The sequence below is a fragment of the Dreissena polymorpha genome, chromosome 2 (genome assembly GCF_020536995.1).
Source record: "Dreissena polymorpha isolate Duluth1 chromosome 2, UMN_Dpol_1.0, whole genome shotgun sequence".
NCBI classification, from domain to species: Eukaryota; Metazoa; Mollusca; class Bivalvia; order Myida; family Dreissenidae; genus Dreissena; species Dreissena polymorpha.
Window position 1 is genome coordinate 85,077,129 of NC_068356.1, and position 67,453 is coordinate 85,144,581.

Here is a 67,453-nt window from a genome sequence, read left to right on the forward strand (position 1 = left end):
CACGCTGCTAATTTAGTGTCCGACACATGCCAAAGTCCACAAAGGGCGGTGTATGACACCCGTAAATCAATGCGTCACAAAAGCAATGAAAACGTTGAAGACTCACTTGCAAATGAGATTGAGGCGAGTAACAATCGGTGTTTAAATATGATTGACACTGGTGTAAATAAATTTGCAAACGCAAATACGCAAGGAGGATTAGATCCTGATGTCAATTTTACAGAAAACAGTGATACTGCTACGAACGTTACTGATGAAATCACTCAACAAAGAGTCGAAATTTTGGAACATCTTGTTGGAAAATATGAGAACAAACACCTGTCTTTGGGATGTGCCCATCAAGAAAATTGTATTTCTGAAACTGACAGAACTGATATAAATTGGGAAGTTGTAGATGTCAAACAATGTACTCCTTCAGTTGCAGTTGCCAATGCGGTTCAAAGATTAGCCGTTCCGGAATGTGAATGTTCTTTTGATGATGCACTTAATTCCACGACTGATACGGACGACGTACAGTGTGCAAATGGAAACGATTTGATTCATGAACACCTCTCTGGAAAAACATTACGGCGGGAAGGAATACTTGTTGCAAATGCAGTTGATGTGTCGTTTGAAAATCGTAGTAAAGATGATACAGAAACCCATATTGGTAATGCGAATGGTGAACATGTCCAAATAGCAGTAGCGCTTGAAGATTTAACCACTGAAGACATTCGTTTGCAAGTCGTAAATGAAGAACTATCTTTTCATATGAATATACATAGTGAAAGCAATTGTCAACAAAGTAATTGTTGTTCCAATTCTACAAATGAAAATGTCGAAATGTTCGACTATTCCATTGCTAATAACGTTGACGAAATTCATGCAGATATCGCTGGTATTTGCGGAGAAGTAAATACATATGAGACTAATACGTATAAACTTTGCATTAATGGTTTACAAAATGATTGCTCGGTTATCACAAATAATGGTCCTGGTATAAGTACGTCGGAAAGTTTTGAATGTAATATTTCAACTCCAATAGATTCTCTTGAGGTACAAGGTAATGTTTTGGTAACAGACGAATCAGTTTTTGACAGAAATGAGACAACGCACATACCTGCGTCTGAAATGGGAGGATTACATGCATATTTTCCCGATATGTTGGAGGAGACGTCTGTTAAAGTGACTGACGATTATAATGTCCTTTCGCGTCAAATCGACGTTGAAACAATGAATATCGAATGCGAATCATTGACTGTCGACCGAAATGAAATGACTTTATGTGCAGGTATTTAAGATATTTCACAATATATTTCGCTTTAATATGATAAAACATTCACGCTGAGTTCGCAATTAATGAATTACTTCTTAATGTAGACCCTAATGCATTAAGTTGTAGATCATACTCTGAAGGTATAGAAGACAATTTTTGAATCAGCAGACCGACAATATCGCAAACATTGTATTTCCTATACGTCTATGTAACGTGCTATTATTAAACATGATAATATTGGCATCCTTTAATTTTACATGTAAAACGCATAGGTTATGTAACTCACTATATTTATTTTAATTATACATGTTATTGTGGTGAAAAGAACGATTTTATACATTATTAATATGCAAATTAGTTGCTACAAATATGATAACATGAGTTTACATAATGGAATTGTTCGTTAGTCAACAGCAACACCTTTGTCGAATCACCGGAGCCACTTTTAATGATCATAAGAATTTATGACGGCCAACAAGTGTCATCTCTATCAACCACATTACCAAACGACACCTTTCGGGAAGGACCAAACGTATCGGTTGGGTCAATATGTTTAGGTACCTTTATAACACGAACCTAACTTTTGCGTGTTAAGTTACGATTTAAGTAGGCAAACTAGTTTGCATATACATTTGCAATAACATCGACAATGTTTATTAGTAAAAACATGTGTTCCTGGTTGATGGATTATTTATACCATAATATTGTTAGAAACAAGCCATTAAGTTATTTTTAATAAGCATGTACACATGCAAAGGAGATTTATTTTTATACATTAAAATCGACACATATGATTTAGTATTAATTTTAATTTGGTTTGTACGACACAATTGATGTTTCTATCTTCTTAAACACCAGGTAGAAACGTTAATGTTTATTGTTTAATATGAAATAGTGACACGTTCTTTTTTCATTTAATAATCATCAAACAGAGCGTTTGACACTGCATCGCTAGTGGTACATGTATTCATTCAGTATTCATAATTCAGCATTATACCTAATTATGTTTACTATGCCATGCTCATAGGTCATTAATTATATAACGTTTATTACAAGAACACAATTACTGAATAGCTAAAACGTGTTGGATTGGCAATATTTTAATACAATCAAAAGCGATGGATCGGTCTCACTTCTTTGATTGTAACAGTTTTCACTGTTTCACCAATATTTAAGTCAATATAAATCAAATTAACACTACGTTTACAAAAAACATTTAAGTTTTGTATTAAAATAAACCCAAAACAAAATGCGCAATGTCTGTAAACAATATTTTAAAAGACTGGGCTTTATTGCTTCGAACATGAATAAAAACATGTTTAATATTTTTGTTGCAGACGCCGAAATTGATACCGATGATCCAATAATTTCCCTATCCTCAAATTCGACGGCTCCAAGTAAGTGTGTTAGCTTTAAATAAGTCAAATCGATTGATTTCTTTATTGATATACGCATGATTATGCCTCATGGCCATAGTATTCACAAGAACACCTGGATTGAGTGATTCTTATTAACAAGTACACGTAGTACATGTATTTGATAACAACCCTAAGCTTTTTTAATATCAATTAATACCCTTCAAAATTTGATTATTCTTTTTACACTTGTTTTTATCTTTATGTTTAATACGCATTAAAGGGGCCGTCCAACAGATTTTGGCATGTATTGAAGCTTGTCATTAAATGCTTTAATTGCTTTATATTGATAAATTTAAACATTTGAACTAAAAATCTCCAGTAAAAAAACAAGAATACAATTTAAAAAAAGGAAAAAAAGTAACCCTCAACAGGGCTGGAACCACTGACCCCTGGAGTCCTGGAGTAAAAAGTCTCCCGCCTAGACCACTCGACCATCCACGCTCATGATTAGAGCGGATGTATGTTTTAGCTATATAAGCAATCTTCGTAGTTTCCCAAAATAGCGTTTCGCGTCGCTCGACGCTTTATCTGCTGAACGGCCCCTATAACGCCGGTTGTATATATGCATTTACTGATACCATAGTAACGATATTTTAGAATATCTTACGAGAATATCTTACTGCAATCACATTGTAAGTATGAACGCCTGTCTTTCTTTATTTCAATCTGTCTGTTCCTAGACGAATGGTTATTGATGTTCGTAATTATATTTCACTTTTTAATGTAAAACATTAAAACTTATTTGCATTGTCCTTACGATATAAAGTGCACGTTTTAAAATCCGAGCGTGGGACAATGTCTACCGAAGTGGGCTGAGTTATTCATTTCACTTATCTGAATACAAAATTTTGAACACCGGCACCATGTGAAATTACTTCCATTTATTCTTAATCGCGGGTTTAAGCATCCGTTTTCAAGATATTTAGTTAAGTCATGTATACAGATTGGATCTTCTTAACATTATAAACAATGTAAGTAACACTTAAAATCTACTTCTCTGAAACCAAAAGGTCGAAAGCTGTTATGGGCAGTATATAACGTTGTAAAGCAATCCTCTACAAAATATGTTAAAATCATGCTCCTTAGGTAAATACTGGCCACGCGCAAGTGGTCATATTGTCAAGTATTACACCTTATACATATTTCGATACGCGGCGTCGGGATAAGTCAACAATACTGAGACAACCTGTTGTAACTGTATGGTTTCGGGTAGCTCTATTATGTTGTATGTGGTTGCAATAATTAAATGTGTAAGTGGCCGTATCTGTTTTTCTTAAAAGTACTAATCTTATGCGACTGGCGTTTAAATTAAAACAACTATTTTGTGTTATCAAGGATTACAATCATGCAGTGGAACCAATACGCAAGATGTAATGAACACAGGGGCATATTGAATCTTCACATTCCATTTAAGTCATTGCCATTGGAAACAATCATAGTCGCATTCAGCAATGATGGTCAAATCGGTTGAAAGCATTCAGTCGGTTAATCAAACTAATCGACATCTTAACAATGCGTTTAACATAATGGATTGTTTTGAAAGTCTTTAAAATGAACAATAACGGCTACAACAACATTATTAAATATTTGATCGATGACTCCGTTGACGTAATTTAAAGTTGCCGATCGCTAATAATAACTTTCGAACGACAATTAATTGATTTCAGTAAATTATCCGCTCTTAACTATCATCCAGAAGCGGACTTTGACTTTGGTGCAACGCAGCATAATTGTTATTTGCTTTTTTAATTGTCATTTCATATTGATAGAGAATTGAACGCTCGACAACAAAATCTTTACTAAAAAACCTAACAAACGCAGACGCTAACGTTGGCGGCCGAGTAACGACGAAAATTCGAGGAGAAATGTTTCTCGATACGATTGTTATACGCGTGTGTCGCGCTACACAAATAAGCATATGTTTAAGTTAGGAACTAATGAACAAATGTCAATGCAATGATTGGCTGAGGCAAACAAAATGGTTTAAATATGTCCAGCACTTTCCTTTTCAGCGGTCGATCTTCACCCAAGTCGTAACAGTGATATACTTCCAGTTGGTATGTGTGTTTCATTACGTTTAATCTCAACATAAGAAAATACATTGTTGACGATATTTGTTTTTATGTAATTTTATGTTAATTCCTATGCACGTGCCTGTTTGCCAGATTTAGTTACACGGATTTTTTCCATGAGTAGTACATTAATGGATTTTATTTTATGCTTTCCGGTGGTTTATAGTGAAATATCAGTGAATTAAAACTGATAATTTCACTGTTTCAAACAATGAAAATTATCAGTGAAAATTATCGATAATTTTCACTGTTTATGTTAAATGACGTCATTTTTTGACGAAATGACGTCATGTTCCCAACGAAACTCTTTAGTTAAACTCTTTAACAATGTATATAAACTGTGAAATTAAGCATAAAATAAAAAGAAAATTTGTTGGGTTCGGTGGATTATCAATTTTAATTCACTCGTGATCATATAAAATATATATTTTCACTCGTGGCTGCGCCACTCGTGCAAATATTGTTTTCTATGATCACTCGTGAATTAAAATCGATAATCCACCGAATCCAACAAATATCCTCTATATAATAAGAATAGGATGTTAAATATTGCAACCAAAGGAGGCTGATGTGAAATTAAAGGATATTTTGTAATTTTGCATGACTTTGATATTCTGATCGCACAATAGATAGATTTCGCCATCCTCGCAAACCTAACCAGTATACTAACTAAATCATTGAAGCGTTCTCAAAATATCGTGTGCAAATTGCTTGCATGTAAAAGTGCCTCGGACATTTTCTCTGACTGGTGGGACTCGAAATTTATAGGGTCCGTTGTTTCCTCAAGGATAAGCGAACGAAGTTCATGTTGCAAACTCATTTGACAATGAGTTGTGACCTTTTTGCTTCTAAAACAATAGGCCCCCTTCAGTCCTCCCATGTAACCAGCCTACAATTTAAGGCGATCGTCGATCACGCGATAATAAATTTATTGTTACCCCTGTGACATTGACTTTTGATGTGTTAACCTTGATATAAGTATTTCTTTTCTCTCAAGAAATAACCTAACACATTGAATGATCGTAGGTCAAAGCTTTATGTAGGTATCGTGCGGAAACGAAGTTAATGTCATAAGCCCATTGGATCTTGACTTTGACCTTTTGACCTCAAAAATCCTATTGGCGTTTTCCTTTGACAATAGTAAAACAACAACAATGTATGATAAAATACAAATGTTTTCAGTAAATCCCAGTCATGACCATTGGGCGACGACCGTTTCCTATGACAATCCCACTGATGAACCACCAATGGTTTCGTTGGTATCACAATATTCAGGTAAGAAAGCTTTCATTTCAGTGCCGCTACATATATCGAAAAGGGAATTTCTTCATATAATTCTTATACATTTGTATAAATATCAAAAAATGAATATACATACTTTATAAATATATTTTTTTATTAACCTAATAAATATTATAACCTAGGAACCAGAACAATTAGGGATATGACAACTTAAATAACATCAGGGTTGAATAGTTGTTAGATGTGTCATATATAGCACATAGATGGACTATGTATTTTAAGTTATGGGTAAATTGGTATGGTTAACAAACACGTTGAACGGGGCACATATATTTATAAAGATAACTTCTTTCAGCCACATGAAAAGCATTATAAATAAATTACTATAAATAAAAAAATATTAACACAATGTTAAAAACCAACCCTCTACTCTAAGCATATGCTTTTCAGGTATAACGGTCAACTTGCATCCCGGTCGAAATCGATTCTTGCGTCCAGTCTGTAAGTACTTAGTAATGGCTCAATATCCGCTGATTATAATGTATATCATGCATGTTTCAGTAAAAATTAATTTAGATTTAATTTGTAATGGTGCGTTTTAGAAATTGTTCTTTGTTATGCTGTGTTCAATTACTGTATCATCGGTTGGTTAAGCTTAACTGCGCAAGTAACTAGCGTGCATATAAGCGGAAAGTTAATCTTATACAGTCACGATATACGTGAAATGAAAAAAGTAATGCTTCGATAAATATGCGTTTCGTTTATATTTAATGAATTTGCACAGTAAACTGATTGAAAAATGAACAATATAACAGGTCGCTTAGAACAATTGGCACCACGTGATGTGGATTATGTGTTTCGTCTTTAGGGAAACTTAAGTGAGACTCGCGGTTAAAAATTCGAAAACCAAGCTTCAGAAGCCAAGTTTGCAATACAATATAGCTACAATGATCATTAATCAGTTAACAATTCATAATATCTTAACAAACCTTAACCCAATTGTTAATATGAACATATATCTGCATGAAACGGATGCTCCAACATTTTGCTTTGGTTAGAAATGGTAGTTTCTGGAGGATATGCACCAAAAATACAGCCAATCGCCGTGGTGTAACAGGTTCGATCCCCAACGTGGGAGCGTTCTTTAAAACTCCCCCAAAGACACCAAGTACTGGTTCTAGGCCCAGAAAACGGACTCGAGAGCGTTTATATAAGACATAGGTTTTCAATGCAATCGAGCTAAAATAAAAAGGTTTAAACTAAAAAAACAGCCACTCAATTGTATGTGCTGGTAAATGTGTTTATAACGTTTCATCACTTTAGAAATACAGTTTACGAGTGAAATGTAAATGTGTTTGCCATGTACATTTGTTTTTCGAAGTCACATAATTAATCATTAAGTGGACCACTGCAAGTGAAAAATGTGGCATTCCCATCAACACTTCATGGGGTTGACATATTATAAGTAAAACTAAATCGCTTTAGAAAAAAGAAGTACGCTAAACAAACTGGGTACATTTTATGTTTTTGCCATTAAATGAGTTAGTTTATCGACACATAACTCAGAAAATAGGGGATCACTGAACGTCATGACATACGTTTTGGAAACTTTCTTATGAATCATAGTTGCATATTTATTATTTGTTATATTTGAGAAATTAAGTAAGACGTGCGGTTCTTTGTGGCTCCGATCAGAAAAGGCACCCATTAATCCACTGCAAGTATGGCCTCATGTCGTACTAGTCTGCACTATAGCGATGGCATATCTTTAGTTTAAAGTTACTCGCTGGAGAAGTGAGGAAGTAGTTCGCTTCTTGAAGGCTAAATGATCTAACTGATTTTGTTTAATTTTGCAAAGAATTATGACTTGGTGTTCGCCTTTGTATTCACAGATAATGTGGCACGGGCAGCGTTTAATGACAACTCAACTGATGGACCGATAATTTCTCTGGCATCAGGTAGGTATACAACTGATAGGACCGATCGTTGGCTACCTCATCAACGATACGGGTTGTTCTATAGGTAATGCTGTATAAGCCATAACAGTCATGTATAGAGACGTAATAAAAATTAGTAAGTTACGCGATAAAACAATCAACATTTTTATCTTGAAAAATGGCTGTAAGCGAAGTCATTTCAAGAATTATTAATATAAAAAACTACCATTGTAGTTTAATTATCGCAACAATTGAGTAAAAATTCGAGGACTTTTCGGATTGGTTTGCCTTAATGTAGTATGTTTATTGCTAAGAATCCTTGTAAAGGTTATATTTTATTGAATTAAAATCATTCTCCAATTATAAAACGACTATATTGGCGGGAAAACTCACGTTTTGCACTTTTGGATAATGAAACATGTATATATATATATATATATATATATATATATATATATATATATATATATATATATATATATATATATATATATATATATATATATATATATATATATATATACGTTAAAAAGCTATTACAATAACGCTGCATTTGATATATCAGCTGCTTGCTCACTCTTCGAGCCCATAGTATTACATAGTCCGGGAACCCTCTTGATTTTTTCTTTTTGGCACTCCAACATGCGATAAAAGTGAATAATACGTTATATTCGATGAATGGTTATGTACACGTGGTGAATGTATACGGAACGTTACTTTATCATCATGATAGATGCCTGTGTATTTTCCACGTACCGGGACGAATTTGCACGGTTATTCAATATGTGAGAGTGATAGGTGCTTTCGTATTATGCATGTCCATTATAGTCAATTGTCCGGGAAAACTTTTGTTTGTAACTTTTGGATATTCAAACATGGTCGTTATACTTTACAATTTAAATCAAAACGCCGCAAGTAAATTGAATAAATTCTCATGAGCACGCGAACCATTTAGACTGCACGTGTTTATACTAGTATTCGCTTTCCATGTGAATGTCTACTCTAAATGTTTGTATTCATTTTTAGTCTACGTGAAGTCAGGTTGGAGACGTTTAGACACTCAAACATGGGTACTGTACGTTACAACTGTTTCACATACTGGCTAAATTGGAGTAATGGTCACGAGCACGTGACGAATTTAAACGACGCGTGACTATATCAACGTGGTTTCTGTTTGCGTACTCTGCAAGCGCTTGTTAGTCGAATTATTTTTTGAGACCGTCGGGCACTGAAACACGGGCACTGTACACTTAAAGGTTATGCATAGCTGACCCTAAATTAAATTGCTAAATCAAATGAACGATCATGCATTTAGAGAGCACGTGACTATATCAGCTTTGAATATGCTTGTGTACGCTTAACAAACGTCAAACGTCCGCGAAAATATTATGTGGGACTTTAGAAGATTGAAACCTTTACGTTGGTAAGTAAAAACAATGGCTAAGTTATATGTATAGTTACATGCACGAATTGAGACTGTACATTCCTATATCTTTTGGTAGCTACATTCAAATTCTACAAGCCAGAGTTAGAGTCTATACTTCGTGACAACACTAAAACATGGTCATTATACGTTACAAGATAATACAAATTCTGAAAATTAATAAGATGGCTAACTTGGATAAATGATCACGCGCACGTGTTTCATTTAGACTGCACGTTAACACATCAGGTTGTAAGTGACTTGTGTACTGTAAATGTAAATGTTAATTTATAGTGCAGGAAATGTTACAGAAACGTGATCACGGTAACTGCACGTAACAAAGCTTATACAAAATCCATAAATGGAATGAATTGCCCCGTGTTTAATATGCATTTAAGACTGCACTCGGCTAGATCAGCGGGTAAACTCTCGTTTGACAATGTTGGATACCAAAAAAGATTGTCGCTCTTCGTTACAATGTTATAAAAGCGCGGGTAGTAAACTGAAGTCATTGCCACGAACACGTGACAAATTTAGACGAAACGTGACTATATCAGCCATACAGCTGATCGTAATCACTATAATCACGTGTTCATACATAGCACGGGAATGCTCTTGTTGACCATTCATTCAAGTCAGTGCCACTTAAATATATTGTCCAGTGTATCGCTACATATAACGCACATATATCGTTTTTAGCTCATCTATTTTTGAAATAAATTATGAGCTATTGTCATCACCTGAGCGTCGGCGTCGGCGTCTACGTCGGCGTCCGGTTAAGTTTTGTGTTTAGGTCCACTTTTCTCATAAAGTATCAAACCTATTGCATTTAACCATGGCACACTTACTCACTATCATGAGGGGACTGGGCAGGCAAAGTTAGATAACTCTGACTGGCATTTTGACAGAATTAAGTGCCCTTTTTATACTTAGTCAATTGAATGTGGTTAAGTTTTGTGTTTATGTCCACTTTATTCCTAAAGTATCAAAGCTATTGCTTTCATACTTGCAACACTTACTAACTATCATAAGAGGACTGTGCAGGCAAAGTTATGTAACTCTGACTGGCACTTTGACAGATTTATTTTTAATAAAAATTAAATTTTTTGTTAAGCTGTGTGTTTTGGTCCAATTTACTCTTAAAGTATCACATCCAATGCTTTCATACTTAGAACACTTGCTAACTATCATACGGGGACTGTACAGGCAAAGTTATGTAACTCTGACTAGCATTTTGGAAGAATTATGGCCCTTTTATACTTAGAAAATTGAAAATTTGGGGACGTTTTGTGTTTTGGTCCACTTTACATCTTAAGTATCATAGCTATTGCTTTCAGACTTGGTTGCATAACTCTTGTTGGCATTTGATGGAATTATGGCCCTTTTTTACTTAAATTTTTTGAATAGTTTGTCAAATTTTATGTTTAGATCTACTTTACTTCTGAAGTATCAAGGCTATTGCTTTCAAACATTAAATACTTTCTAACTATCATATTAAGGGTACTTTACCTGGCAAGTTGAATTGGACCTTGACCTTTGAATGAAATTGACTCTCTAGATCAAATTATAAAACTTTACTAAAATTGCCATGACTTCTATATTTATGATCAGATTTGATTCATACTTTGACAAAACAACACTCACCTGACATACCACAATGGACTCCACCCAAACCATCCATCTCAGAATCCTCCCCCCCCCCATATTTTTTTCAATTGTTTTCTTACTTTTGAAAGATCATGTAATAAATGAACACACTCCCACACTATATCCCTCTCTTAACCCCCCGATACCCCCCTAAATATTTTTTTTTAAACATCGTTAAAAATCAAAAAATATTTATTTAACTATTTTATTTATGAAAAACTGTCCAATAACCCCACCCAAGAATCCCCCCTCAAAAATATATATTTGTTTTTTTTTTCAATTTTGAAAGATAATGTAATAAATGACCACACCCCACACTATTTATCCCTCTCCACCCCACCCCTCCCCCTTTTTGATTGAAGTATTGAGATAGATCCCTTTACCCTTAAAAAGAAAAATATATAAGCGGTCTGCAACCGTTTAATATTAAAATCAATCAATTGGTCTATTATGCAATATCAACATTTGAACAATATAACCAGCTTTATACATAGAATAATATTGGAGACAACAACATGCTGGTTCATAACGAGTAAATACACCAGACCTGAAAGTTGTTGGTTGTGGTGTTTATAGAACAGTTGACGTTTCTTATACTTAAAGAAATAAACCAATTTGTATGTTAAACACATTCGTGGAAAGGAGCATCTCTATTTGTAAAAAATGCCATGTTTAGCCAAATGAAATTCATTTTTAAAAAGTATTGTTAATAATTATCTTTAAACCGGTATTTACTCTAAGCATATTCTTTTCAGGTATAACGGTAGACTTGCATCCCGGTTTGAATAGATTCATGCGTCCAGTCGGTAAGACCTTCCATCAAATATTGATTAAAAGAACTTTGATCTCAAATTTACTGGAAAAAGTAGTCCGTGCAAATAATGTTTATGCGGTTGTCGGATAAAGATTGCATGTTATAAAAAACGTTAGACACCAGAGTTTCATTTTATAATTTAGTTGTAGGAACAGTTATTGTATCGATTTACATCTTCTTGTATTGTTAAAAATGATGATAGTCTGAAATGTAACATGTTGTAAAAACATCCAAGCAACAGCTATACAACTGTAGACATTTTTTCTTACGCGATACTATGCACACATTTGGCGGTATACGGTGTATTTACTTTACCTATAAGGTGTCAATCCACTCATGAATGAAGTAAGGCCACAGATGTTATAAGGGGATAATAAGATACGTGAAGTATATAATAAATCCGTAAAGGAGCTTTAAAAACATTATTTGGTCAATATACTTTATTCAGAATAGAACAATTAATCTGGAGGTATAACAGGTCTGTATTACATTCTCAACAAATCCTTTTCAATGCTAACTGATTAAACTGTTGTTTTTTAAATTTTACAAAGAAGTAAGCCATGGTTTTCACCGTTGTATTCGCAGATCATGTGGAACAAGCACCGTTAAATGACAACTCAACTGATGGACCGATAGTATCTTTGGCATCAGGTAGGTAAACAACTGATAGGAACTGTCGTAGGCTACCTCAGCAATAATACTGAGTTTTGCAATGTTACTTTTACAAAATATTGATACATTATGGCGTTAAATGCCATAGTTTTTAGAAAAGATTTTAACATATTACATGTATTTGAAAAGACAATAAGTAATTAAATCTTAAGTAATTTATTAACATGTACATATAAAATCAACTTATATTCAATATCTTAAAAGGTAAGTATTTCTATATCAGATAATTTTGATTAGTTTTGTCTGCATCTAGTAAACTTAGCATTCTCGTAAATTAAAATTAATATTCCAGTAAATTCAAGTCTTATAAGTTCCGATTCAAAAACGAATACTTCAAGCACTTGCATTTCATTTCCGATATTAACGATTGTAGGCAAATCTGGTATATTATTTCATAATGAATATGCCCTTTTCCTAAACTTTAAAAAAAATGCAAGCTACTTTTACGGGCATGTATTTCGCCTGGATGCGGACAGACAATTTCTGCATTGAAATTAAGATAAAAGCATCATGCAAATTGCATGCCATGCGTTCACCTTTCAACGTAGTATCAAATCAAACGATTTAACGGAATGTAACCTAAAGCGACACGAGAAATTCACTTTCAGACAAATACATTTGTAGGTGTTGGCTCAATCTTACATAATGTTAATGTTTGGTGATGCATTTAGTGCATCGCCTTTAACAATGTGTTGAAAATAAAAGGCCAGACACGAATGTTTGCCCTGATAATAACCTAGTATTCATGTTTTTAATTACTATCCAAGTAGAACAGTTTTCCCTTTTTTAGAAAGCATTATAAGTAAATAAGCATCAGTAACGATGTCCTTTATGTATCAACGTATATAGATGTAAGCAATAAAGTACATTGTAAAGGCAGTTGGATTGAGAACTTTGGTACAATGAGTCTTTTGGGTGGGAGAAGTTTTGTTTGTGAATAAGCGGTTAAATTTAGGCAAAGTTGTCAACCGTTTTAACAAAAGTTTAAAAAAGCACTTTTTTGATTAATAAGACAATAAACATAAAATTGTTGACGTTTTTTTTTCGATGTTATATTGTAAAGCTCGAAATCACGTATACATTCCTTTACAGGAAAATACTATTTCAGAACATTCATACACTTCTATAGTAGCTCCATTTCCTATTTAATAATTTAACAACCCCTACATAGTTTTCATATAGTCCTAGCGGAATTATATCGTTTATATACACTGCGTGTTGGTCTTAAAAGTAACATAAGACATATACAGAGACGCGTTCGCTGCTGAATATCAGTGTCAAGTATAACTTGGTTTGCCAAGGAAAAACATTATTTTATTACTTCAATGATGATGTTCATTATTTACAATATTATTGCTCTGCGGTGTAATAAAACATGGCAGGCTTGTTACACGTGTGACCAAAGGTAACTTTATTTCAGTGACGTCCCAGTCGTTGCCTCTTCCGAGCTTACATATCGGCATGTAGGTGATTTATGGCATCAATATATCTTGTTCATTTCTCAATAAACATATGAGAGATTTTGTAAAAACAAGTGTGTACCACAATCATTTTAAATATTACGTATGATAAATTGTTAAACATTGCATGATGATATGCTCCTATGAATGATTGTTTTGTTGCTTGTGTATTTAATACCAAACACAGGTAAAAACTTATGAACAAGAATGCAATAATCTGGGCGTTGAGGATTAACATTAATACCCCAACTTAATGTAAATAACAACGTCTTAAGTTTTAGTAATTTAGACATAATTCGTGTTTTTGAAGAATAGCATCATGAACGGCCATGAATAATTATGTGATGCTGCATTTGTGTTAACATACACAAGATAAATGTATTAGAACCCCCTTTTAATATTTTAGGGGAAACCCCACTACCCGATAACCATTTGAGACGGCACCCATAAAACTGCGTACCAGTTATCTAACGAGTGGAAGAAACATTGAAACACTTGAAATCCAATACTATACGGTTGCATGCTACTTGATAATGCAATATTATAAGTAGAAGTCGATTAGATGTTTTTAAATAATCGACTCATTTTTGTACAGTTTAAAGACCATATTTATATTCGTGTGTAACTAGAACTTTGATTACTTGTATGACATGCAAATACTTGCGATTTGTTTGATACATAACAAGGTGAATATTTTGTTGGGTATGTTGCGATCACTCACAAGTGTGCATATACCATGACTTTGTCTGAATTATAAATGTGTATTTTTTTATGTTATTATGTTGTTGTTTTTTTCATTTGGTAAGATTCTTTTTAAAAGTGGGTAAATAGTAGAAGTTAATATTTTAAAAGTCATACTAAACATGTACGAAGTTTAAGTGTTTCTTTCCAAATAATTATGTGTATTGGTTTTCTTTCTTATATTGCTTCATGATTTTATGTTCATATTTAAGGTTTTTATTATAAGCAAGCGTGGTATTTTTTTATTCGTACCGCACATAGTTTGTGTATTATCTTTCTTATATATATTTTAATGTATACATTTTTGTTGTTGAAAATATTTTAGATGATTTTCATTTTGCTTGTAGTTCGAAATATTTTTTAATGTGCTGAATATTTGTTTAACAGTTTTGTAATTTATGGTATGTATAAAGCAATACTACAAGAACAAACGGTCGAGCATTTCCTGACGGTTATCATCGGCCCACTGCCGATTTAGTGGCCCGGGGGCATTTGGTCCGAGAGCTCTTTGACGGCTATTTCTGATAATATACGTAAGGACCAGCTCTGTCGTATGCTATCGTTTGCATTACGTATCATTCTATTTGTGTCCTTCACTAACATGATTTACCAAGTTAGATTTCTGTAATTTGTATTATATTATTTCAACTGATTCCCTAATTTATGACGTATCTCGTGTGACGTATATATTAGATTTTGATTAATGGTTTTCATTCAAGATTCCTTACAAACGTTTTCATTAACTAGTGTGGTTGTAATTAAATCAAAATTAAATAATTGATGAAAGAACAGAAAATGGAAGTGCATATCATTCTTTTTTGCTTTTTTCCTTTAACAATAGATTAGAGTTATCATTGAGATAAGATTCTTTTTATTAAGTTTATTTGATAGGCCTAACTCATCTATCTGTCAAATATTATCAATCTACTGTCAGTAACAGTTAAAATCGACAATTTTACTACTTCGATCAATTATTTTATTTTTTGAATTTTTGATGAATTGTTGCTTCTATTTATCAACGTTATATTTATTTTTTTAGATTCTAGAATGTGCTGCATACTCTCAACTTCAAATTCTGTCCATCACGTTAAAGTAACAACAATATGCACATAATTGCCTAGAGCTGATGGAGCTATCGTAATTCTTGAAAAAAATATAACTTTACTGTTTCATTTAAAGTTTATTATTGTGCACTTATGGCATAAATACATTTAAAAAGGAGCTTAGTTCCATACACAAACATAATATGCAAATTTTACAATTCCAATTTACAGTTTTAATTGCAGTATAAAGTCATACATACATACATATGTTATATATCAACGTATATATCAAATACGATAGAGGAGGACATTTTTTAAACAAATTTTCCTTTGATTTAATCATTTTCTAGTTTTAGCGACAAATTGTTTTCGTATTTATAGACCAAATGCAAATTTAATGTTTAGGACACTGATAACCCAATAATACAAACGCAAAGTGTTAAAAATAATGTAAAATTAATTATACTCATGCAACAAAATATATATCTCTTGCTCTGAGACGTCTTAATTTTCCGTTGCATTATTGTTTTGATATCCGATGTTCAGCATTGTATATATTCTAAATATCAATATCAATTAATTAAAACGTGTGAATATGCACATACTTTAATAATTCTGACTGATCGATAATCGATTGTTAGATAATATTACTCACTAGTTTGTTTACAAAAATGATACTTTAATTATTTTGAGAATATTATTTATGTGCTTGATGATGTATCAATATATATATGTAATCATGTGAATCTTTTAAATTGATGTATACAGTTTGATGAACATTCCCTCAAATTCATCTTTCATAGCTATTGTATTACATGAGTCGCTGCGAAATAAATATATACTTGATTTTAATAAAATATATAGATTTTTTTAAAAGATACAGATAATTTAAAAAATAAATATATATGTTAACAGTTAACAATTTTAGCTTACTGCATAACTCAAACATATACTGTTTGCAAAATTGTTTTCAATGTGTGCTATTGTTTTGGTTATATTGATGTAATCGTTCAATGAAATAGTCACACTAAGAGGTCCATTGCTATTTTGGTTATAACATAGCATCTCCTAGACTTGATAAGACACTTTTCAGAGAATAACCTAATATTATGAGATATTAAATCTGTTTGATTATAAAAAGGTAATATAACTGCTCCAATAAGCCACAAACATGTTTTGTGAAAATAATGTATTATAACATATATACATATCAATGTTTCATGCTCATCCTTATTCGACACAGTTCATGTATTTTATATAAGAACTGGTTATATCAAGGAATATTTACTTGTTAAGTGTCCGATAAAATATCTGCATTAACCAATGAATATTATAGAATCCGCGGATTATGAAGAAACATAGTCCATTCACTGCATGAACTATATGCATTTTAAAAGCGTTGTTAACTGTTCATGGTTTAACTTTTAAATACAAGTTTTAAGCGTGCCCAATGTGTTACATTTAATCTTTCAATCGTGTAATTTGTATTGATTGTTTTATTATATACATTCAAATAACAGTATTACCTCTCAGAATATGAACACTGTTTAACGGCATATTTTCATTTACATAAAAATGTATTTTAAACAAAATATAACTTGACAAACATGTTCTCGGAACAACGACAAATATGCGTAAATGGGGGTAATCAACTTTGAAACTGTGCGCAGTTTTAAGACTGAGTTCACTGTAGAACCATACGTCAAGTGCAGTGCCTTGTCACCTATTGAAAAAGGAAGTTATGAAGTTGTACCGGAAAATAAACGATATTGTTTTATGTGTAAGACGTGTGTCGAAAGTGAGCAGCATGCCTAAATGGTGTACCGGCAATACGAAAATATAAAAGCTTCTTTAACCGAATGTGCTGTGTTGGTGACTCCGAGTTTCAACACATTAAATCCCAGAGAGAAAATGAGCTTCTTGCTGTGAGATGATCGCATCATTAAACCCTGTTCGAGACCTTGTCATTCCATTTAAATGAAACGAAGCACCCACACATATGTATGATCCGTGTAATGTGTGCACATAGTAATTGCGTATCAAATAGTATTTTAACTTGTAATTCAAAACTAAATAAAGTTTAATAAAGTAACATTGTCTCTTATTGTATATGTGTATCATTATATTTTTTATTTTTAAAAAATTAATCATTTTTAATCGATTTTAATTTTATTAACAGATGTGAACGTTTTTATGAAGTATATACTCGTTTAATAATTTAATTTTTTAGAACTATCATTGCGACAAATTAACAGTGGTTCATTAACCAGGATGGTGCAGTGAAAACGAACTTATCAGCTTAACGGGCAATAGACATCAATTTGCACGACAAAGTGTAGATGAACGTAATGACCAGTTCTTATTTTATGCCTCTTTTAGCACAAATGAAAAATAGCTGCCTTTTTCTTAAATATTCGTGGATGGAAGCTGCTCTACAAGATAAGATTAAATGCTCAAGTTACAAATGCTAGCGAACGTCTTGATTAATCAGGTTTAAAACTCTGCAGACACCTTAATTTGAATACCATTTGCTCCTTCCGCGTATTCGCGAAACAATATTAGAGTATCAACGAAGCTCGTAAAAATGCTCGCGAGATATAATTGAGGTTATTCTAATCAATAGTGTATATTTTGTAATAAAAACATGCTCCAAATTCTCTAAATGAGCCAAGTAGCCAAGAAGCATAAACTTACTTATTACTTTTCTAAAGCAGTATACCGATGGACACTACGGAAAGTACAGAAAAGACTGTCGGACTTGCAAAACAGATGGCACCTGATCGTCTTCAGGTAGTTCAAATTATTGACAATACATCGGAATGATTACCAGACAAGCTTAGTTATACACGCTGGCAACACATGCAGTCACATTCAAAACACTTCAACAGTGCTTAAACAAAAAGCGGAAATGAACATAAGTGCTTGTATCCTTAACATGCGTATAATAGATTATCTTGCATTAATAATGCTCACATTATTGTATAACTTTTCATTGATGTCATCGTACAGAAAGAGTAATATGTAGTAATTAAATGTGCGGATATACACCCATTGTTAAAGCTACCGAGCTTGTCGCTCGAAATACCAAACTATCGAACCATCTCAAATCTACAATTTTTATTTAAAAAAAAGGTTGCATTAAAGCAGATTACAGATCACATTTAAATGGAAAACTTACTTCCACCATATCAAAGTACTTATCGCATATACCGTGGTGTTGAGACGGCTATTCTGAAAATGTAGCATGACCTTCTAAATGCGACAGATAAGAACCAAGTAACATCATTTGTTATGAATTATATTTGTGGCACCATCGACATACCAATGACAATCTCAATCTTACAAAGGGATTTTGAAATTGATTAAACTCATATTAACTGGATAGAATTTTATCTGACTGAAAAATTAATGCACGTTGATATAAATTACTCATCTTCAAAGTCTGTACCTATTAAGTACGGGTTTTCATAGGGTTTCTGTGCCGGTCCGGTCACATTCACCAAGTACATCTTGAGCTGATTAAGGTTGTCTAAAATATTCAGCAGGTCGGTATGGATATGCTGACGATTACAAAATTGAATCTAACCTGTAAACGCTTAAAATGAAAAAACAAGTGCAACAAGTACTGTGTCGGCATTTAATTGCAAGACTACAATGACTTGATGATTCGGGTTATTATTTACGGTTCCACAAAGCGATTGTCAAAGTTAAATATCTTTGGCATAAATATTGGTGGCTGTGATAATACATGGATAGATAATCCGCGAGACCTAGGAATACAAATGAAAATACATTATGTTTTGATCAGCACATCAATAGAAAATCGCAAGTGCGCAATTGAAACACCTCAACATCATTCTAATGCACTTATCACAAAGATCTGCTGAGGTTCTTGTGCACGGCTTTATTTATTCTCACTTATACTTTTCCAATAGACTTTTCACTGAAATCCCACAGTTTCAGATCGAGAGACTGCAGCGAAATCAAAATCGAACAGCCAGACTTGTAGCCCATATTTTGCACGATCAGCCGAGCAGAAAGTTCCTCAGCGCACTGCACTGGCCCCAATTACAGCACGTGTAATTTTCAAGATACTCGTGCTCATGTTTAAAAGTAAATGTGGAATCGCTTCAATTTAGATTAGAGAGCGTTTCACAATTCGGGGAGTCGGTACAGACTTAGATCAATTGATGACGATAAGATTCTCTTCCATTTGTTTTAGACTTGCAATGCAAACAGAGATAATTTTTGGTTTAGATCTAAATTTTATACGCAATCGGTTTGCATTGTTTATGATAAATGAGTTTTTCTACAAATACAATACAAATACTTTTATATAGCGCAACATAAAGCAGATTACAGATCACATTTAAATGAGAAACTTACTTCCACCATATCAAAGTACTTATCGCATATACCGTGGTGTTGAGACGGCTATTCTGAAAATGTAGCATGACCTTCTAAATGCGACAGATAAGAACCAAGTAACATCATTTGTTCTGAATTATATTTGTGGCACCATTGACATACCAATGACAATCTCAATCTTACAAAGGGATTTTGAAATTGATTAAACTCATATTAACTGGATAGAATTTTATCTGACTGAAAAATTAATGCACGTTGATATAAATTACTCATCTTCAAAGTCTGTACCTATTAAGTACGGGTTTTCATAGGGTTTCTGTGCCGGTCCGGTCATATTCACCAAGTACATCTTGAGCTATTTAAGGTTGTCTAAAATATTCAGCAGGTCGGTATGGATATGCTGACGATAATTTTTGGTTTAGATCTAAATTTTATACGCAATCGGTTTGCATTGTTTATGATAAATGAGTCTTTCTACAAATACAATACAAATACTTTTATATAGCGCAACATAATGTATCAATATTAAATCGCGCTGTTCATAGTTATATAACTAAAAGGCTGATTATAAATGCAATATCACATGACCGAATGAAAGCAATCTAAATTTCGAACAAAGTATACACCTCAGCCTCAATAAAATTATAAACTCCTCATGTATATATATATATATATATATATATATATATATATATATATATATATATATATATATACGAACGTTGACGAGTGACGTCACGCGCACCTGCTAAATGACCCGAGTTTCTACTGGAGGGCAAAAAGCGCATATACAGAAGCTCTATCTCAATATCTATCTCATAGCACTGCCTTGACAAAATCAACGTTTTTGTTGATAATCATGCATAATATCAAATATAATTTTACTTATTATGTCTGAAAAGACATAAGCATGCAAGGATCTTTATTTTTGAATAATATTGTTTTTACTTCAAACGAACTCGGGAGTGGAAATCCATTTAAGAGCAAGTACGGTATATGGTTACCACAAAATTTCTCTACTTGCACTTCTTTGCGACCATTTGAAGTTAAAACAAGTCTCAGAAATTGTAATTCTTTCAGAATAAAATAGATTTAATGAACGAAAACAATTGAGGATAAAGACAAACAACAAATAGATAGATTTTATCTTAGCAACATATGCATGTAGTAACCTTTATATGTCTAAAAAAACTAACCTTGTTACACATTAAATAAATTTTATCGATTGATGTAATTGATTTATTTAATTGAGACACCAGTTTTGACACTCTGTGTTGCAGCATAGGTGTTAAATTGCATCTTTGTTCATCACAAATCGATTATCTCGTTATGATCGGAGACCGTCCAGACAAAGACAACAGGGTGTGATAAACCAAGGCACATTGGGTCCATGCCATAAACCACATGTTGCAGACGATTGTCTGTTCATTAAACACAATTCATGATACCTCCATGACATCTCTTGGCATTTTGAGAAATCATTAAAGCCAAATTTTAAAGCAAAAAAGAAAAGTTGCTTCAACAAAATATTTCAACATTACAAAATGACGAAATCTGTCAAAAATGGATTAACAGGAACAAGTGCATTATATTAGCCAGTTAATTGAATCATTATAATACAGTGTTCAATAAATATAATTTTAACATATTGTGCAGTATTACTGCTACGTAATTAAGGGATCCGGCAAATGTAAACTTCGCTAGTACGTGTAAAGATTTTACATTACTTCAGTGTACACAATACCATCATGAAAAGAAGCTATATCACAATATGGTAAAAAATACTTGCGTTAAAGAAATGAAATTTATAATGTGTTAATAATAGAATGCTAGACTTTAAATTATCACTAATTATCACTAGCACGGACTCTATATGACAATATACGCTCCGTGTCACTAGTAAAGAGATTTCAATATACATGCAAAGACAATTCAATTTGCATAATATGCAGGTTTTTTTCCGCGTTTGTATGATAAAATTTATTAACATTGGCATTCAATGTTAACGATACGAAAATTTATTGATTGGAAAAGTATATACCGTTAACCATAACATTTAAAATTTTAATGTATTCCGTTTTTGGCTTTGTTTGATAATTGACTAAATGCACCTCTTACAAGCTGACGAAAAAAACAACCTATCCATACCACTAATAATTATTATCAAATTAATAAGTGTTCCATTATTGTTGCAATATCATTTATTAAAGTCTTACTATCAGAAACAATAAGGCAATTTCATTGTTTTGTTTTGTGGGATTGTCAGTATTTAGTATTCCCACCACGTTTACTCTGATGCTTATAACTACATTGTTTTTATGAAGAGGGATCGATATATATATGTGAATATACATTTATTGGTACTAAATATAATATATTAGCACTATTTTTTTTTAAGATATTCATTTTTATTTCGCATTTGTTATCAAAATATTGACGAAACAAAAGCCCTTTATACATGCTTTACGTTACTGTAACCAGTGTTTTTGCCCTCCAGTCAATGCGCATGCGCGGAAATATCGAAATGTAAACAATAACAATCAACGTTCGTATATATATATATATATATATAATATATATATATATATATATATATATATATATATATATATATATATATATATATATATATATATATATATATATATATATATACCAATACATAGTGCCAGTTACGCGGTCTCTGTAGTTTTCAGACTGTACTTACGAGGTCAATATAAAAAACGGGGTCTATATACAACCCCGCAATCTAGGCTCCTTTAATTACTATGAGGGGGGTGTAGGGGAGGTAATGCAATCAAATCTCACAATAAGGTCTTAAATCGAAAACCACAATCAGGTCTGAAATTGAAATTGTATATACCTCGCAAATAAGTTCGCTATATATTTCCTTGTATAAGACGTTAAATAAATGACGTATTTATATACAATAATAATAGTAGGTACCCCTATATACCTTAATTCGTGTTTATATCGGATAAAAAAGGGTATGGAGATACATGTATTTAAAGTGGGAACCCCATAACCTATTTCTAAATCAGAGACCCCGTAACTGGCCATATGTGTGAATATATATATATATATATATATATATATATATATATATATATATATATATATCTTTTCCACAATATTGCACGTACTGCCGCCACGCTGTAAACTATACAAACTTAAAATATTTAATATTTCCTAAGGGAAATTAAGCAGTGGCTACGCAACTTTGCTTGAGTATATCTTAAAGATGTAAACAGAACATAATCAGAATTGTTGAAAAATATACACATGCAAGTAAATAAACAAACAGCAGTAACAAAGAACATAATAATGTAACGCAACGAAATATTTACAAACACTTATTCAACAGTTGTGGTATACATTTTAATTGACAAAGAAAATAGCAGACTAATAGCGCGATGATAAACATGACATACTCGACGAGGTTTTCTTGTTTCGGTGATGCGTCAACATGACTGTAGATGAGGCTGGCTGGCATGCGGACTCTTCTTAAAGCTAGCAGGTTGGGTGAAAGTTTTGGTGCTTTCATGTGAGGTCGACCGGTATGCTGCGGATAGATCATATATATAGCCTTGTGCGGATAGATCATATATGATTTCCATTGAAGATTCTATAGGGATAGCCAGAGACAATCGAATAAATGGTATTCTACTATACCTCATGATAAAATATGACATTTCTACAGTGAAATAACAGCAGTGAAAATAAACAAATTGTTATTTTCACCGGTGAATATAACACATTTTCGAAAATGTTAAACTGTGCAATGACGTCATTTTTTGTCTGGTGACTCCACTGTCATTCAGCTGAAATATATTTACAATGCATATTGCAAAGCACTAGACAATGGCCTTGAGGTCAGAATTGTTTCCTTCGATATAAGTTAAGTTTATGATAAAGTATGGCACAACGGTCTTTTATGTAAACTGCAAAAAGCAGGCATTTGAGAAAAACGTTGTCTAATTATCCTTCTGATCGTAAACAAGCAGTTATCTTACCGGGATCGTCCGGATCAATCCCTATTGAAATTCTCGCCGGAGTCCCACAAGGTTCTTTTTTAGAAACTAACGTTTCTAGTATATATAAGTGACATTTTTGCTGAAATAATTGCACACATACATTTGTTCGTTGATGGTACCAGTCTTTTCATGGTCGTTAATTCGCATAACGAAACCGCCGCCGTACTGCAATCAGATATTGATAACAAATTCTAGCTGGGCTAACAAATGGTTGTTATGTTTTAATCCTTCAAAATCCGAATCAATGATTATTTCTAGTAAAACAAATAAACCAAATCATCCACCATTGACCATGCAGAACGTTAATATTCCAATTGTTGATGTCCATAAACATAAAGAGTTTTTATGTCAAATGACTGTACATGGCATGCGCATATATCCTTCATAAAGGAAAAGGCATGGAAAGGAGTTCAAATATTGCGCAGATTGAAAATGATTATTGATAGAAAAACTATCGAGAAAATATATGTTTCGTTTATTAGACCAATCATTGAGTACTAAGACGCTGTATTTTACAAGTGTACGCAATACAAAAAGATGATCTAGAGAAAATACAAACTGCAACCACGCAAAAAACAGCCGGACGCACACGTCTAGTCTCATTAGAAGAACTTATTAACGAAATAGGATGGGAAACTCTCAGTCAACGAAGACGTAATCATACACTTATATAAATGTATCAAATGAAATCAAACAATGTTCCAAACTACTTAAAATGTCTTGTTCCCGCAACAGTTGGGTCGCGTAACAATTACTCATTAAGAAATTTGTCACATCTCAAGCCAATTCAAGTGCTAACGTCACTGTATGCAAATTCTTTGTACTGTATCGGAATGGGATAGTCTTCCCGATGACGCCACAATCGCTGAATCGATGTATTCTTTCAAAAGACTAATTAACATTGATCGACCGATTCAAAATCCCATATTCTCGTACGTCGAAAGACGCTCTCAAATGTTACACACGCGCTTACGCACAAAGTGTAGCGACTTAAATGACCATATTTTCAGACGTAATATGATTACATCCATGTTATGTGTATGCGGACTTCAGGACACGACGTCACATTATTTTCTCGAATGCCTTCAGTATGCACATGCTCGCGGCGAACTTCTTAACACAATATCCGTTTATTCCGTCCCCTGCATCGATACTATTATATTTGGAGACAACACGCATGACTACCTACCAATATTAAAATAAATTATGCTGTTCACAAATGTATTGTTGATAGCAAACGATTTGATTAGTTAGCTACAGAACGACTCTCAACCCGTTTCTCTCCTTTTCCCTTATCAAATACTTCAAAACTACTTTTTTATCTTCTTCCCAGAACTCTGCCACTCTATCCTTCACCTTACAATGTCAACTTAAAACTTGTTTCTTTCGCAATTGAAATACACTGCACGGAGTTTGTCTCTTTCTTATACTGTTATTATTGTGTAATGATCAAAATCCGATCATGTTGGCCTGAAAACATGTAATTGTATTTGTAAAGGGAGAATAACTATATAATACATTGTCGTTCGTTCTAATCCTATTCAAACATGTTTATTGTATACATGTTGCATGTAATGCTATGCAAAACACTGTGTATTGCTTGAAATAAATATGTTAAAACTAACTGATAAATAATAAGTGGATAAATAGGGAAAAAAACAAATAACACACCAAATTCACTTGCACAAAATCGTCATCTAATATAAAAAAAACACGGAATAGGTCAATCAACAGAAATGTTGCTTTATTTTTAAATGATCGTAACTAGTTTCGTCAGAGCTGTAATTATTTGTATAATAAGCCATACGCAAATGCTGCAACTACTTTAATTTATTATAAATAACAGGTGTAAAAATAACAGTTATCACGCCTTCTGGCTACACTTTTTTTGTGTTTTAGGACACACCATCCAAATAGAATTTTGACGCTTACCATTAATTAATCAAACATCTTCTTAGACAAATTCGCATTTTAAATGAAGGCACATCATTTCTATACCCCAATACCACGCAATAAAACCGTAACCATACTTGTGCTACAAGGCGTTCTTAGAAAACACTTAATTATACTATTTAATATATTGAAAACCAATATTTAAATGCAGCAAGATATTGATTTTTGCAGCAAGATATTGATTTTATAACTACATTCAATACCAATTCAACAATTGAATACCTTGTTAATGTACAATTTTACTCTAAAAATGTTATATCGTTCTGTTAATCTACTTTCGGTCAAGTTTACTGTAAAGGAAGATGATCCTCGTTTAATATAGAATAATTGCGTTTAGAACAGTCGTTTACCTAGTATGTTTAAAAGTACGAGACTTCAGTAAATATCGGATCGAAATATTAAGAGAATACAGCGAAAGGTATATTATCTTAACATCATCTAATACCATCTTCTGACACTATCGTTCCAAAGCCTGAGTGGGGAAGAGGTAGGAATTTCGTTTTAACTTTTAAAGGAATGACGTTGTAATTATGGTTTGACCATCTACGATATTGTAGTGATGCGAACTACTACATTGAATTTCATATTTAAAATGCAAACACGTGTGAAACACTACGTATTTCCCTATAAAACCAAGCCTACACTATTGCACAGGACGACGCTGATTGGAAACAGCGGCGTAAAAATGTCACTTTTGGTTCTCAACGTGTTATACCAACTTAGATGCAACGTAGATGCACTAGGACGGCGATGATGACTACTTTTTCCGAAAGTATTTTTAGTATCCTTCGTCGTTTATCTATCACACCCGATTTCCGTGTACGTCACGAATAGTCTCTAATTCAAAAGGCGTCAAATGAATTCCTCTATTCTATAATGTTTTATTATTATTGAATAGTGCTCATTTGTTATATGTTTTTCAATCATATTGTGGTAGGTCTTTCTACTTTTAATAATTAATTTTCAAAACGAAAATTGTGAGTCATTAAGGATTCCTTTTGTTTCTTTACACAAATCCGTCATTCAACGCGCATGTACATACTGCTGACGAAACCAACTCGGGTAACATATGCTTCATTTGGTTCTATTTTCTGAACTACATCCAAAATATATATATTCTTAATTAGACAATACTGCGTTTATTATCTGTTTTGGTCATGGTATTGTGATTTTGAATGAAACATTGTATTAATGTTAACACATATTTGTGCTTCTTGTTAACGAATTACGAATTGCTTAAAATAAATGATGACCCTTTATGCATGATATAATAGTGCACGGAGTTGCATATCTTTATCTAATTCATTATACAACTGAAATTTATATAATTAGTGATATTGTATTCAATAAAAGTCAATCAAAACGAAATATTATATGAATGGAAATTAAGCATATGGTTTATTTTAATACATGCCGGCAAAACAATGCTGATATAAAAAGAATAAACGGAATACACAAGACGAAAAATAATGATCAGGAATGCATAGATATACGACTACTTTGTCGCAAATGACATTAGAGAAACACGTAATTTGTTGACATGGACGATATATATAATTATGGCGGTATATATTTCAACAAGTGAAATGTGCAATATTTCGTAACAATATAATGCAAGCAATAACTTTTCGTTATATATTAAACAGGCTTAGCATTTTCAGTTGCGAAACCAGAATTCCGTTTAAACTACCTTTTTAAGTTCAATATTGTTCAATATTTTTTATTACTTAATTTTACAAGAGACACACAATCAAATATATTAATATATGCAGTAAAAGATTTATAGACACGGTTTTAATAAATTGAACGCAACATGTAAAATGTGTTTCGCATAAAAAAATAGTTTGCTCTTTCTCGCAATAAAAAGTGACGATTTGATTTAAATAACGGGCTGTTCAAGCTTATCGATGACAATATAACAGTACCTGGCTCTACTTTTAGTCCTACCAGTGTTTCAATATTGAGCAAACACTATTGTTATAAAGCTAAAATGAAAAAATACATTATCCTAAGTTCATTTTCTGTAGAAGCAAACCAATTCTAAGAAATTAAAACGTAGAAAAGGGTATCTTTACAATTTTAATTTAAATGTATATGTATCTATATATTTTTACAATGCCAAATGTTAAGTGTCGGAAAAGCATTGTATAAATCTGAAAACATCACTTCAAAATCACATTTAAGTTATGTAAATAAAGATGAAACCTCTTTTAAGAGAAACTATCAAAACCAAATATTTTGCCGGAAAAGGAGACTTTTAATCCGTTTGCCGTTTACAGGTGCTCAAAAGGAATGTTACAAATAGCAAGTTCTAGACAGTGATACAACAAAATTTATAAATTATAATGGTATAAAACAATAAAATCGCCTAAAATGAGGCTCATGGTGAGCTTTAATGGCTCTTCTCATTTTCGGCAATCGTAGAAGTATCATGGGACCTTCATTTATCATGTCCATAATAATTGCTATTCATGTTTGCCGCTGATATTCACCCATTCCACACGCTGCCAAAAGGTTCCTTGCGGGTATTATACAATATGATAAATTCATGTTGTCTATTGCCGTCTTCAGAAAAAAAGCAATCCTTCACGCAACCAATAAAATAAACTGTTTTCATGACACGGTGCATGTTGGGGTTTTCTGTGCCAGCCATAATACAATATTTTTCATCGTGTATGATGTAATTGCTTTATTTCTAGCTTTAAGGACATCTTTTATGCTAAATTTTAAAATAGCTTAATTTGTGTGTCATATAGGTTAATCATAAGTTCGATTTCACCCGTGTTAAAACAAAGACGCCATTCAAGGTGCGTGTACGCACTCCCTTAAAATGCAACAGGAGAAAAAAAATGCTTCCATAGAAACGACTTTCTGAACTACATCCGGCGAAGGCCAGTGCCGGGCACTTTCAGGCCATTTCTTTGGTATACTTGGACAGAGACAACACAGGAAATACACTGGGTCTACACGAGCGATTTCGATATATGAAGATGGCAAGGACGGTCCAGCGCGATTGCCTACTAATACTAGTCCCATAGCAAAATTCCCGCAAAAACCAATAAACAAATCAATGCTCAAAAGAGCGCCTCTATCCCGCGTTCGACACATGTCTTTGTCACTCTCGTAAAAAGTTGTCAGTCCCTCTCCCTTACTACCCGTTGTAACCTGAGTGAATTGACCAGTATTAAATATATTAAAAAGTATATCCCTGATATTGCAAGCATATCTCTTCCGTGCCTTCGTGATACCCGGCCAATATCCCAGCGAGTCCATAAGTGTACAGGTCTCATCGGAAAAATTGGAACCTGTTTCTGAAACGAAACTAAAACTTAAAGTATTATCATCATAAATTCCAAGTTTACACGAAAGAAGTGTAGAAATATTGCAAACCACCCTATATCAATTGGAGAGTCATACATATTTATCAAGGGAAATAATACGTCATGGCAGTAATTATTAAGTAGCGAATCGTAGTCTATGTTATTGTATTATATGTTTTTGACCGCCAAAATGCAATTTTTTGTTTTTCTTCCGGTTGCCTGTTTCCCGGCCTTAAGCCGTAACGGGCAACAAGTCATATTCCACAGACTGGTTGCTACAAAACGCGATAACTTTGGGCAACATATTTTCGTTAATATAACCCGTCTTAAATGTACTGCATAAATCCAGATTTCTTTCGAATCTATTTGCTTCGATATATTTGATTTCTGATTGATATTATAATCCTCATAAATCAAAAAACGCTTGTTTAAAAATAATGTTGGAGGCATTTTGCGAGCAAGTAAATGTCCGGATGTAAATGTTATTTCTTATTGACTAAACGTTTATTTATGCTATTGTTTTATTTAACATTAGCGTTACATCATTACTATTTACGAGACTGAACAACATTTTTATTCGGAAGGTAAGATCAATATTATATCTTTGTTTTTCTTGTTGTGTAACTATTTATTATACTGTTACGATCGCGTCATTTTCATTTAATCAGAAAGGTACTGTTGGTTGTTGTTGTTGCGTTGTTCTTTTTAAATTTACGCAAACTATTTCAAGCACGCTATATTTTTAGAAGACGTTCTGCAGTCTGTCCCAATTCATTGACCCAAGTTGTACCCATGTGTGTGTGTTGTTAAGTTGTGTGTGCCATTTCAAGTACAATTTTAATGGGTTTTGAGTCATACAGTTTGACAATTTGCACCTGACTATTTATAAAGGAAAACATTTAATTGAAGGTTTTTATACTTACTTTTATACATCAAACTAATTTCAAACTGAATGATCTGCAAAGCTAAGAGTTATCATAATTGCCACGAGGCTTCAGAAAGTTTTTAAATCATGCTTCTGTAGTAAAACGTCGCAACGCCCTGGTATTACACTATACATATAAAATTTAGTAGCAAATAAGTCACTTTTCTTTACGGGATGTAATGGTTAGGAAAGGTTTTGTAACAAGTTTGTTCGTTTTGATTATACAATGTCCTTGCAAGGGAACTTGTTTATATCGAAAACATACATTTATCAACAATATTATTGTAATTATCCAACGTTTGTTGTTACTGTTGTCTTGTTTGCTATGCATTAACATTGTTTGTAATGTTCAACGAATGGTAATCCGCCTGAAATTACATATCAAACTGATTTTGATAAATTTGATAAATTATAACTTCTGTCTTTACGGTTATTCTTTACAGGTATTACATTTATTTATGTTACTTTTCTTTTCATAGTATATTACAGTCACATATATGACTATCTTTTACCCAATATTTATTCTTCTTCATGTATTAGCACGATGATGATCTGAAATATTAACTATATGATGCTACTTTCTAAAATCTTATTGTAAAAAGAAGGGGTGTAGTTGACACGTGTTACTAGTTTCATTTCATCGGTTCTTGAAAAGTTGTAAATTTGTTGCTCTGGTCTCCTTCTAACGATTGAGTTATTAAATGTTAATTAAATTAAATGCGTTTTATTTGCCTTGTATTATTGTTTTATTTGAGTTGCAATGCTATGAGGATATATTGTACTAACACGTTTATATATAATTAATATTGCTGGGCCAAGTTTGCGGTTGAACGCTATAAAACCGGTTTAAACTCCCAGTGCTTTGCATTGGCCGTTCCAAGGCGGTGACATAGCTTTATTCTACTAAGTGTGTTTGCTGTTTCGTATTGTGCCGTACAGTTTTCGCCAGTGGTCACTTGTCTTAAACAAACGGCCAAATATTGTGTATAATAAGAATACAATTGTTATTTTACGTTTGCTGTTAACTTTAAAAAATTTGCATTTTTGAAAGCGTATGCAGTGTTGTTCAATGATATGCGAACGCTCTGAGATTCGAAAAACTGTTTGTGTTTTCGGCTGACCTAGGTTGTTTTTCATTGCATTCCAGCTATGGTTATTGTTGTGTTCTACTATTTTCTTATGGAATTCGCTAATAAATAGGCTGGAAGAGTGAGTGCCATTTTAAGAAAAATTGTACATAGCATTTTATTCTTATTTTGTATATATAGCGCAATACCATTTTATAGGACAATACAAGTAAATTATATCTTAATGTAATAAACTCAAATACCTATTAACGGATATTTATTATACATATACTGTATTTATATTTTTGAAACAAATATAACAAATGCAATCTGTGTTTTGCGAAAACAATTGATTGATGAAATACTTGGGTTAAACAAATGAAACAGATCGCCCAAATTGCTTTTTCACAGTTTAAACAAACAATCAAATTAGATCTTTCACAAAGTGATTATTATCTACATCAATTAAAACAACTATGGCCGTGTTTGCTTTAACAATCCAGCAATGTTTTAAACAATGTTTGTGTTTTAACTCATTTCAATAACCTTTCTTATGTAATATTAGTTTTTGTTTCAATATATGCCAGTTCCATAATAATGAAAACATCAGAGAAGTAGCCTAGAAGACCTTAGTTAGACCCCAGGTAGAATATGCGTCCTCTGTCTGGAGCCCACATACCAAATAAAGTAATGACGATATAAAAAGAGTACAGCGTAAAGCAGTCCGATGGGTGAAAAACAACTACTCATTTTACATCAGTATCACCGGTATGCAATCTAAACTTGGCCGGCAGACTTTAAAGGACCGACGTGACCTCTCCCGATTAACCATGTTTTACCAGGTTGTGTATGGCTTGGTAGCCATTCCGCCGCCATCATATCTTGAGAGGTCTATGAGGATGACTCGTCATATGCACCCACTCTCATTCAGGCAAATCCATTCATCAGCCAACTACTTCAAATACTCATTCTTTCCTTACACCGTAGTTCTTTGGAACAGCCTACCTGCCTTAATTGTACATCAGTCAGACCTAGAGGGGTTGCCCTAGCCCCACTCTACTCCCCAGGCGTCCCCGAATGTACAAAACAGTGTTTTTAACAACTTATAACCTATAAATATGTTTCGTCTTGTTTAAAACTATCACACTTTTATCTTCACCTCTTTTTTTATGCTTTGAAGTCTCACTTTCAATGCATTTAAACCCCTTTTATCTTGCACTGACACGCGCACTTGCCAGTAATACCCGCGAGGAGAGTCCGGCAGTATTGAAAGATAGATAGACAATAAAATCATACATGTTATGGAAAACAAAACATTGTTGCTGTTGTTGAAGTCAATTTAAATGATTGTAACGTTTGAATACATTATTTAAGGAAGAATTTCTTATAATCAACTGCCATTCACTGAAATAATCATATTTAATTTTACATATAAAGGTTGTTTTTGTAATCGATGTTATCGTTACTTGTAATTACTTGTCAATGGTGCAGTTTATTCTGATGTATAACACTACATTTTTGCTGTTATTGATGCCGGTAAAAACGAACTGGTGTATCTACTTAATTTACCACTAGCATTTTACCGAAAATGTGGAAACACTTTCAAAACTTGCTAGCAAACCACAGTTATAAAGTAGTTTTGAGATGCAAATTAAATCGAGGGAAAATAGTAAAAATAATAATTGTGTATACAAACTATTGTAAAACAACTTCTGCAACTTTTGTAATTAAACAATAGAGTTACTGTACGTGCGACATGTCCAGAACTATTGCTATGACGAAAACATGTTTTATTGATTTAAAGTATTGGGAAAAACATTGTATTTATTTACTGAAAAAAATTCTTATTCAAACTAACTTGAGGTAGTTAGTTTTTGGAGCAAAATAATTAAGAACAGGTAAATAACTCCATTATAAGTATTAATTATGGTTCCTTTTCCGCAGTGTGTCACAATCTATTATTATTATCGTTATGTTAATTTCTATTGGAATTCTTTAATACTTAAATCGCCACTTCGTAACGGCTTTATGTAATCAGACCTTACTGTATCCCGGCATGTATTGTATTGCGCTATTTTTATAACTGTATAACTTAACGTGCGTTCCATCTGACAATTTTTTTAACAATTTGAATTAAATAATTAATTAAAATTTATACTGTTCTTAGATTTACTTTTTTACAAAGCACCATACATTTATTCTACGCGTCTAAATCTTATTCAAGTAATCTGAATAGTTTCACGAAAATTGGACAAACTGCGAAATTGGAAAGCCTCGTCTTTTCCAATGCCATAACAGAGCAGTTTGATATTACATGATACAACAAGTAATCAAATATATGTTATCTTATTATGTGCAATGCAATACACTAACCCACTCACAACATCTGGTTAACATTCAAATGGTCTGTACGCTGTGGTATAAGATATCTAGTGTAAATCGGTACAGTTTAAACATTGTCATGGTCTCATAGTTACGTGATAGTTGTTTGCCGAATAACAAATGGGCGATCATAACTATGCGCAGTGTTTATGAAGCGATTGATGCGTACTCTTAATTTAATGGATCTTAACATTAGTATAAAGACAAAGAATTTTAATGACGACTATTTATAATAAAATCAGCAATGCAGCTTAGATTTTACTTACACAATAACATGGCTTCAAAATTAAGAGCTTCTCAAAAGAAAACGAACATGGCTGCTAAAACTGTGGCATTGTCTGAGACGTCTATTGAAAAAGACTCGGATGTGGCTAAGTCTGCGGCAGTGCTTACTTCGTCTATTGGGAAAGGTTCGGATATGGTTATGTCTACGGCAGTGTCTACGTCGTCTATTGAAAAAGGTTCGGATATGGTTAAGTCTACGGCATTGTCTACGTCGTCTTTTGAAAAAGGATCTGATATGGTTAAATCTACTGCATTGTCTACGTTGTCTATTGAGAAGGGATCGGATATGGCTACGTCTGCGTTATTTTCTCATTCTTCAATTAAAAATAGTTCGGATATGACAACTTCTCTGTCTCATTTATCTATAGAGAGTGGTTCTGATTTTGTTACTGACTATAGTTACTTTTCATGCACAGAGAAAAGACTTGTGGAAAGTGCTGAGTTTTTCTGTGAGACATGTCAAAAGTTGTTCTGCAGAAAGTGTATTGCACTTCATGACCAGTTGTTTACAAATCATAACATTCTTGGAACAAGACACTTAAGTAGTTGGCCAATTTTAAAACTGGAGAATAACGTTCAACGAAATTGCCAAGTGCACAAAGGTGAAAAGCTTGAAATGATGTGCATTGACCACAATCAGCTGTGCTGCGCAAATTGTGCTTTCATTCATCACAGGTAATATATAATAACATGTTTATATTGATGTTGTAATTAAGAGTTTATTTACAGGTCGTCACTGCGTTTTCACGACGTCATTCAGTATCGAACTGTACATGTTTATATACCATTTGTCATAGAGGTTATAACAAAGTTATAAGTGAATGTTACATTTGAAAATAAGCGGGGATTTAACGGACCCTAACTATGCCTTTTATAGTGTTTTTAACTTCATATGCGCGGATGGTAACCCAATTTATATTGAATGCATATGACATGGCAACACGATTTTTAATAATATAAGAAATTTTTCGGAAGTGCAAATTAAAATAACCTCAAATCTTTGATTAATAATTGGCGGGGTATTGTCACGGCACATGTATATACTGTATACCATACGAAGCAACTCCGATGTTTTTACACAATAATTTAAATTATAACCTTCAAACAGATGGAAATGCAAAGTACCACGACCTAAACTGGCGTTTCTGAAATAACATACATTTTATTTTCAAGCTCATTTTATGAACGAGCCATTTATACCTGTCATAAAGGTTTAATGTAAAGGGTACACTGTGTACAATTTAAAAAGCTTATCTTGACTGTAACTAAACGATGCACCGTTCAATTTTAAATATCTGTTTGACGGCATGAAAGGTACATGTCTCGTCTCAAATGTAAATTTTACACTGAACAATAAAGAGTAGTATTAAGCATACACCTATTACTAACATTCGTTTTTTTCAGGAGTGTAACGACACCATTTATTAAATGGACCAGTTCACGTTTTGCTAAATTTAGAAAAGTGAAAAAACTTTCAGATTTGCAAGTTGTCTTTGTTCTTATTATATATGCGAGGAAACACTAGTACTGAACATTTATCATGCTCTAAAATGTCCAGTATATGCCTCTTTTAACGATTTAAAAACCTGAAAATGATAAAGCAAATGACAATCAAAACGATTAAATATTTGGAAAGTTATGATGTGATCATTATATTTTGTTACATTAAGAGAATTGCTTATATAATGTATCAAATACACCACTGTATGAGTACGAAGAGCCGAACGTTTTAAGGTTTAGACTTTTCCCTCCGAAGGTCAGTGGTTCGAGTCCTGTTGAGGATTACTTTTTTCTTTCTTGTATTCTTGTTTTTTACTGGACCTATTTAGTCCAATATGTTAACTTTTATCAAATTTAAGTCATTAAATGACAAACTTCGATACATGTAAAAATCTGTGAAAAGATCCCTTTAAGCACTATTATATGAAAGCTTTACCCAAAATATAAGTATGCGGTAGCTCAACATTTAAAAGCCTACTTTGTTACGGGTACGATTTAAGATTAATAGCTTTATTATTCAATTTAAAAAAGCTGAAATGTTGTTTACAACGTACAAAAGACATATCTCACAATCCAAAACTAAAAAGCAATTGTAACTTTTAAATATCATTCTAAAACATGACTTTGCAACAGTGTGTAAGTGCGTAATTTTATCGTCGATTTTTGAAATGTTACTGATTAGCATTGCAATGTTTGCTATGATGCGTTAAATGCGTGTTCTCCGGGCATGAAAACCATTGTAAAAACGACGGCGTTAATTATTGACATAATATAGTGTTCGGTATTCACATCCTTCAACTAAGATTTAAAAAAAACAAGCTAGTCCTACTGAGAGGTAATGCTGCGTGTACTGACGCTGTCCCTAAGTACAAGATGAAGATACCAATCATTTTTAAACAATTAAAATACGATATACCTTTCCGAGGACTTAGAACATCCACTCGCATGCATGGACATATGACAAGTCAATGTTTATATGAAAATATGCACTGTGGAGTTTTTATTAAATAGTATGCATGTTTTAAAAATGATTATTAATACTTCAGACACTGCCGTGATGTGACACTTATTTCCGAGTCGGTTAAACGACAGTCCACAATTGCATCGCAGTCCAACCCAGACCAAGTGTTTACTGTGGTAGGGATAGTTGATATTGATGTCAGTATACCAAGTGATGAAGAAAACTGTTGGATATCTGCTGTGTGTGTTCTTCCTGATAGCCAAATACTGCTTGTCGACACTACTAATGAAACTGTAAAGCTGCTGGACCAGCAGTATAGATTGATGTCGTACTTACTTGTGACTGGTGTTCCAGACGACATGTGTAATATCTCCGCTGACCAGGTAGCAGTGACTGTGAATACAAAAAGGACACATGAGGTCCAATTCATCACAGTAACCAATGGACAGTTAATAAAGGGCAGAACGCTTCGGTTTGACCATAAATGCTACGGTATTGCCATATATCAGAGACACTTATATATCGCTTCTAATATTGAACTGTTCAAGTATACAATGGAAGGTACATTGGTGAGCAAAATATATGGCGATACATCGTCTGAAGATTATGGTAAATCCTATTTAATACATATGCTCTGTATAAGTATATATTGTAATGGTACAATATATGATAATATATAGGATACTAGAGCAGTGTTGAATATATAGGTTTATTAATCAAGGGTACGAAAACCTTAATACGGATTTTGACTAGCTTGAAACTTATATGTATTCTACTCATACATGGTACTAGATTTATCCGTTTAAAAAATACACGCATTTTTGTTTGAATTAAACTTTAGGTGAGCGGTATCCTCTTTAAATAATATCAATCCTCTCAAAGTGTGTATTATGACGTGTGAGACATAAACTTAAAATACACTAGTCGACTCTATTTGTTCAATGGGTATATTAAATTGGGTATTTTCTGGTCAATGTGTGCACATTATTATAATCTTACAATATGATGATAATTACAAATATGTGCAAGATATTAAACAAATACATGAAATTGATAGTAATTTAATAAACTGACACTTGACCCCCCTACCTTGCAAACCTGCTTGCAATCTGAACTTAGAATATATATCAAAAGGCGGATAATTCCAGCATACCTAAACAATAGTTTTCAATAATACAACAAATGTATAAAATGATTATCTGCTGTATGGTTAAATTCATCTTCTGCGATTCAAATGCAGGAAGAACTAAATACCTAATAACACACGACATACGCGATTCGTATTAATCAATAAAACATTTTACTTTTGGGATAGTTAAGATTACTTGTTTTCTCATTTAAATGAAATAATATATAACGGTATTGCTCCGAATGCAAACACAATCTCTACTCTATATACATTGAAAGGAATTACAAATTGAATAAAATTACTTTCCCAAGCAATACAAAAAGTCATTATTCCTCTTAAAACAAGGTGGCATTGTTGTAAAATGAACGGTAACAATTAATAACAAAGAACATTCTGGTTCGATGTTATAAACCAAAGTTTCAACAATAAAAGCAGTTTATTTAGACATTGGTATTTCACATTTTATTTATTTAAATATATTGATTTCACTTTATATTACTCTCTTTATTCAGTTTGTAGATTTGCCGTGAGCTCAACAGGTACAAATATACATAACCACAGCAACCAAAAACAAGGTCCTTATCCTGACCATGGACGGCACACCCCTGGCCACGATTCAAGACCCTAAACTAGTTAACGCGCGGGGGATACATGTTACAGCAACAGACCAGATTTTGGTCTGTGGATGCTGGTCTTACAATGTTGTGCAAGTGGATAGTAAGAGCATGACGCTTACTGTACTTGGCTCAGAATATGATACATTGGGATACTTAGACTCGATATGTTACGACAGCAACACAGCAACCATCATCCTGGGACAAATGGACAACGATAAGATCCGTGTGTTAGAAGTTGCGTAACTTGTGTGTTCATGCAAGTGGCATCTATACATTTGTTTTCCCAAACGATTATACGAAATATTAGTCATAGGCAGGGTAGAACTTTACACGAATTACCCTACGCTTACTGATTTTCAAATGTGTTTAAAAAGTTCCGAATCAGATAAGTTATGTTCGTTCTAGACCGCCAATAAAAGTATGCAGATAACCAGTCTAGTAAATTGTTTCACATGTAGGCAATTCCAAAGAGGTTTAAAATTCGCTTTTTTGCGCGTTTACAAATTTCAGTTGTTGTTTTTTTTAAAATATAAGTCTTCTGAGAGTGTGTTCCTTATCTTTGATGAACAATCTTTTACTGAATCGATTGAAAATAACTATTTCTTGTTATACGAACAATAGTTTTTCAACATTTAATTCCAGTCTGGATTTACAATACTGATATAAATCGAACAAAAACAGTAGTGCTTAATACAGTTATATTAGAGTTACACTTGTAGCAGGGTATTGTCTTTTTATTCATAAGACAGTCAGATTGTTGGTTATCATTCTATTATTTAAATCATATATAAGATTGCTGGTCTTACACATTTTACAAAATACATAGTATACCGTCGTTTTCACGTTATCAAGTGCATGACAGTTTTCTAAAGTGTACATTTTCAGACGAAGTATTACCGTCATAACGGTTTGCCATATTAATATAAGGTGTCATTTTGGTAATGTTTTTGGTATTTATTTATTGTTGATATCAAAATATGTCTTTTTCCAAAGTGTTTTGTATAGTTCGTTGTTAATTATTTCATTTTTTAGAAGTATGCAACAGTCATCTTAACCGGTTCTTACGTTGCCAGTTTTTATAGCTATTTATATACATGTTTGAAACAAACATTTGATATAATATTATTTCAAATTATTGCATGTTGTCTAAGGATTTATTGCTGTATATGATCATTGTAAAACAATTTTTTGAAAGTGTTTGGATATAGTATTTCCTACTCATAACACCCGTATAGAAATTAGTATATTTTGCTAAGGCGGCGTTCTCGTAAGAGACATTATATGTGAATAAGGAGCTCGACTATAGAGACTGTTGGAATAGTCAGCTAAATGCTTGAGGGCCCTCTCCAACTGAAGTAATTTAATTCAAACATTAAATTGAAGAAAATGACGTTTATTTCATATTTAAACGCACTTTTGTATTATCTTTTAAGGATTCGATATAACTTAGCTTCTATGAAAGAATTTACTGAACTAGTTGTATAAATATTGTATTGTAGGTACTGAATTTAACCAATAAACTATACAACTTACTTCAATGCACCGGCTTAAATTTAGCGGCACTTTATCGACATGGGTTTATTCAATTAGTCAAATCTTGCAGCGGATCAATTTTGTGTAACGTATTTGCTATAAAATCAAATTACAGATTTGAATACCTACTTTACTTGACTACCCTGATCGTATTTCACATGAGACTTTAAACCAAGATTCTTTATCGGTGCACTCGGTGCTTCTCTCTGACAAGTTACAACCTCTGTTATCTCCTATATAATACCCTATATCAATAAGAACAGGTAAATGGGCAACGTTACAGGTGATTTGTAGATCAGCAATTCGTGCACAAAAGGGCGTCACTTTGATGGTTTCTTGTTGTTGATTTTATGGTAATTTTATATGAACCGCATTAAATAAAGTCAAACTTTGATTTATCGACGCTTATTTTTCAAAAACGAAGAAAACGTATATAACAATCGATGATATAACTAGTTCAAATATATCGATACGCTCTGACAGAAAACACTATCATGTTACATTCTTAAGAAGGATTTGACATAATTACCGATAAAATCATTTAGATTATGTGTGCTGAATTTAATATTTATGGATGTATGCTGCCAAATAATTCAAAAGGACATTAACTATGTCTTCAACACAACCAATAATACACAGTTAAGTCCCTTGGCATCTGCTCTTCCAATCAAACATCTTTATCATAATAGAGGGTTAAAATGCTCACATACCTTTTGCACAAGAACATGCATGTAAAGATTTGTAGCAGAAATTAGTATTTTTATTTTAATATTTTACTTCCTCGGAACGTCATTTGTCAATTTATTTGGTCTCTTTTAAAACAAGATTCATATTTAAAGCATTCAAATACATTTAATGTGAAAATACAGCTGTATCAGCAGCATAGAAGAAATTTTACTCTATTAAAAATACCCGCATTTTCAACGAAGTTTAAGAGAACGGATTTCTTTAGACTACGACTGCTGTACAAAGTATGCCAACCTCCGCACAAAGATCTGACTGGTTCCGAGCACAACTACGTATTACACACGACGAGACGATGGTCGATTACAATATTAGGGTTCCATACAACAATAGCGTCAAGTCAACATATTGATGCGTAATTCGGTATACTAAAGACGCATGCAAGTCCGATGAAGTTTTCAATGGGATTTTATCAATTGATAACAAATGTTGAATCATACAATCTTGGACGCTTATGTATAGTATCGACACACCTGTGTTTGGCATGATATAAAATAGTAGAAGAAGTAGTAGTATAAGCAGTAGAAGTGATGCTCACAGTGGACTGTTCTTAAAAATACCAAAATACCGACTAGAAGAATAAACCACAATTGTTTAAACTTGAAATCCATTTTTACATTTATGTTGTATTTCTATATTTTAGCAAACACACTTTTATATACAAATAGTTGTAAACTTGAATAATACTCACAGGATCCAATGAAAAGCCAAAGAAGGAGTCCAAATCAGTCTAAAGCAAAATAGGGAAAATCGGAGTCTTTACACGAAACTGTGACTTAGTTAACAATGTTAATTACAATGAATTAAAATAGAACACAAGTTTAAGAACTTGCATCAGAGCAATTACTGACGGGGTCTATAAGATTATCAACCTTTATTTATAAATTAATAGTTACGCGAAAAAATGCGTATTAGAGGAACTTGATTATGTCTACCTGTCTACTTATCTGAATTAAACTTCGCGAGCATTAATTTTACCAATTGCTCACATTGTTAAAACATAATCGATAGACACCTTTTTATACCAAACCTGAACGCAATATTGTTATGTTAAGACCTGTGATAGCGTTTGTAATTAGCAATTACTTTAAAATCTCAACACATAGCCATTTGCAAGAGATAAGACCAATTGATATAATATGCTCTAAGGTGGATTTCCGATATCTTAACCGACATTGATAAATGATGTTTATATGAACTAAATATTGGTTTGTAGTATTTAAATTAAGTATAGTTGGTTGATAATGATGCTCTCTTTTTAGTCGCTCATTAAATGTTAGTACAATCGTATTAGTATTATGTTTTGACGTACACTATTCATAAACAGTGATGTGTATACCATTATTTCATCTATAAAACATGTTTTAAAGTTACATCGGCATGTGAAGCTAAAAATTAAATTTTAAAGCACTAAAACTATATTTCCTGCATTGAAAGGAACGTATTTCACTTTCTAATGTCAATCTCAACATCATCAAATATTTATGGAAACTTCGCAATGTGGCAGTCAACAATTCATCTGCAGCATGTGTCGATTATATCGATAAATACGCGTACAAATAAATTTGAAATACGCAATAATTTAACAGTCTAACACATTTCCATGAAGAACATATTTCAATGTTAGTTCTGCGAAATTATATCCCAATTGTATAGATATATTGCAGTATACAGCGCAAGTACTTTAGAATGCAAACAGAAACTTGATAATTAGTATGACATGAACATGATAATAATTACTTTAAAGCATTTTATATATACGTATATATGTTAACATTTAATGGGTACACAACATGTAGCTTCATCTCATGAAATCTAGCAAAGTTCATCGAGACAAACTAAACCACGTCATCGCAAACTAGGGCATGGACGCCCAAGATACTAAGATGTGTGGTATGACATTGAAGTGGTCGACTTTACTTTGAACCAGAATGATTAATTAAAATATATTGATTTGAATTCAACCAGCTTGTTTGCCGCAAGACCTTTGGTCATCTTCTCAATGACATTACCTTTTCTTGAAAATTACTCAATGGGTTATGACTATTGACGTTACGAAGTATATACGAACAATACAATATTGGTAGCTAATTCTTATACTACGTATCCAATATACAATATAACAAATATATTAAGTCTCTTTTTTAGGAAGTGAAGTCAACGCAATATACTATGTAGTAAAATCAATGCGTTGTAGCTTTTTCCAAGGCAACGAATATATATATTGTGGATTGCGGTAGTCCTAAGGATGATTATGGAAAACTCATGTACAAAATACTGGTTATCAAAAAGCATGATTGTTTCAAAACTGTATGCGAACATATGGAATGTTGTATTTATTCACGTACGACAGTAAATGGTTGTAGTTACTAGAAAATTCAATATCGCACTATCTTAAGTAGTTTACATTTTTTAGCAAATACAAACAAAAAAACATTGTGTGTTCTTGTAGTTAGAAGATTATTAGGGACATCCGCGAGAGCAGCTACACAATGTGAAGCCTCTGAGTGTGCCATTTCACTTTTATCATATCAACTGACTAGTCTCATAAAACATTGACGATGTTTAAAATAATCAACAACATGTTCATCCGTTATCTATGTAATTTCCATGTATCACTACTGTAATGATGTCATGTGCAGGGTGAGGATGGGTGACGGAGATCGTAAAGTACAATCCACCTATCAAGCATTGTGACCACCAAACTAAAGTGTTCGTTCTTCGATTGTCCATAGTGGCCCGAGACTGGTCGTCGATAGCTATAGTTATGAGCTATTTCAAGTGTCCATGCCTCCTTAACGAATGTCGTCGCAAGTGTTGGCTATTGTAAAGCATCAAATTATTCATCACCGATCTCCAGGCTCGGTCACATATGGTCACAGTGGTCCTTTGAATAGCTCATGAAAGGAGACTGCCGGGCTTTTTAACACCCGTACAACCCTTTATTCATCGAATGTAATGCATACGTTGTTACACTTCCCTTTGAGTCAATCAAGGTGTTATACGCGAGCACGAATATGAAAAAGTCGCGAATTTGCAAACACTCCGATCTACTAGCCATTTGTATTTGACGTAATTTGAAGTGACGTAAGTACATCCCATGTTCATTCGCCCTCAACAACGAGCCGGCATAAAAGTGCTTCGAATGTGATATTTCTCGCAATTTAATTAAGAGCAAATAATGAAAACAGAATATGGTAGTTATTATGAAGAGTTTTTCCTTGAACCGTACATGTTTGGTATACACAACTTTAAAATTATTTCTAGAGAAAAAAAAACACACCCTTGTTTGAACATTTACCTGTACATCGGTAGCATTCGACAAAAGCTGATTTTTTTCTACATGAGAAGAAAGCATTCAAAACAAAGCAAAACTGTGATCCAATATAACAGTTAGTAGTTGAAATGCATGTTTCGTTCGCAATTTATTACAACAGAAGCTTACGGGTAAAATAGCAGGTGCCACTATGTACCACATGTGTGTAAATACGTTCTTGAAATAGCCTGAAGCAACAGTAGATGGGACAATTTATGTACATATCATTACACAGTGATTTATCCATCACTTAATATTGAGTGAATAAATTATTCCCTTAGATAAAGTGTTTACAGCAGAAAAAGAAACACAAAACATATAATCGATGTATAAGTTGTGTTGTTGGTAGAAAAATCAATCGATCTTTTGTTTTTCTCGACCAGTCTTCTAAGTGCAATAGACCATTTCGGAACGGAATCATGACCCCGATTATTTAACTCTTATGAGACGTATGGTTGAATAAGATGTGTATAAACATACATTCATCGCTTTTTATTATTTTGTAGAGTCAAAATTTGTTAGATATACATTGTATACACCTTTTATTGTTCGACCTTTATATGAATCTATTTTCGAGAAAAAAAATACCTAAACATGTTTTCAAACGAAATTCTGCAACATAAGTCTACACGAAACTTTCATAATTGCATACAATAAGCGAGATTTAAAGTATTACAAATATTTCATTTTAGCCAAGATAGGGTAGGTGGGCGGTGTAACCACATTTTGTTCTGCCAGTAAAACCGTGACTGACGAACAAAGCGGTTTCAATTTATTGTAAAGATGCTCAATCACCGAATATTACGAAATCTCTTTGTTACGATCTTTATTACATGTATATTGAATTAACACGATACGATCGAATGTAGAACAAACGTACAAAAGCTTAACAAGGGATATCAAAAAAAGAAGAATTTATGGTCGGCAACAAATCATAAGCGCAATTATGTTTCGTGGAAACACACACAATTGCACAATTGATATGTTGGCGCCTTCATTTCAAGCAGAATATAAAGTATATTTGCTTGTATGCTTGCAACAATATTATAAAGCGGGTTCCATGATATGTATTCGACTTTGGTCTGTATTGATCGTCAGCGGTCATTCATTCTTTTTTACGAGGTATTTTACTTAAATTCGGAATCATGGTTTCTTTGCTAAATGATTTAGTTTTTTTTTTTTGTTCTACATAATACTTATGGGTACATACAATAAGCTATGCAAAGTAAACAACTTTAAAGTGTTAACTCCAAGGTTCAATACTTACTCAAATTAAGTATAGGTCGGTCATTGCTTAAATCAATCCATGCAAATATTGTTTAAAAACGATATCTCTTTACTAATGAAGTTGACGAAGAAACAGTCACGGTCTTTGTTCAAAAATTGTAGGCAACACTATTGCAAACAAGTGGTCGTTGTATTAATTGTAAGCATGCGCATAAAAACAAAAATGCTACTTATTTTAAGTTGATAATCAACAGTTCGATAACGATATCACAACAACACGAGGACGATAACTCGACAGCACTTCCTTATGTTGCAAACAGTTGGATATCGAGATTATATCGCGTTACATCAGTGTACCGTCGAATTATTTATCACACGGTCATGATGTCGCGTTATCGTTATTGTGATATTTAAATAACCAAGACATATGAACGAATATGACCATTTATGGGGAGTCACGGTGATATTTAAGGAGCAAACCTGTGACAAAAGGCAACCAGGCGGGAAAATAAATTGTGATATTTAAAGAGCACCATACTGTGGCTGTGGGTACCAGGCGTAGAGAATATTGCTACTATTTGAAGTGCCATATACTGTGACAATATGCAACCAGGAATAAAGACCAATATTAAAGTATCATTCTTAAGGTAATGTAAAAGCTCTAGCTGAAATAAAATTTGTGATTTGAACTAAAATTGGTCCGGAAATATTTATAAGCGAAACTCTGTAAGATTAAATGTAGAGGCAAACTTTTTTTATTACAAAGTATATGGTAAGTCTAAAACTGTGTTGTTTTCTATTAATATAAGATGTCAGAACATGGCAGGGATTTTTTAAATTTAAAAGTTAGAGTGTAGGACATTAGCCCTCACGGACATTTGTCCCTAGGACAATAGCCCCTAGGACAAAAGCCCATTAGGACATTAGCCCCTAGGACATTTGCCCTTCGGACAAAAGCCCATTAGGACGTTAGCCCCTACCTATTTTTAAATTCATTTTTTAGGTATTTAATTTCATCTTTTTTTAAATAAAATGCAACTAAAAGGTAGAAAATGATATAAATATCAAGATGACATTCTAAGATGTTTAGTACGGTGGCATAGAGGTGACATTCACTCCTCTTTTTTCTATCTCGTGGCCACGAGTTAGATAAGTCGGGATCTCGAGATCTCGAAATAGAAAAAAGCACTCCTCTTTTTTCTATCTAGTGGCCACGAGTTAGCTAAGTCGGGATCTCGTGATCTTGAAATAGAAAAAGCACTCCTCTTTTTTCTATCTCGTGGCCACAAGTTAGCTCAGTCGGGATCTCGAGATCTCGAAATAGAAAAAAGCACTCATCTTTTTTCTATAAAAGAGGAGATAATTTTCGTTATCTCGAGATTCCGAGTTAGTCAGCCAATCAAATTTTGCGTAACAAGTGTAAATATTCTGTACGCATATTCTGTACGTCAAAGCAGGTAAGGCTCTGATATAACATAACATACTTCTATTAGTACTACTATTACTACTACTTCTAGTGCTGCTATTGTTGATGCCCCTGTTACTACTACTACTACTACTACTACTACTACTACTACTACTACTACTACTACTACTACTACTACTACTACTACTACTACTACTACTACAACTACTACTACTACTACTACTACTACTACTACTACTACTACTACTACTACTACTACTACTACTACTGCTACTACTACAACTACTATTACTACTACTACTACTACTACTTCTACTACTGCTATTACTACTACTACTACTTCTACTACTACTACTTCTACTTCTTATTATTATTTCAGATGTGTTTCCTAAGACACAAATTATGGTTGTTATTGTTTCAAAATAAGTGGAAAATAACATGTCGGTCCTGCGACAACTTAAGAAGAATGTGGGCACATGCGCGGGATTTAGGATTTGTCTGTCCACAGTCTGTCGGACATATCTGGATCCTTCAATAACTCAAAAAGTACACAAGATAAGTTGATAAAACCCAGAATGTGAATCTAGAGCCGTATGGGTTATATTCAGGCTACATGTGTAATTTGCAGGCTTTAAATTGCTTTGGGCAGGCAACTAACAAATTTAGTTGAGCTAGTTGATGATTCTCTGTATGTGGAATGAGACCCATATTGTAATATGAATATTTGTTCAATTGTTCGTCAGCTTTGTTGTCTCTATCGTGACAAAATATATACCAACACAAAATACGCATCCTGCCTTGACTAATAGAACTTAATATAGTCTAATAAAACGGAGATCTGGTTGTAATTTTCACCTCATTAATATGGTACGGTATTGTTGTGTTGTGTCTTTGACAAAGTTCTTTCTTCGCATTATATTATTGTGATGTTGTTCTTCTCAATACTTTCAGTCTCTATATGTTATTTCAGTTGTCTTGTACTTTCGGAATGTTCTTTACCCAAATAGTACAGCACAATAGTTTTCACCATGTACGATGTTATTTATATATTTGTTTCTAGGTGTATGTACATCTTTTACGATCATCTTTATTTATTGATGTTTTAACTTTTCAATCAGTCCGAAAAGTCTGAAGATCAGAAATAGAGAACAAACGTCAAGAACTTGAAAGCAATAAAAATACTAATGCAAAGCACTACAAAGTGTCTTTTCGCATAAATTGATTATTTGTCAATAGCACAACACTTTCTAAGTGTTTCAATATGAGTAATCCCATGTAAATCTGTTGTCAATTTAACTTAATTGTCAAAACAAAGGCTCATGTTTTGAGAGAAAAAAAACACAAACACACGACCATATGGATGTGAAGGATTTGTACAAATGAAATATTTCTGTAATCTAACTGTATGTAAAATTTAAACACAAGTCTTCAAAGTGTGTGTTCTAAATAAAAGTATGTGTTTATACGGTCAAAGAACGAGGTTGTGTGTTGTTTAACAATGCTCTAAATCAATACATATGTATTATCTTAAATCGCATCAATAACTTTGGCTTAACAAACAATCCCTAAATGAACATACAAATTGCAGGCTTGTAGTAATGTGATTATATAACACTTTACCTAGGGATGCATATGTATTATCGCTTATTGCAGCAACAACGTTTTATACAACCAACGATATTTAAATAAACATAAACATTCACATGTTATTCGCGAATGTATCTGAATAAAAATATAATAAGGAACGAACAAAGAAATTTGTCTCTTGAAAAAAAGCTGCGGAGAGTTCAAAACCCCGATTACATCACCCGCAGAAAAATGTCCTTAATTTAAGGCAGGAACTGTTTCTCTGTAACAAACAGGGCCATACATACGACAGAAAAATACCAAAAGTACCATAGAGACACCGCGAATGAACGGCAAAGACAACGCAGTGTGGAATTCGATTGGTTCAACGACATGATTATGCGTTACGGGACATCAGAAAACAAGCATTTCAACGATATCATATTATATTTTGCTGACCGATTAGTATAATTACGGCTTATATTATTCTGCACATGTATTCAAATTGTGTTAATAGATTATATAATTTGGAAAGCTTAAACGAGCCAACGCACTCTCAAATTTTCATTTAACACGTTATCAGCATGATAGCGTTCACTTTAAACGAGGTTGAGTTAAGCACAACGACGGTTTATTGTGAGATCACGCCCACTAAATTTCAAATACTGTCACTTTATACAAATGTTTGTCATCGTCATTGTTGAGACATAACCGAATTTGTAAATAAAACAAAATGTTCGTATTTTATTGAAATTAAAACAACTAAGCTCTTAAATAATTGAACAATAGGATACAACATAAGCAAACATGCGCTGAACGTGGCGCATAATTTCTTACCAAGTAACCTCTACATTTTTTTACAAATCGGATATCATCAGGAGCAGATTATAAATCTTACACATCCTTAAATATAACTTCCATTGGTTAATATGATGTCATAAGCGAAACAAGAGTATATTTACATACAATTTACTCTAGTGTAGGTATGTACTAACAAATGTACTGAACTTACAGTTTTGTCATTATTCTTTATAACGCTCGAAAGACAATACGATACATTCGTTATTCACCAAAATGACTGAAAGTTAGATGCTGTAATATTATTATTTACAACGCTCAAACGAACTTGGTATTTAAGACCATATGTACAGACAATTTTATGCTGTGTACTTAGTTTTTAAAACGCTGGAAAGAACATACGACAAACTCTGTATTTAACCAAAATGGTTTAGTATTACTATTTCCAAGCGCCGCATGATTGCTATATTTGATAATGTGATATCGTATAACACTCAATTGTTGTGTGGGCTTAATGGATCTATGCATTATTTCATAAAATTGCTTTAGAGACTCGATTTAATCAAAATCAAACTTGGGTTGCAAGTTTACATACAGGGCCCGTGGCAACTGTTAATGCAAATATAAATTAATGGTATCATCCATCGTTTAATACGATGCGGTATCTATGCAAACTACGTAAGTATGGTGTTATGGTTGTACTTGCTCGTACAATAAAACATAATGTTGTGCATAGTACTGGCTGGTTAACAACGATTCAGAGTTATGCATTACACCACGAGTTTGTCAGTAAAAACAACACAAGCTGCAATTATCATTATGTTTATTTGTTACTTATTTCAACACTCCCACAGTGTTCTAGCCTCATTTATATATGTAACATATCTGTTACGTAAATACTTAAAACATGTATTTGAAAGGAGTATCAGGTATTACATTTCCAACCGACGGTCATGTTTCTAAAATAAATCCCATGACAACAAATGAGCTTTCAACATTATAAAAAAAGTGTCTGTTACTATATGAACTATGATAATGAAACTAGGATTGAAATGCACTAGTATAAATACTCTTTTATAATATAAGCTGAGCATTTTAGGACACAACACACATTCACTTGATTTGACCTGATAATACATTCCAGTCAGTTGCTATTTCAGTTGCATAGTTGATTTAGAAGTTCATGAAAGGCGATTTCATTAGCAGGTTGTCGTCGCTAGCAATACATATAAATAAAATGATCAGATCTGTAGTCCATCTGTAGCATGGACTATTACGATGAACTGGGGGAAAGTAAACAAGTTAAAGGATACGGTGCAGTATCTATGTCAACATAACATGTGGATGTACATGACTTTATGGTGGCATGAGTTTTATATGAGTTCTGCGCGCTATTTGTAACCCGTCGAACAATAAACCACCGAATTGAAAGCCAGTGTAAGCGCGCCAATATCTACGATATGGATATATTGCAAAAACAATGACGAATTGTCACTAACATGCGCGTTTTAAGTCGGGCATTTCATGAAATATAAATTAAATGTCATAAATGTTGTATGTACATGGCCGAGAACGGGTCTTTTGCAAATGTGGGGCTGAAAATGTTCGCGCGAGAAAAAAAACTCGACGACTTTATGACAACTTGTTGCATGATTTTCACACGTTTGATTGCGATACAAGTCTTCTTTCTTATATTGATTTTCTGATGCAAACTAGAAATTACCCTAATAGTGATTAAGTTACGGTTTAATTCGAATACATTAGTATAATTTAACCATAGTGATTTACAACCCGCCGTCCACTACGGTATCGTATCAATTCTCGGATAAACCAAGGATCTATAAATATTTATGTTTTTACATATGTTCAGATAAACTTCCTGCATGCAGCAAGGTTAGTTTGTATTTTGCTTTTAATTTTAGTTGTTTTCGGTTAAATTATGTAAGATCGGTCGGCAAACGATATATTCAACACAAATTGAACAACATCTAGTGTTCATTGATAATGAATAACTCCTTAGGACTTCCTAATGTATTAAAGTAATTGATCATCACTGGATTTTGCATCCGGAACTTGACAAAAAATATCGCTTGTGTTTGAAAACCATGATGTCATATGAAGTTTTGACGAGCAAAAATGGTGGATTTTGTTCTCAACAATCTACAAATTTATACGAATTGTTACAGACTGACGATATACTCTGTAACGAACGTTCATAAGTTGAAAAGTTATACAACATTAGTAATGACTTATTTGCAAAATCAAATGATGAATTGACAGTATTCAATAATGTTTCTGAACCTGTTGATAATAGTGTCGATAGTAATGCAGATTCTGAATAGCATGCGAACTCTTATTTTGAAGAAGAAGAAGAAGATGATGATGATTTCTATGATGATGATGAAAAGGTTGACATTTCACGTGATGTTTACCGTATAAATTCTGGTTTTTTTTTACAGATTCATATTGATGACGAACCGTGTTACATTTAAAAAAAAACAAACAAGGCATACATTATTTCAAATACAACGCGTTATACTAGCCAATGCATTGTCCTGTACGATTGTAAACCTCGTTCAGTTGTTGTTAATAATCTTGTAGAAAATAGGATCCATTCTCATGCGGTTGCTAGATTTACCGAAGGTGAGCGTTTTCGGAAGTAGTACTTAAAGCACAATTAAATTACAGGAAGCGCACTTGATAAATGTATACAATAATAGTTATGTACGGTAAATAAATATATGTTTAAAGGCTCGTACATGTTTATGATATTTTAAGGTTAAGTTGCTATGTTGAAGTTTATTAAAATGCAAACTCTTGATTTAAAACTCTTGTATCATCATGCAACAAACACTATAAATTGTTTCATGCAGTCAGTTGTATAAACAAAACGACTGGAATTGTGTGTTTTCTGTATTATCGTCTATACCTCGACATGGCGACATGTACAATCTAACAATATAGAACCAATTACAAATACACAACTAGCTTGCTGTATGGAACAACACATTTATAATTCACTTAGGTACGAACATGTACACCAAACACCTATTGTAATTAATATAAGATACGGTTTCCACACTGGAACATGATTTATATTAGCCAGGGTTAAAACTATGTCGTACGCATCCTTGGTTGATATCTTACGGACTTGATACACTCAAATGTTTACAATGTGATCCGTCAGGGAACACATAGTGTCTGTTTTCAAAGTTATGGTCCATATTTTTCCCACATAGGCTTGCATGGTAGGACAATTATGACCTTTCATATTCGGAACCAGATAACGTAACTTAACTGGGAGACGGAAAACTACAACGGGCGAGGCATGGTATGGTATTGCGCAAGGGGGGGTTAAAGGGTTAGGGTTAGAGTTTGGGTTAGTGTTAGGGGTCGGGTTAGGGTTTGGGTTAGCCTAAACCCAACCCTAACCCTAACCCGACCCCTAACCCTAACCCTTACCCTAACCCTTTTTTGGGGTTATCACCCCTGACCATGCCTCGCCCGTTGTAGTTTTCCGTCTCCCAACTTAACTGGGACCCTTTTTGTGTTACTAGTAAAAAATTTGATATTTATTCCACATTTGGCCCACACTGTATATTAGCCCAGATAAATTCCCAATCGTACTCAACTTGGGTCGCATACTAGAATCAGGACTGGCATTAGGTTTCGTATTCTCGTATTAGCTTGATGTTCACAAATTATCGACCCCTATTGTACTTTGCCCCAGGTGTATTCCATATTTGTTCTACCAAATCAGGCTTCCTTTTTCGGGCTTTATGTTTTGACCCAGATGAGGTAACGTAACTTTTAATCACCAGAATATTAAAGGGGCAAATGGTTTACATTTGTGAAAAACATTGTCCAAGATACATTTCAGGTCAAGAGAAACCTATGTCGTACCTACGTTAAATGGAGTACGGGGCCCCAAATAGGCTTATTTATTAATGCCATTATTGGCGTACCTGCATGGTCATAATTTGGCCTGATGTTGGCAAACAATTGTACTTGTGTCCCACGCGAGCTCAAAAGTGTATTCTTCGTCACGATAAAGAAACCATATTATCCTAATTGAGATCCATGTTTCCTTTCTTGTTGGCTCGATTATTGGACTTCTTAAATATCAAAAATTTCAAAAGCATCCAAGACACAAATCGGAACAACTATTTTTGGTGTTCCAAAAGCATGCAAACGATTTAACTCATTTTAATAAAACATATATAATTATTTTTTGACTGTTTTCTTTTTAACTGATTTGTAACACGTTATAGTCGGACGTCCGTTGAACAATGATTTAACAAACAGGATTATCTATCATAGTTTATGTCTTTTAATGATGCTTTTGTAAACGAACCTCCATAATAAATTAAAAATACTTGTTTTGGTCATGACGTTTTGACATGGGGCAATTTGCGAATATGCAAATTATTTATGTTGAATATCCACATCAAACACAAAATTATGGTTTTAACGTCTAACTATACACTCGATTCAAATAAAGACATTTCCTAGCACAATGTTTAGAAAAGAAAAAAATTCAAGTGTGGTGTAAGCATAGTGTATTTTGTTTCAGGTCATTTGCGTTTAATCCAGAAATGTATTGATCAGAGTGGATAGTTCTCTTCGCGATAGCAGTCCAGCTTTTTGAACAGGTTTATGCCGGGATTTCTATGATCTTTAAACATATTGAATCATATATGGTGCGAAGATAAAACCTGTATGTGTTAATATAGACAAATCATCGAATGAATAAATTACTATGCTTACTTTTATCTACTTGTGACATAAATTACTTATTAAACAAAATAAATACAGACATTATATGTTTAGACAATATAACAACCATTTTATATGTGAACAATAAGATCGCACACAAACATTTCTTTTAACGTAACTATTTGTATTTTATTATATTAGATTATTGAATGTAAATCTTGTAATATTAGTTACAAGTTGAACAACCATTCGTCTTTTTTTTTCACGAAAAATATCATGTTCGTAATCTGAACAAAAAACACTAATGTAGGTAAATATCTCAGATATTTGAACTTATTTTAAAGTGTTAAGACTTCAATACATGTGGTTATTTTAAACCTATATGTTGTGTGCTCAAACGTTGTGCGTTATATATTCGATGATTTAAATCTCGGAAATTCATTTGGTAAACGTTTAAAGCAAACTTAAAATAGTATCTGAAGCTTATCAAACGGCAAATATTCACTTTCATTAGACATGTGCATCGAATTTTTATTTAATATAGATGGCAGAAGGCTCTGAGCTGGCCCATGTTCCAGGAAATGACAGGACGCCAAGCTGTAACATCTCAAGCAGCAGTCGGGTGAGAATTGCGTGATAACATTACAATCGGTGTTGTACACGCACGTGACTGCGAAAGATTTATGATGCGATTTAATTGTGAATGTTATTTATTACAGCGTCATGCTATATGTTACAAGATATACGATGTTTTAATATGTGTAAAACGTACATGTGTGTTTGTGTTTCAAGCTAGTTTGTGAAAATATAAACCATTCTTTAGTGCAAGAAATTGATGGCACCATTTTCAATCATACATATACATAATTACAGAGTCCTAAATATTTAGTACGTTATTACGATAACATAAAAGTATTTTTCATAAATTAAAAAAAATCATTTGCATAAGAAAGAACTGTTCATATATAATTAATATATTATGCTCTTCTTTTCAGTTCAATAACGATGATGCATCTGTGGAAGTTAGCAATGTTTTAAACATCCTAGGTTATGGACATGAGCTTCGACAGAAGCGCCGAGAATGTTACAAGGCCAATGACAACAATATAGATGCACCTTCGGGTTTTGTACAGGGTTATCAAACGATCACAGTCGGGAGTAAGGCAGAAGGGCTTTCACGTTGTTTGGAAAGTGATCGGGACGTTTTAGGTGTGATTACCCGTGTGGAATGCATAGAAGTTGGTTTTGACCTAAACTTGATTCCAAAGGACAAAACCGTGTTCAGAATGGATACGCATATATGTTACCCTGGTCATTGGATACTGGTACTTGAGCGAGGTGTCCCATTATTTAATGCCATTCTTTTGGTAGCGCTGCGCGAGACTCAAAATGGGAAAGTTATTCTAAGCAGTGACGCTGTACTAAACAATCGTATAATGTGTTCACAGCTAGGGCTAACACCCATTTTCAATGAACGTGCTGGGCCGTCATTGCCGTTCAATGTTGGACAGTGTAAAGCTGACACAGTAGTTGCACTACGCTATCATTGTCCCAGCATACTCCAGAGATGGGCTGCTAGATCTCGACATTGGCCGCCATCAAATGTTGTGGAAAAAGTCGTATCAATGGGGGCATTCCTTACTCCTGTGGGATTTACAGGGAGCAGAAATAAGAATATTGAATGGAGGATTTGCTTCAACACAGGTGAGACAGAATTGATGATTAATCTTAACGACACACAACTAAAAGTATATGTTTTGTTAAAAATGATTGCAAAAGATTTACTCAAACCTAGGGCTTGCACTAAGAAATAAATTTTGGAAGTCCTGACTTCCTGCCCTTTACTTATGGAAGTCCCACTCAAAAATGTTGGAAGTCCAAACAACTTTAGTCTTTAATGTTGATGTTAACGGAATGTCAACTGCGTAAATAATCACAAACTCTTCCCATCCATTTTGGGTCACTGTACATCTGTGAAAGTAACTAGATACATCTTAAAACAAGGCGGAGACTACCCTAGGCTTTAAAAATAGGGAGAAGTTTGGAAAATCAGGGTATAAGTTTGTGCAAACAATATCGACTTAAAAAAACAAAACATGTTAATTTCAAAACTTTTATTATTTCTATCATTTTACCATGTTCATTTGTAAAAACAATAAATTCTCATTAAAATCTACGTAATCATAACACATTTAAGTCATTCAACACATTTAAGTAATTTGAGATATGTGCGGTTGCACATTTTCATCACATATTTATTGTCATTTTATTATCCTCATCCCTATGACTGCATTTGCAACAAAACACAATCTTAATGAATGGTCATGATGGAGCATCTAGTATATCAATTACTGTTTATCCGAATACTATATATGTCCGAAATATGTACACTTAATAAATGCCTTACCAGTTTAACTTTAATAATCCAAACTTTCCTTGTTGTTATCTGGTTTAACAAACCTTATCAAATATTTGTTAAATCCATTTAATGTTTTTCTCCATAATTGAACCAACATTACTTGTAATTTGAATCGCCAGCTTTGAACGGAACGCGGGTTTAATGTTACAATAGGTCAGCCATTTGCAATGTCGAAGGTCATGACGTAGCAATTTAATTCTACTCGGATAATTTATATCTAATCCAGGAAATGTGTTTTCTGAATGTTTCTGACTAGTTAATTGACTTGTTAATATAGAAAATGAACTGTGATTCCAGTTTATATAAGATGGGTATTACTCGTAATTATCGGTGGATTAACAAACTGAGAAAACTCGCGGGACCTAATACGGTAGTGAATCTACGTAATTAATTAAACTTTGATCAGTTTTGTTTTTCTTTAATTATTTGTGCCGTCTTTCTTTTACCGTGCCGTCTGCCCAATGCCAGCAATTATCTCCTAATCATTAGACATCATATGGCACGCGCAGAGGCACGAGTGTGTTGTTAAAGCAACCAATTTTAAGCGACTTCTTTGTCGCGGTCAATTTGCGATCCGCGCGGGGGGTGAATTGTGTAACCGTTAGATAAACAACACACAATAAACTTGCTAATCACCTGCGGGCGGTAGCAAATATAAGGAGGCGGAGTTTAGACTGATCGAGACGTGTGCAAAACACATTGAGTCGGCAGAAAGCAGTGTTGATTGACGTGTTATTTTAATCGACAGCTTACGTCACGGGTTGCTATTTTCGGCGTATGACCAATTTTAAGGAAGTACAGTGGACGTCATGGTTTTTTTTTATCGGCGTATGGAAACAATTATCGGGCGTAATATACGGCCGTACGCCGCTTAGAGCAAGCCCACGACATAAAGAGATAACCTCGTTCTTGTTAAAAAATATAATACTATGGCTAGCAGAAAACAATCCACAGTCAAAGTTTCATGAGAGGAGTTTATTTTTCTGGCTGCGTGCATCGCTTCTGTAGCTAATAACAGCATTGTCAAATAAACAAGTGCGATACTATATGATCCCAGAGAGGAACCTTATGGAAGCCTGTGACCTCACGGATGCTCAGACGCGAACATGGCTAGCAACACTAACGGACATGATTGATGAAGGTCCAATGATAATTCGAAGGCTTTCACAGATAAGACAAGCCATTATCTCTAACCCGGAGCTCTGCGATGGTATAACACGAGGAGAATTGAACTGGAAATTATTTGCCTTGAATTTTTGAAACATGACAAATATATAGTTCGCCCGCAATCTGGTAATTCTATAGATAATCCGCTTTCACATGTATTACTAGGGCACCTAATTTATATGCGTGAGCATCCGTTTCTGCATGGACTACTTCTGCGTCATTTTCAGATAGTGAATGAGGTCTTTGAGAAAGTGTGTACTGAAGAAAGTAGGGACGCAAGTAGTATTTTCGAGTATAGCAATATATTTCAAAGACTGCTAATGTAAGAACTTTAAAAATATACTTAGTCAGTTATATGTACATACATAAAACATTATATGATCTGTATTGTAACTTTGATCAGAAGTTTTTTTGTGTGCGTTGAACTGCTTTTATTTGTGCGTTCAACTAAATTTGTTGTATTAAATTATTTATATGGTGACTGGAAATATGATTGGTATGCAAAACAGATTACTTCGTATATGCCGATATAATTAAATACACATCCAGTAGGTGCCACGGCATATATTGTAATTAATACCCAAGTTGCGTTATTTGAAATAAATTGAACAAACGCTTGCATTCACCTTTTATATTTAAAACATAGGTTTGGTAAGTAGTATGTAATCATGCACGTGCAATAGTTTGCAGTTGACTAGAAAGACGTTTCATAGGCCGCGGTGATAGTCTTACGTACTGCAAAATGTAAACTTGAATTGCTTTTGGGATGGCACCCCCACTGTTACCTCCCCTGTTTCACTCATATAATAAACATATAATTTATCAGGGGAGATAATTCAAAACATATATGTATCTTCGGAAAGGCTACTCTGATGAAAGTGTTTCGTATAATGTTATTTGTTTCAAACTGTCGATATCTATATTTATATTATTTATAGTCTCCTACTGATATCGCCCTTGTTGTTTGATTCCTTCGCATCGAAACTTTAATGCCTTGTTTTTACAGCAGTAACCAAAGTGAGCCGTAGAATATTTCTGAACTAAAATCGTATTACCGTGTAACCAATCTGTTCGCAACATTATTAACATTATTAATCGCAATTATTTTATGTGAATATGAATATGTTAGCGTCCAGCATCCAAAGCTTTTGTTATGTATGTGCACCTACATCTTATTTACATATTGATACCACACAAAACGAAGCTTGATATAAATCTTTTTATAAGTATGTGTCTTCATAAACGTATCACGTGTTAACTTATGCTACTCAGTTTCATGTACTACATTAAATATAGCATGTTTGCAAACGATGTTAGTCGACAACAATTCGTCATGTTGTGCCTTAGTCTTTTTTCTCTACGATCAAAGCATGTTTAATTCGCGGTGGTTGAATGAGTTATTAATATCCTCTACGTGCCCTGTTTATTTCGTAATGATGTTCTTCATGCATCGGGAAGAAAATTCATCATGTTATTTTTGATATACAAGCATAGTTTTTAAAACATCATTATTTACTACAGTGTGAACATTGACAGGCGTCATACTTTTCTAAATGTCGAAAGTTCCAGTCCCTTTAATTTATTATTTGTTAATTGTTTGTTTTATTAATGTTTTGTTACGATATTGTGTGATTGTTTATCTCCACAAAAGTGGTTGATTAACTATTCTACCGGAATATGTTATCGATTTTGTGTAATTATAAGTAACTGCTTTGTTGGCTTTCATTATTTTATGTTATAGTATATTATACAATGTTTTCAAAGAACGCACTCTTAGGAGTCTAGATGCGTATGAATTGCGAAGCACAACTAATATAGCTTGTATCATTACATATTATTTCGGCTATAACTGGATCGTTTTTACAAAATTTGTACTTTAAAACCACAAGATATATATATTTACTTTACCTCCACCCTTCATTCCGCGTGTCGAAAACTGACCTCGCTGTTGCCCGATTAATACTCAGTACGATATATGAATATTAAATTAAATGAACTCTCAAGCGTTTAATAACCGGAATGTTGGCCCTGAAACGATTTCAGGGAACCCTGGAATATCGTATTATGTGTTTTGTCTGAACACACGTAGAAAATTAAACTAATTTATACCAAATTATATGAATACATCTGTTGCTTTCGCCTAAAAACATGAGAGCTTTAAAGCATATTTAATTTGACTGGCAAATTGCATAACATCATTTACTTTGTACCCAACAAAACTTTAACACTCTTTTGATGCAAAATACAAAACCCGAGCGCTAGATGATTTAATAAGTTAATACATAACAATCTCAGAGAAGTATTTGAACTGATAGCATCGCGGATTGATAACCCACCGACATTGGAGATGACAAAGTCTTTTACGGTTGAAATAAGATTATGAACATTTTTAATGTATGTATCACATGTTTGATATGTATGTCTCTTTTTTGTGTACACGGCCATTAACATATCAAATATATAATTATAAATATAAATTATTACATTATGTTATATAAATATATAATATATGATGTTCAATTATTAGCTCATTAGCTGGGCAAACGGCAAGCACGTGCAATATGACCAATTTACACAGAAACCGCAGAATAACAACAAAGAACAATTAAATAGAATTTCATATTGCTGCGGTTTACTTGAGATTCATACACCAAATTGCATTTTGTTAGTGCATATGAGTAGCATTTAGTATGTGTACGTTTACAGTTCATACAACATTTGAAAACACAAACACAGAAGAATATAATAAACACTACATCAACAGCAAATATTTAACTTTATATTGTTTAACAAATATTATTCATGCGCGTTTATCAATGACAACGAAAGAAAACGCTGAGCAGCTACATGTTGAAAGACCTGTGCGCCGAGAAGCATCACACGCGGAAGCAGCCATGGCACTCGGACACGTGTTTCGTTTTCCAGAGGTATGTTAAACAAGTGCATTTTGTGCCATAAAGAAACAGATTATTGAAAAAATATATCGGCCAGAGCATTATCATGCAAACCTTCAAAACAGTTTAGTGAGAAATTAAGCAACTTAAACATTATTCTTTGTAACAGAAACATAAAAAGTAAATTGTGAATGGATCTTTGTTTACTAGCTTCAATCTGATTTGTGACTTGTAAATACTACATATGTTTAATAGGGAACTCAATGATTGACATGTCCATCATACCATTAATACTTATGAAACAAATGATTAATACGTTACGAAATATAAGTTATTGCACGAAATGTACACATTGAAACTATCAGAATTATCAAACTTCTTATATATGGGATGGACAAAGAAACTTGCATGTGGGAAACGGCCATGGTAAGTGAAGTTTTTATTATGTTAATTATACATTTACTACAGTAGGATGAAAGACAGACGGGTGTTCAAGTCATCGTGCAAGTGACACGTTATATAAAGTCAACCACAAACTAAGGACAACACATAGTACATGTTAAACAGCATAGTGTTTTTGCTCGGAAAGAACAACTTACTGTCAATTTTAACGAGATGATTTTCTTCTGGCTGCGGGACATGGGCTATTGTATTGATCAACATTTTGATTTAAACTTTTGTTTGCGTTGTTGTGTTGTTACCAGTCACCATTAGTGTGCCTTAGTTTGAATTGAATACGTTGATTTCGTTCGGATGCAGGCGCAATATTAATATACATTATTGGATTCCAAGTAAATGTACATAGAGCATTAGCAACATCTTAAACTAGCTCGCGCGAATTTGAATCAATATGTACAATTGAGTGCATTTTAAAATAAAAACTACATCGGCATGTACTATGACCGTAAAATCACTATACACTCGTTTGCAACAACATAAGTACTTCGGAAATTAATCTCATGATCAAACATAGTGTGAGCTCTCAAAAGAGGCGGATGCTGTCAAAACTAAGTGTTAACAGATTCAAAAGAAGTGTATAGCGGAAAACCCGCACTACCACCACTACTTCAATATCCTTCTTGTGCTTTATAAGTAGGCGATACTTTGCGACCCGGATTTGTGGTGTTGATAGTGTCAGTTACATGTATATTAAAAATATGATCACATTAATGTCACGTTTATGTTTGACAGCTAACACAAAGGTCACAATATATTATTTATTTAATACAAACATTTAGTTGACAACAACGAGTCTAGCGTACATTCGTTTTCACTATTGATGCAATTTATCTCGATATAATGCGTCTAATATATAATTCTTACAACGATAAAACTATTCGGAAAATTGATAGTATATATACGCAGCTGAAAAATTGATCCATTGATTCATACTGTACCTGACCTCATTAGTATGTATTTTTTATTTTATAAATTGATCGAAGGCTTATTATTTGCATGGTTCTACATATTTAGATTTTTAACTTGAAGACGCTTAAAATATTTGGAAATAGCATCGCTTTGAATTAAGTGTAAGGTAACGTATCGATTAGTTGTTTAGAGCTCAAATAAATAAATAATCATTATCATAACATATAAAGATTTGCTGAGGACTACATTATGATTTGTTTTTTAGTTTACTTCACAATTATCATGTTGAAAAACTATTTCCTAAATATTGCATGTTTTCTTTTTATTTAACTTTATCATATCACATACCATATAACAAGTTAAAATCCTGACTCTTGTCTCTTATGTGTAAAGTATTTCAATACTGCAAGCTTTATCACACATCTATATGAGCTACTTTGAAATATAGGGATAGGTCATACAAAAGAAGCGACACTAATTTCCATTTATTCAAACACATATTTTATTGACATACGTCTTGCAACGCTCACCAATATTGAGTTCAGTGTTTACTTTAATTAAATATTGCGTCATGGCGGTTGTTTCTGTAAATATCGCTCCTAATTGTAAATATTAGTAATAGTTCTACGAACCGTCTTAAAGATACACATAAAAGTAAAAAAATAAAGATATGTTTATAGCCTGATTTCGATACACTAGTAGATCTTCAATCGACTTCATATTTATCCCCTGATCACTGGGTCATAAGTCGTCCTTTAACGTTCGGCGCAGTATGCAGTCACGGCACATTGGCTTATTTCCCTCACAGGTACCCATTTATACACCTGGGTGGAGAGGAGCACATGTGGGAAAAATTTCTTGCTCAGGAAAATTCCATTGGTCAGGGCGGGATTCTAACCCGGGACCTCTCGATCTCTAAGTCAAGATACTTTCAAGTTTAAGATAAATAAGTGCAATGTAAGACAAACATGGATTTCACCTTAATTAAGCACGGAATTTAAATCAAAGCCAGTTAAATGTTTTGACTAAATATCGGCGATACAACGCGTCCTCTCCTACATAGACATTGTCTCTATTACAGAATAACAACGTTAATCAACCCGTTTAACATTTCCTGAACACCTGTTCTATAAGATTGACCCCCTACCCCTGATAAAAAGAATCGAGAGCGAGGGTGTCGACGTGAAAACTGGGATTTCCGATATGGATGCATGATTATGTTCAGTGGAATTATTTTTAATAAAATAAATAATACAGTAATGTTTAATTAATCGTTAAACGTTCGACAGGTAAGGTAGCTTAAATATATATAAATTCTGCTACCGCGATTGGAACGGTGCTAATGCCAGATTTGGCGCGTTTGAACGAGGTTTAGTATATGGTACCTTAAGTACCATGGTCATCGGCTTCTTTTTAGTAGAAAAAAATGCGGCCTTTTGTCTGTTACTTAGGGTTATCCTCAATCTTAGGAACACTGTTATCATTAAACAAGTTGATGTTTTGTATTTATTTGCTCAAAAATGATATTTTCACGATAAAACAGCAGCGTAAAAGAATAATTTAAAAAATATCTAGGAAAACCCGAATATATCTATCCACTTTTTGGCTTAAGGTTGAGAAAATGTTTCCTTTTATGATCCTTCATATTTAATTTTAGGGATTTCGGCTTATTTTTAAATATAAGGGAGGTATAACTATTTTATGTTTTCCAAGTTTGTAAACGATCGGAAGTTAATGTCCCCAGTAAATACTGTTGAGTTGCATTCCGTATGTATTAAATTGTCATCGGAAAAGATAAAATAGAATCTACGTCGGTCTTTTTGTAGCAGCCAACATTTTCTTTTAACATAAACATTTATTCGTCGCATATAGCTTTAGTAGATTTTTAACCATTACAAGCAAACCATGAAATCCCAGAAACGCTATCAGGATAGAAATTCATGTACTATTCCACGAGTAGTGTAACATATTACCTACTAAAAATATAAAATAATCAAAACCGGGATCGCCGCATTAGAACGGTCAAAGCAAGCTTCGTGACTTTTAACCGGTTAGAGGGAAACAAACCCTCATACATGTAGATTCCCAAGAATCAATAACAAATCAAATGCGCGTCTAAAACGATCTCATTTACTTGTGCAGACAGAAAATGATTAAAAAGAATGCTAAAATGAAACGCGGGAATACTATTCACATAATGTTAGTGTACTAGTGTCGTACACATTGGAAATATATTCAAGCAATCAGGCGAACAGTTCTTATTATACCGGAAAGTGTGCGATAGCATAAGCCCAAAGGGGCGCACATACACAGTACTGGTGTATCCGCTTAGGCTTTTGATTGGAGATACAAGAGTTGCACGCTGAATACTCAGTTTACAGTGTTACAAAACGAAATGCTGCATTCGTACAAGTTTTAAATTACCCAAGGCAGAAAGATAATTTTGTTTACGCTTAACTACACAAAATAGTCACTTCAAAATATGTTTATGTAAATGAGCTAGCGTTTAGTAGATTTCATGTTTTCTATTTAGTGCGATTTTGATAATTTTCTCAAATACGAATATTCGATTAATTCATTATCTCCTACTGGTAGAAAATTTTCTCAAGAATTCATTGGACATTGGTCGAGTAAGGTCAAAACCTGGGCAAGGCTAAAAATAATATATAAACACAGTGTACTGTTTTAAGATTTTCTGTTCAAAACAAAAAAGTAAATAACAATGTTTGCTTTTACAGAATGATAGGCTTTTTAAGAATATCAAGAAGGAACATCGGAGAGATTTTACAAAGTACGTTTTTTCATTGAAAAATACAATAAAACCTTTAAATAATACATATTAAATGTACCGTAAGCATTTCATACAATCGAGAAACTTGTTGTTCAAGAACTGATAAAAAGTGTATTTGAAAGATTTATCAGAGAAATTGATTTTCGATTTATGTATTTCAAACAAATCACAGCTTCAATGATATTTTGCTTTATCTATATAATTCTAAAGGTATATTGGGGGAATACTTGCGCTGTATTTGTATGTTACATGCATATTGTGATGCCAAATTGTACTTTATGCCTCTTTCAATAGTTTCTGTTAAAAGATATATACAACTATAGATTTACCGGATCCAAAGCAACTTCCGAGGTGGCGCTAAGGACCGAATGTTTTGAAATGTCAAGGATAATTCTTCAGAGTAAGTAGATTGTATATGTACTTTCAATATATTCGCATTATTTTAAAAATCGGGCGATGTAGTGCGAGTCAGCGAAGATTAATTCATCTACAAATGTACACAAACATACAACCAAACCCATAGTATTTTATAAAATGAAGCAATCTATTCAATAATAGTTTAATACCCCGAAAGGAGTCATATAATAATCGTATCGCCCATTTGTTCGTATTTATGTCTTTCCTTTCGTCCGTCTGTGTGCCCCATCTTTGGTGCGAGTATAACTCGGCGAGATTTGACCGACTTTAAATCAAACGTTATGTATTGATAGAGGTTCTTGATTGAAAGTTTAAAGTTCAATGGTCATAACACTCAATTCAAGACTTACAGGGGAATTGTCCTTTACTCAATATTATTTTGTGGAACATATGTACTTTTGTATAGATTTTATATTCAAATCTAACTTTGTATATTGATGAAGGACATTTAGACGATGTGCATAATAAACGAGTCACATCTCTCTTGTACGTATTTTTGGAGTTATTACATCCGCTTGAGTTGTGTGCTATCCCATTTATTTTATGCTTCATATATATATAGGATCTGGCACGAGTTGTCATATCATACCATATTTTATTAAACGAGTTCAGGAATTTTGTAAGTAAGCGAATGTCAGATCTTATTTATCACAAGCTTTTAAATGAGCAAATTAAATAAATATTTACGCAAACATAAGGCCACGACTTTTTTTTTTATTGGTTTACAAAAATTATTTTGAAAATGGTCCATCGGGCGGTCGAAAAAAAAAAAAAAAAAAAAAAAAACATCATTGGAAAAAAAAGTTAATGCTAATAACATCAGAACAAAGACAACATATCTTTTATAACCTTAACACAGAGACAAAAAATCAAATTATGCAATGAAACACATCTATATCTTCAAATGAAATGAGTCCTAACAGCACCTTATGTAACATCAGGCAATTTTAAACACTCCATTACATGACATGCGTTCTTCTCCCATTAAAACGAAAAACTGCACTTCATTTCCATAATTGGATGCGCACCATTACGCAATGCGATGCCCGTTGCATAAATCTTATATAAGATAAACTACTCATACACAAATTACCCGGTATGTGTTTGCTCTTACTCGACTTATGAGATCGTACATGAAAAAAAAAATCGAGGTAGATCGATCCATGCGTCGTCGCGGTAATGTTTGTCAAAGTTGTTGTTGTCATGAAAACTCGTTGATTTACAACGCAAAACGTCTTATTTGAACTGACGCGAATTAATTTAATCATATTTGTCAACTTCGCTTTTGCTTTATTTTGATAATTTAATCCAAAGTTTAATGTTAGCAAGTGTTTTTTTACTGGAATTGTAAACAAGGAGTCAGTTAAAGTCTTCCGAAAATGTGCAGTCTGTGTGAATTGACAGTTTGACGTCATCAAAGGAAAGCCGCTTTCTGTCGGAAGCAATAAAGCGACAAATTTCGCGCCGAAAAAATTGGCTTCCTTTGTCTAGCAATCAACATGCCGAACCAATCGTGTGTTTGTTTCTCAATTGCAATCCTCCAATTTAATAAAAGCACGTGCATAGCTCCGCCTTCGAATCTTTTGCAGAGAACGGAGGCGGAGTTTAACGGTTAATTGAGCTAGTGTTTTACACAAGTTGAGTTCCGATTTGCCGAAATTACTCGGCCCTAAGCATTGAAACGACAAATACATTTATCAATGATTTTCCGAGATATACCGATTTGTTCCGATTTCCAAACTTTCTGTACAGTTCCTATAAACTATGGCGGACGTGTTTACAAAATTCCTTAACACATATATCGTAAATAATGGCAGTGTTTTATTGGATTATTTATACTTATTATCAAATACTATCGGGTTTGTTTAATATAATTAACATGTTAAACAATATAGTTGCGTCACAGACACGGAAATAAATTTTGATGGGGTCGACATTTGACTGACGCTGATTTTCTTATTGTATGTAATTTTTACCCGAAATAAATTTTGAGAAGTGCCCATAAAAGGACTGGTACATAATGTGTCACATTGAAAAATATCCCGATCTCTGCAATATATGTGAACCAATCGTTGATTGTACTTACTTGATTTTATTCGCAACCGTACTCAAACCGGATCGTTTTTTTTTCTCATTTCGCTCATTTTGAAGTGCGGTCGGGAATAAAATATTTAAAAAAAAGACGATTTTCCGATTATTTTTTTTTTCCATTTTCCAAAAATTAGGGTCGGCGGTTTTGTAAACCAAGAAATATAAAAGTCGTGGCCTAATGATAAATTTCGATTATTGTTTACATTTCCTGACGTCATTGGAATGCCTCGGCTTTTACAAAGCAAAATAACAAAATGCGATTGTTCAATGAACGAAAACTAAGCCAATGAAAACGCTTTAAAATGTTGTATTACACATGTGCAATATAACAAAATATGTAATAGTTGTATTACATTGGAAACAGGGTATAGCATGTAATAAAATGATCTATTGATAACAGGAAAGTACCGAATACAAACAATAATAGTAAATACAGAGTTCAAGACTTACTATTATTTTGTTAGTATTGTTTAAGTTATTAACTTGTGTTTGTATTTTTGTGGATCATAACTCAGCAAGTAATGAAGGAGTCTAGTAAATGATAGATGGCTTTGAGAGATATGTCCGGTAAAGGAAATATCTGATATGGTATGTTGCATCACAGGATTGTGTAATTTTAATTATCTAAATATTTACATCAACAGATCGAAGCATTGTTCTAGCACAAAATTGTTTCTCTTTAAACACAAAAACATGACTTCTTCCTGTTTGGCTT

General features: G+C 33.3%; 3 protein-coding genes across 4 annotated transcripts in view; all 3 read left to right on the forward strand.

Annotated features, from left to right (window-relative positions):
- Positions 1 to 17,170, forward strand: part of LOC127867906 (uncharacterized) — a 23,782-nt gene extending 6,612 nt beyond the window's left edge. Inside the window, exons 2-12 of one of the 2 annotated variants that reach the window (XM_052409408.1) lie at positions 1 to 1,270; positions 1,663 to 1,812; positions 2,593 to 2,652; positions 4,686 to 4,730; positions 5,928 to 6,020; positions 6,438 to 6,488; positions 7,880 to 7,945; positions 11,750 to 11,800; positions 12,394 to 12,459; positions 13,901 to 13,943; positions 14,347 to 17,170. The exon at positions 1 to 1,270 is cut by the window's left edge and continues 2,549 nt beyond it. In XM_052409408.1, the coding sequence (XP_052265368.1) occupies positions 1 to 1,270; positions 1,663 to 1,812; positions 2,593 to 2,652; positions 4,686 to 4,730; positions 5,928 to 6,020; positions 6,438 to 6,488; positions 7,880 to 7,945; positions 11,750 to 11,800; positions 12,394 to 12,459; positions 13,901 to 13,943; positions 14,347 to 14,368 (1,917 nt within the window). In that variant the 3' untranslated portion in view covers positions 14,369 to 17,170. The remainder of the gene's footprint in view (positions 1,271 to 1,662; positions 1,813 to 2,592; positions 2,653 to 4,685; positions 4,731 to 5,927; positions 6,021 to 6,437; positions 6,489 to 7,879; positions 7,946 to 11,749; positions 11,801 to 12,393; positions 12,460 to 13,900; positions 13,944 to 14,346) is intronic. The other variant, XM_052409409.1, reaches the window with a different exon arrangement.
- A 16,829-nt stretch (positions 17,171 to 33,999) lies between these two features.
- On the forward strand, positions 34,000 to 38,508 carry LOC127869875 (uncharacterized). The gene is made up of 3 exons (XM_052412531.1): positions 34,000 to 34,733; positions 36,605 to 37,011; positions 38,210 to 38,508. Exons 1-3 carry the CDS (start codon positions 34,018 to 34,020, stop codon positions 38,506 to 38,508), a joined length of 1,422 nt encoding a protein of 473 aa, XP_052268491.1. The 5' UTR covers positions 34,000 to 34,017.
- Positions 38,509 to 50,665: 12,157 nt separating this feature from the next.
- Positions 50,666 to 57,469, forward strand: LOC127870333 (uncharacterized). Its single transcript, XM_052412963.1, has 5 exons — positions 50,666 to 50,768; positions 53,449 to 53,527; positions 54,136 to 54,213; positions 54,587 to 55,295; positions 57,068 to 57,469. The coding sequence occupies exons 3-5, from the start codon at positions 54,136 to 54,138 to the stop codon at positions 57,268 to 57,270; spliced, it is 990 nt and encodes a 329-aa protein (XP_052268923.1). The 5' UTR covers positions 50,666 to 50,768; positions 53,449 to 53,527; the 3' UTR covers positions 57,271 to 57,469.
- The last annotated feature ends 9,984 nt before the right edge of the window (positions 57,470 to 67,453 follow it).

Excerpts from the sequence above, each read along its gene's own strand:
- LOC127869875 (XM_052412531.1), top strand. The coding sequence starts at position 34,018 with ATGCAGCTTAGATTTTACTTACACAATAACATGGCTTCAAAATTAAGA. Across the intron at positions 34,734-36,604 it reads TGTGCTTTCATTCATCACAG|ACACTGCCGTGATGTGACAC; the intron begins GTAATATATAAT and ends TTAATACTTCAG. Across the intron at positions 37,012-38,209 it reads GTTTGACCATAAATGCTACG|CAACCAAAAACAAGGTCCTT; the intron begins GTATTGCCATAT and ends ACATAACCACAG.
- LOC127870333 (XM_052412963.1), top strand. The coding sequence starts at position 54,136 with ATGGCAGAAGGCTCTGAGCTGGCCCATGTTCCAGGAAATGACAGGACG. Across the intron at positions 54,214-54,586 it reads ACATCTCAAGCAGCAGTCGG|TTCAATAACGATGATGCATC; the intron begins GTGAGAATTGCG and ends TCTTCTTTTCAG. Across the intron at positions 55,296-57,067 it reads GAGGATTTGCTTCAACACAG|AGAGGAACCTTATGGAAGCC; the intron begins GTGAGACAGAAT and ends ATATGATCCCAG.